This window comes from Mirounga leonina, unplaced genomic scaffold (assembly GCF_011800145.1).
Source record: "Mirounga leonina isolate KUSES-001 unplaced genomic scaffold, KU_Mleo_1.0 Mir_204, whole genome shotgun sequence".
NCBI classification, from domain to species: domain Eukaryota; kingdom Metazoa; phylum Chordata; class Mammalia; order Carnivora; family Phocidae; genus Mirounga; species Mirounga leonina.
This window is the reverse complement of record NW_023270513.1, coordinates 15,756,039-15,828,127: the sequence shown is the minus strand read 5'-3', so window position 1 is coordinate 15,828,127 and position 72,089 is coordinate 15,756,039. Positions and strand designations below refer to the sequence as shown.

Below are 72,089 nucleotides of genomic sequence, written 5' to 3'. Positions count from 1 at the left end.
TTGTGTGTGGTGTAAGGAAATGGTCGAGTTTCATTCTTCTGCATGTGGCTGTCCAATTTTCCCAACACCATTTGTTGAAGAGACTGTCTTTTTTCCATTGGACATTCTTTCTTGCTTTGTCAAAGATTAGTTGATCATAGAGTTGAGGGTCTATTACTGGGCTCTCTATTCTATTCCATTGATCTATGTGTCTGTTTTTGTGCCAGTACCATACTGTCTTGATGATGACAGCTTTGTAATAGAGCTAGAAGTCTGGAATTGTGATGCCACCGGCTTGCATTTCTTTTTCAACATTCTTCCGGTTATTTGGGGTCTTTTCTCATTCCATACAAATTTTAGGATTATTTATTGCATTTCTTTGAAAAAAGTTGATGGTATTTTGTTAGGGATTGCATTAAATGTGTAGATTGCTCTAGGTAGCATAGACATTTTCATAATATTTGTTCTTCCAATCCATGAGCATGGAATGTTTTTCCATTTCTTTGTGTCTTCCTCAATTTCTTTCATGAGTATTCTATAGTTTTCTGAGTACAGATTCTTTGCCTCTTTGGTTAGATTTATTCCTAGGTATCTTATGGTTTTGGGTGCAATTGTAAATGGGATTGACTCCTTAATTTCTCTTTCTTCTGTCTTGTTGTTGATGTATAGAAATGCAACTGATTTCTTTTTAAAAATTTTTTATTGTTATGTTAATCACCATACATTACATCATTAGTTTTTGATGTAGTCTTCCATGATTCATTGTTTGTGCATAACACCCAGTGCTCCATGCATAGAAATGAAACTGATTTCTGTGCATTGATTTTATATCCTGCCACTTGACTGAATTCCTGTATGAGTTCTAGCAGTTTTGGGGTGGAGTCTTTTGGGTTTCCCACATACAGTATCATATCATCTGCAAAGAGTGAGAGTTTGACTTCTTCTTTGCCAATTTGGATACCTTTGATTTCTTTTTTTTGTCTGATTGCTGTGGCTTGGACTTCTAGTACTATGTTGAATAACAGTGGTGATAGTGGACATTCCTGCCATGTTCCTGACCTTAGGGGGAAAGCTCTCAGTTTTTCCCATTGAGAATGATATTTGCTGTGGGTTTTTCATAGTTGGCTTTTATGATATTGAGGTATGTACCCTCTATACCTATAACTGAAGAGTTTTGATCAAGAAAGGATGCTGTACTTTGTCAAAAGCTTTTTCTGCATCTATTGAGAGGATCATATGGTTCTTGTTCTTTCTTTTATTAATGTATTGTGTCACATTGATTTGTGGATGTTGAACCAACCTTGCAGCCCAGGGATAAATCCCACCTGGTCGTGGTGAATAATCCTTTTATGGTGCTTTGGATCCTATTGGCTAATATTTTGGTGAGAATTTTTGCATCCATGTTCATCAAGGATATTGGTCTGTAATTCTCCTTTTTGATGGGGTCTTTGTCTGGTTTGGGGATCAAGGTAATGGTGGCCTCATAAAACGAGTTTGGAAGTTTTCCTTCCATTTCTATTTTTTGGAACAGTTTCAGAAGAATAGGTATTAATTCTTCTTGAAATGTTGGTAGAATTCCCCTGGGAAGCCATCTGGCCCTGGGCTATTGTTTGTTGGGAGATTTTTTCTTTGTTTGTTTTATTTATTTATTCATGAGAGTCAGAGAGAGAGATAGAGAGAGTCAGTGGCAGAGGGAGAAGCAGGCTCCCCGCCTAGCAGGGAGTCTGATGCGGGACTTGATCCCAGGACCTGGGATCGTGACCTGAGCCGAAGGCAGATGCTTAACCATCCGAGCCACCCAGGCATCCCTTGTTGGGAGATTTTTGATTACTGCTTCAATTTCCTTAGTGGTTATAGGCCTGTTCAGGTTTTTTATTTCTTCCTGGTTCAGTTTTGGTAGTTTATACATCTCTAGAAATGCATCCATTTCTTCCAGATTATCTAATTTGTTGGCATATAATTGCTCATAATATGTTCTTATAACTGTTTGTATTTCTTTGATGTTGGTTGTGATCTCTCCTCTTTCATTCATGATTTTATTTATTTGGGTCCTTTCTCTTTTCTTTTTGATAAGTCTGGCCAGGGGTTTATCAATTTTATTAATTCTTTCAAAGAACCAGCTCCTGGTTTCATTGATCTGCTCTATTGTTCTTTTGGTTTCTATTTCACTGATTTCTGCTCTGATCTTTATTATTTCTCTTCTCCTGCTGGATTTAGGCTTTATCTGCTGTTCTTTCTCCAGTTCCTTTAGGTGTAGGGTTAGGTTGTGTATTTGAGACCTTTCTTGTTGGGACAATGGAAGCAAGGGCAAAAATGAACTATTGGGACGTGACGGGCGCCTGGGTGGCTCAGTTGGTTAAGCGACTGCCTTCAGCTCAGGTCATGATCCTGGAGTCCCGGGATCAAGTCCCGCATCGGGCTCCCTGCTCAGCGGGGAGTCTGCTTCTCCCTCTGACCCTCCCCCCTCTCGTGCTCTATCTCATTCTCTCTCTCTCAAATAAATAAATAAAATCTTTAAAAAAAAGAACTATTGGGACTTCATCAAGATAAAAAGCTTTTGCACAACAAAAGAAACAGTCAACAAAACCAAAAAACAACTGACAGAATGAGAGAAGATATTTACAAATGACATATCAGATAAAAGTTTAGTATCCAAAATCTATAAAGAACTTATTAAACTCAATGCCCAAAGAACAAATTATTCAATCAAGAAATGGGTAGAAGACATGAACAGACATTTTTCCAAAGAAGATATCCAAGTGGCCAACAGACACATGAAAAAGTGCTCAACATCACTCGGCATCAGGGAAATTCAAATCAAAACCTCAATGGGATACCATCTCACACCAGTCAGAATGGCTAAAATTAACAAGTCAGGAAATGAAAGATGTTGGTGGGGATGCGGAGAAAGGGGAACCCTCCTACACTGTTGGTGGGAATGCAAGCTGGTGCAGCCACTCTGGAAAATAGTATGGAGGTTCCTCAAAAAGTTGAAAATAGATCTACCATATGACCCAGCAATTGCACTACTGGGTATTTACCCCAAAGATAGAAATGTAGGGATCCGAAGGGGTACGTATGTTTATAGCAGCAATGTCCACAATAGCCAAACTATGGAAAGAGCCAAGATGTCCATCGACAGATGAATGGATAAAGAAGATGTGGTATATATATAGAATGTAATGTTATGCAGCCATCAAAAGGAATGAAATCTTGCCATTTGCGACAATGTGGATGAAACTGGAGGTTATTATGCTGAGCGAAATAAGTCAATCAGGGAAAGACATGTATCATATGACCTCACTGATATGAGGAATTCTTAATCTCAGGAAACAAACTGAGGGTTGCTGGAGTGGTGGGGGATGGGAAGGATGGGGTTGCTGGGTGTTAGGCATTGGGGAGGGTATGTGCTATGGTGAGGGCTGTGAATTGTGTAAGACTGAAGTATCACAGACTTGTACCACTGAAACAAATAATACATTATATGCTAAAAAAAAAAAAAAAAGAAGAAGAAGATAGCAGGAAGGGAAAAATGAAGGGTGGGAATCAGAGGGGGAGATGAACCATGAGAGACTATGGACTCTGAAAAACAAACTGAGGGTTCTAGAGGGGAGGGGGTAGGGGGATGGCTTAGCCTGGTGATGGGTATTAAAGAGGGCATGTACTGCATGGAGCACTGGGTGTTATATGCAAACAATGAATCATGGAACACTACACCAAAAACTAATGATGTAATGTATGGTGATTAACATAACATAAAAAAAAAAGTATTCAGTTACATTTTTAAAAACCTGAAACTGATATAACATTTTATGTCAATGATACTTCAATAAGTAAACAAACAATTTTACTGAGCGCCTAGGAGATGATTTACATACAGAATCTGTTCTTGAGGAGCTTATATATTAGTGAGGAATCAAAAAATGTAAAGTTAAAAAAAAGAATGTCAATGCAGTGGGTTAAATGTTTTGATTAATATAAGCCCACAGCACTAAGGGAGTACAGAGGCACAGCACCTAAACTAGCCTGGGACATAGCATGGGAGATATCTTGATGGATTTGAGAGATCAGAAGTGCACTGGATCTCAAAGGAAGAGTTAGCACTGTCCAGGAATTAAATGGAAAGTGTGATGATAGGAGTAGATGGCAGGTTTCTTGGTAGGTAAAAAAGTTCAGAAATAGTATGGTATAGGCAAAGAAGCTCACTGGGGTCAGTTCCACTGGAGCAAAAAGAGGGATAAGGAGAGATAAGCAGAGGCTAGATCATGAAGACCTTAGAGGCTGGGTTATGAAGCTTGGATCTTATCCTTTGGCAATTTCTTACACTGGGGGTTTTCAAGACAAGTTAACACATGTGCCAAGGCACAGGACAAATATGGTGTGTTTTTATAAGGCATCCATTTTATTTTTGGTATATAATTTAAAACATTATTTCTATATTAAACATATTATCATTTGAAGTTCAAAATTGCCAGTGAACAAGTTAAAGATAAAACACAAGATTTCAGAGGATTTTCAAACTTGTGGTCCTTGTCATTACCCTCCATCCTTACTCTCTTTTAGGGTTTGTGTAAAGGGTTTTCTTTCTTGCATGATATTTCAGAGGAAAAGTTTTGGAACCACAATTCTAAAATATGGGCAGCCATTGAAGGATTTTATGCAAAGGATTGGCAAGTTGAGACCTGTGTTTTAGATTACCATGGCAGTTGTGTGAAGGATAGATTTGGCCACGGATGGGAGAGCAGGGTAAGACAATAGCTTAGAAGGCTATTACAGCAGTGGAGATAAGGGGTTAAACTAGAGTCATGGTGAATGGACCTGACGGTACAGAGACCAGAAAGATTTTATAGGTAAAATTGGCAAAATGTAATGATGAATATTGGAGGTTAAGAAGAGGGAGAATCTAGAAAATACTCCAGTTTCTGCCTTGAATATCTGGGTAGATAGGGTACCCAGGTAGATATGTGGGTGATCTGGTTTTAAGGAAAAGGCAATCACTTTATATTGGATATATTGAGTGTGAGGTGCCTGGAGAGACATCTAGGTTGAAGCTCTGTCTGACCCAAATAAGTTACCAGATATGGAAACATTGATCCTTTCAGCCTTCAGCATGGTTGGGCTTTTTCTAGAGCAGCTAGAGTCCCCAGTGGTCAGGCTGCACACCTCAGGTTGTGCACTACCTCATGCATTAACCCCAATGTGTTGTATAATTATTTCTGTTTTCTATGTGTATCATACCATAAGAAAATTTGGGAAGCACCAGTTTAGGGGATGGTGCCCAGTTGGCTGTTGAATACATAAATATGAAACTCAGAAGAGCTATCAGTGATGGAGATATAGATTTGGTAACATCCACACACCGATGCTATTTAAAACCAGGGAAGTGTTAAGGTAAAGAGATGCACAAGAGTCTACAAATGATCATTCAGAGAGGTCCAATGGAGTGAATTCAAAGTATTTCTGCTTTGTAAATGGTACATTAAATAATAAAAATAACAATAGTTAGCATTTTTGAGCACTTAATATGTGCCAGGCATTGTTCTGAGCACTTTGCATTTATTTAATTCTAACTGTAATCCCACAAGGTAGTAAGCATTATTTGTTATTCCCATTTTACAGAGGAGAGAACTGAAGTACTGAGATGTTAAGTAATTTACCCAAAGTCCCATAGCTAGGAAGTAGAATAGACAGGTATTGATGTCATTAACCAGTCAAATCATGTAGCTCACTGTATTTGTTCTATATCTGTGCTCAATAAATAAGCCTCTTATTATGTTTTGATTTCCTATATAAGCTACTGGGAAAGAATATGCTGATCAGAGGATGAGTAATTTGATCTCTTTGACAAATATAACTATCATTTTAAATGATGAGCCAATGTTTTGGTTTAGATGCCAGTCTTTGGAGAAGTTGGTGAGTTTAAGTCAGCTCTTTGGAGACTAACCACCTTTAGAAATACAAACAGGATGAATCACTAAATTCTACTTCTGAAACCAATCCAGTATATGTTAATTAAACTGAATTTAAATTAAAAATAAATAAATAAAAATAAAAAGTTTTTAAAAAAAGAAATAGACACAATTGAACATTTGGTCTTGAAAGGCAGATTGCCAGACCCTATACTGTGATAACTATCAATACAAAATGCTATCCACTGAGGTTTCTAGGCAGCCAAAAGACTTCTGGTAAGGCCTGACATAATTTTCTTCTGCTGGAAATAGGGAAAAAAGGCAAACTGAATGAAAGAGATACAAGTGATGCTTTCTATGTGTGGAACCAATTGCATGCAGTGATCCTGCTCGCCAGGCTGTACACAAAATGAGGAGAAACCCAGGCTTCACTTCAATAGAGCAAATTGTTTGGCACAGATTAACATTAGAAATACTGCATTTAGAACCATTTATGTGTGTTGGACAAAAAGCAAATCCAGTATATTTATACATGTAGTTTGTGTTTGCTTTTGAACATCTGCTGATGAGGCCCCCAATCAAATTGAAAGGCCAGGAGCCCAGGTCAGAGAAAGGTAAATCACAATTGGATTGAAACTCAGAAAAAAAAGCAGCATTGTTAATTGGTGAGTTGGGTAGCTCAGAATTGTTTTTCCTTTCATCTGAGAACGAAGAGGACATCTTTCTCTTGGCAATTCTGCAAAGCTTTATGCTGTCTCTATTACATTTTCTTAAGTAAGCATACTTTCAAGTAATCAAGAATGAAGGACAAAAGTACCAAGGGAAAAGGTAAAAAAATATTTAAAAAATATTATATGGGATTTTGTGTCTTATGCATAAATATTATCTACTGGGCAAGTTACTTAAACTCTCAAACCCGTTTCCTCATACGTAAAATTTGGATAATTATAGTAACTTCCCAGGATGGAGATTAAATGAAATAATTTGTAATAATAACAAGCACACAGTGCTTGATATATGTCAGACAATCAATAAAAGGTGAATATTACAACTCTGTGCAAGTCTTTTTACACATAATATGATTAGAACCATCCTTTGAAAATGTACATAACCTTCTGCTAACCCCACACAGTGTTGAGGTCTTAGGAGTATTTAGAACAAAGTTTTGGGGATGTATTTATTCCCAGTATTTCCTTTAAAATGCTCTGTGGCCATTGCCTGGTAGATCTCACACTGGTGACCTACATGACCTTGTAACATCAGTGCATTTTCCTTGTACACAGGTTTTATTTGGTGGCATGATCCCATCTTAAAACTATTCTTAGGCAATGAAAACTAACCTTTTTTTTCTTTTATCAATTTTCAATTTCCTTTGAATCCAGACCTGCCTTATACTGCCATCTCCTGGATGTATCTGGTCTTGAACAACTTCTCAATTTATATAATAATATTTTGCTGGCTGGTGGCTTGTTATCAGATATCAGGGTCTACATGTTGGTTTTGATCTCCCCAATGTCTCTCTTTTTTTTTTAAGATTTTATTTATTTATTTGAGACAGAGAGAATGAGAGACAGAGAGCATGAGAGGGAGGAGGGTCAGAGGGAGAAGCAGACTCCCTGCTGAGCAGGGAGCCCGATGCGGGACTCGATCCAGGGACTCCAGGATCATGACCTGAGCCGAAGGCAGTCGCTTAACCAACTGAGCCACCCAGGCGCCCCATGTCTCTTCTTTTAGATTACACTCTGAGCAAACACTGGGCAATAAACATGCAGATTTTCTAGAGTGCCTCATGATTTCATCCTTGGGCAGTGAAATCAACATGGGCATTACAAATGAAAATGGCCAATAAAGATTAAGCTTTTTTTTTTTTCTATAGCAATTTCAGCTGGTTATAAGCCTAGTAAGATAAATGTAATTTTACATATTATCAAACCTGATGCAGCTAAAATCTCTGGTATATAATTTCCTTTGAGGATCATTAGGGGGAAAAAACTCTTATTGAAAACAGGAAACAATATTCATCCTATTGGGACTTGTTTTCAGATGATGATCCTTAGCAGTGTGACAAAGTAGAAGAATGTCAAGACTAGGAGTAAGGAGACTACGATTCTAGGTCTTGTCTTAATAGCTGTATAGTCCTGTACAAGCCAAGTCCTCTTTCTGGGCCACAGTTTCTACAAATTATAAAATAAGAGTGGAACTAGGTGATCTTTAAGTTCATTACAGGATCTCACATTCTGTAATTTTATGAAAGGTCAAGGATGACATTGCGATTAATCATATCCAGTTCATTCCATGTCGATGCAAATGGTGGGTATTCATCCTTTCTGATGGCTGAGTAATATTCCATTGTATATATGAACTACATCTTCCTTAACCATTCATCTGTTGAAGGGCACCTTGGCTCCTTTCACAGTCTGGCTATTGAGTTATGGAAGTAGTGTTGCAGCAGAGTCTTACTGAGGTGGGGGAAGTGACACATGTAGGTTTGTCCATAACTGCTATTGAAAGAAAAGATATTGATAATAATGGCTGTATGTATGAAATTTGACTGTGATTATGTCTTATGTCAAATACAAGTGTTCAGATTCTTTTTAGATGTTACTACCTTTTTTTGTTGCGTTCTAGTATCAGAAACCCCAGTGCTACTACCTAAACACAGATCAGTTTATATGTTAATAGCCAAGTAGGAGGCAAAATATGGGGGTCACAGATCTAAGAAACCTGTGGGTTGAAATACTATTGGATGTTGATAAAACATGCTTGCTAACATGGACATGAAAACTTTATCATTAACCAAAGCCTTAATTTGAGATTATTTATCATTTCCTTAAAAAAGTAGGGTTCTAATGGAATTGGGACATTGGACTGTGAGGTCCGAGAGTCAGCAGGACAAGACTGGTTCAAAGTACACTGACATGGGGTGTTGGAGAGGGAGATGACCATAATGAGCTAGTTGCAGAGGTTAGAGGAGTCAAGGTTGTGAGTACAAACAATTATCATTTAATGAAGCATGGATGTGAAGGGAAAAAGATACCAGAATGCAAGGAATAATGGATAATACCCTGTTTTTTAAAGTCATCATGCCATAAAACCTTTACAACTATCCAACTGTACTATATAACATGGGCAGGAGACCAATAAATCTTTTTTTATTATTATTATGTTCTGTTAGCCAACATATAGTACATCATTAGTTTTTGATGTAGTGTTCAACATTCATTAGTTGCATAAACACCCAGTACTCATCACAACATGCGCCCTCCTTAATACCCATTACCTGGCTACCCCATCTCCCCACCCCCCTACATTCTGTAACCCTCAGTTTGTTTCCCAGAGGCCAGAGTCTCTCATGGTTTGTCTCCCTCTCTGATTTCTTCCCCTTCAGGTTTCCCTCCCTTCCCCTATGGTCCTCCATGCTATGCCTTATGTTCCACATATGAGTAAAACCATATGATAATTGTCTTTCTCTGCTTGACTTATTTCACTTAGCATAAACCCCTCCAGTTCTATCCATGTTGAAGCAAATGGTGGGTATTCATCCTTTCTGATGGTTGAGTAATATTCCATTGCATATATGAACTACATCTTCCTTAACCATTCATCTGTTGAAGGGCACGTTGGCTCCTTTCACAGTTTGGCTTGTGAACATTGCTGCTATGAACATTGGGGTGCACGTGCCCTTCTTTTCACTACATCTGTATCTTTGGGATAAATACCCAAGAGTGAAATTGCTGGGTCATAGGGTACCTCTACCAACAGTGTAAGAGGGTTCTCCTTTCTCCACATCCTCGCCAACATTTGTTGTTTCTTGCTTTGTTAATTTTTACCATTCTAGCTGGTGTAAGGTGGTATCTCATGGTGTATTTGATTTGTATTTCCCTGATGGCTGGTGATGTTGAACATTTTTTCATGTGTCTGTTAGCCATTTGTATGTCTTCTTTGGAGAAGTGTCTATTCATGTCTTCTGCCCACTTTTTGACTGGATTATTTGTTTTTTGGGTGTTGAGTTTGAGAAGTTCTTTATAGATCTTGGATACCAACTCTTTGTCTATAGTGTCATTTGCAAATATCTTCTCCTGTTCTGAGGGTTGCCTCTTAGTTTTGTTGACTGTTTCCTTTGCTGTGGAGAAGCTTTTATCTTAAAAGTGCCAACAGTTCATTTTTGCTTTTGTTTCCCTTGCCTTTGGAGACGTGTCTTGAAAGAAGTTGCTGTGGCCAATGTCGAAGAGGTTACTGCCTATGTTGTCCTCTAGGATTTTGATGGGTTCCTGTCTCACATTGAGGTTTTTCATCCATTTTGAACTTAGCTTTGTGTATGGTGTAAGAGAATGGCCCAGTTTCATTTTTCTGCATTTGGCTGTCCAGTTTTCCCAGTACCATTTACTGAAGAGACTGTCTTTTTTCCATTGGATATTTTTTTTCCTGCTTTGTTGAAGATTAGTTGACCATAGAGTTGAGGGTCCATTTCAGGAGTCTCTATTCTGTTCCAATGGTCTATGTGTCTGTTTTTGTGACAGTATCATTCTGTCTTGATGATCACAGCTTTGTAATATAGCTTGAAGTCAGGCATCATTATGCCCCCAGCTTTAGTTTTCAACATTCCCCTGGTGATTCAGGGTCTTTTCTGGTTCCATACAAAGTTTAGGATTGTTTGTTCCAGCTCTGTGAAAAATGCCAATGGTATTTTGATCGGGATGGTATTGAAAGTGTGGATTGCTCTGGGCAGCATACATATTTTAATAATATTTATTCTTCCAATACATGGGCATGAAATATTTTTCCATCTCTTTGTGTCTCCTCAATTACTCTCATAAGTGTTTTGTAGTTTCTAGAGTATAGATCCTTTACCTCTTTGGCTAGGTTTATTCCTAAGTATCTCACAGTTTTTGGTGCTATTGTAAATGGAATAGATTCCTTAATTTCTCTTTCTTCAGTTACACTGTTACTGTAAATAAATGCAACAGATTTCTGTGCATTGATTTTTTATCCTGCCACATTACTGAATTTCTGTGCAATTTCTAGTAATTTGGGGGTGGAACCTTTTGGGTTTTCCACATAAATTATCATGTAATCTGTGAAGAGTGAGAGTTTGACTTTTTCTTTGCCAATTTGAATAACTTTTATTTCTTTTTGTGTCTGATTACTGAGGCTAGGACTTCTAGTACTATGTTGAACAGCAGTGGTGGTAGTGGACAACCTACCATGTTCATGACCTTAAGGGAAAATCTCCCAGCTTTTCCTCAGCTGTGGGTTCATAGATGGCCTTAATGATATTAAAGTATGTTCCTTCTATCCCTACACTTTTAAGAGTTTTAATCAGCAAAGAATGCTGTATTTTCCTGAGAAACAAACAGGGTTTTAGAGGGGATGGGGGAGAGGGGATTGGTTAGCCCGGTGATGGGTATTAAGGAGGGCACGTACTGCATGGAGCACTGGGTGTTATACGAAAACAATGGATTGTGGATCACTACATCAAAACTAATGATGTATTGTATGGTGACTAACATAACATAATAATATTAAAAAAAAAAGAATGCTGTATTTTGTCAAATGCTTTTTCTGCATCAATTGAGAGGATCATATGGTTCTTGTCTTTTCTTTTATTAATGTGCTCTATCACGTTGATTGATTTGTGAATGTTGAACCACCCTTGCAGCCCAGGAATAAATCACACCTGGTCCTGATGGATAATGCTTTTAATGTACTGTTGGATCCTATTGGCTAGGATCTTGTTGAGAATTTTGGCATCCATATTCATCAGGGATATTGGTCTGTAATTCTCTTTTTTGATGGTCTCCTTGCCTAGTTTTGGGATCAGGGTAATAATGCTCACATCAAAGAACGAGTTTGGAAGTTTTCCTTCTGTTTCTATTTTTTGAAACAGCTTCAGTAGAGTAGGTATGATTTCTTCTTTCAATGTTTGGTAGAATTCCCCTGGGAAGCCATCTGACCCTGGACTCTTGTTTTTTGGGAGGGTTTTGATTACGGCTTAAATTTCGTTACTGGTTATTGGTCTATTCAGATTGTCTATTTCTTCCTGTTTCAGTTTTGGTAGTTTATAAGTTTCCAGGAAGGCATCCATTTCTTCCAGGTTGCTTAATTGGTTGGCATATAGTTGCTGCTAATAATTTCTAATAATTGTTTCTATTTCCTTGGTGTTGGTCGTGATCTCTTCCCTTTCATTCATGATTTTATTGATTTGGGTCCTTTCCCTTTTCTTTTGGATAAATCTGTCCAGAGGTTTGTCAATCTTATTAATTCTTTCAAAGAACCAACTTCTAGTTTTGTTGGTCTGTTCTACTGTTTTTCTGGTTTATATGTCATTGATATCTGCTCAAATCTTTATTATTTCTCTTCTCCTGCTTGGTTTAGGCTTTATTTGCTGTTCTTTCTCCTGGTCCTTTAGATGTAAGGTTAGCTTGTGCATTTGGAATTTTTCTACTTTTTAAAGAGAGGCTTGGATGGCTATGTATTTTACCCTTAGAACCACCTTTGCAGTATCCCATAGGTTTTGGACTGATGTGTTTTCATTTTCATCAGTTTCCATGAATTGTTTAAGTTATTCTTTAATTTCCTGTTTACCCAATCATTCTTTAGCAGGATGCTCTTTAACTTCCAAGTGTTTGAATTCCTTACAATTTTTTTCTTGTGATTGAGTTCCAGTTTCAAAGCATTGTAGTCTGATAATGTGCCAGGGAATAATCTCAGTCTTTTGGTATCAGTTGAGACCTGATTTGTGACCCAGTATGTGGTCTATTCTGGAGAAAGTTCCATGTGCTCTAGAGAAGAATGAGTATTATGTGGTTTTAGGATGGAATGTTCTGTATATATCTATGAAGTCCATCTGGTCCAATGTGTCCCTCAAAGCTCTTGTTTCTTTGTTGATCTTCTTTTTAGATGATCTGTCCATTGCTGTGAGTGGAGTGTTGATGTCTCCTACTATTAGTGTATTATTATCAATATGTTTCTTTATTTTGATTATTAATTGGTTTATATAATTGGCTGCTCCCATGTTCAGGGCATAGATATTTACAATTGTTAGATCTTCTTGTTGGATAGACCCTTTAAGTATAATATAGTGTCCCTTTATGTCTCTTATTATAGTCTTTGGTTTAAAATCTAATTTGTCTGATATGAGGATTGCTACCCCAGCTGTCTTTTGAGGTCCATTAGCATGGTAGATGGTTTCTATCCCTTCATTTTCATACTGGAGGTGTCTTTAAGTTTAAAGTGAGTCTCTTTTAGACAGCATATGGATGGGTCCTGCCTTTTAATCAATCTGAAACCCTGTTTCTTTTGATGGGAGCATTCAGCCCATTTACATTCAGAGTAACTATTGAAAGATATGAGTTTAGTGTCATTGTATTGCCTGTAAAGTCCGTTTCTATAGATTTTGTTTCTTTCTGGTCTATGTGACTCTTGGGGTCTCTCTTCACTTACAGAATCTCCCTTAATATTTCAGGGCTGGCTTTGTGGTTACATATCCTTTCAGTTTTTGCCTGTCTTGAAATCTCTTTATCTCTCCATCCATTCTGAATGACAGCCTTGTTGGATTGAGTATTCTTGGCTGCATGTTCTTTTCATTTGGTACCCTGACTATGTCTTGCCAGCCCTTTCTGGCTTGCCAGGTTTCTGTGGACAGGTCTGATGTTATTCTGATTTTCCTCCCTCCATATATGAAGAACCTCCTCTCCTTGGCTATTCTCAGAATTGTTTCCTTGGCTGTATAATTTATAAGCTTCACTATTATATGTTGGGGTGTTGATCTATTTTTATTGATTTTGGGAGGCGTCCTCTCTGCCTCTTGGGCATGAATGCTTGTTTCCTACCCCAAATTAGGGAAGTTCTCAGCTATGATTTGCTCAAATATACATTCTAGCCCTCTATCTTTCTCCACCCCCTCGGGCATCCCAATAATTCTGACATTGAAACATTTCATGGCATCATTAATCTCTGCAATCCTTTCTTCATGTGCTATTAGCAGCCTATCTCTGTTTTCTTCCACTTCCTTCTTTTCCATCAGCTTGTCTTTCAGATCACTAATTCTCTCTTCTGCCTCATTCACCCTGACTGTTAGAGTATCCAATTTAGACCACATTTCATTCATAGCACTTTTTATTTTGGCCTGATTAGATCTCATTTCTGTTCTTAGAGATTCTCTATTGTCAGTAATGCTTTTTTCAAGCCTAGCTATTGACTTCATGATTGCTATCCTGAATTCTATCTCTGACATTTTGCTTATATCCATATCCATCAGTTCTGTGGCAGATGACATTGTATGTGTTTCTTTTCTTTATTGAGAATTTTTCCTCCTAGTCATTCTGTCGAGGGATGGTTGAGTGAATGAGCAGAGTCCAAAATATCAATGATGACCCAAGCAAGATGCACCCCTGGAGTAAGGGTGTGAAAGTCTTCAAACGCACTTACATCCTCATGCCCATCAGCTCTGCTGCTTTTTACCACTCACTCACTTCTGCATATTGGACCACCACTGACCCATCACCAACTCAGGAGAAGTTGTCTGGCTCCCTCTGACAGCTCTGGAGAGAGCAGGAGACCCAATAAATCTATGTAAGACTAGCTAGCTGAGATCCAGAGCCACCAGGGACCAGCACTGAGAAGATGTGTGCTTCATATTAAGGGGCTTCTGTGTCCAAGCCAGATTTGCAGCTGAGTGCATCCACTAATGCACAGGTCTCTTGTTGGACACTGCACCTCATTCAAAAAATTGAATTCATTTCACAGGGACTTTGATGGAATTTATTAGCTTCCTAGGTCTACCATAACTAAGTACCACAAACTTGATGGCTTAAAGCAACAAAACTTTATTTTCTCATTTCAAGAGGCTAGACGTCTAAAATTAATGTGTCAGCAGAACCATCTTTCCTCTGAGACTCTCGGTAGAATCCATTCTTGCCTCTTCCTAGATTCTGGCAGTGGCATCATCCTTTGTGTTTCTTGGCTTGCAGCTGCATCACTCCAATCTCTTGTCATCACATGATATTCTCCCCATGTCTCTGTCTTTCACTGTGTCTTCTTCTCTTCTTACAAGGATGTCAGTTATATTGGATTAAAGGTAAACCATATTCCAGTATGACCCCATCTTAACTAATTACATCTGCAATAATTTTATTTTCAAATAAGATCATATTCTGAGGTACTAAGGGTTAGGACTTCAACATATCCTTTGGGGGGATGCAAATGAACCTGTAATACCCTACATCAAACAAGTCACTTCCAATAAGAGACCATTTGCAACAGAAGCTTGGTTTCTTCCCGCCCCCCCCCCCCCCAGCTTTCCTGAGGTATAATTGACAATTAGAAATGTATGTATTGGGGTGCCTGGGTGGCTCAGTCATTAAGCATCTGCCTTCTGCTCAGGTCATGATCCCAGGGTCCTGGGATCGAGCCCTGTATGGGGCTCCCTGCTCAGCAGGGAGCCTGCTTCTCCCTCTCCCACTCCCCCGCTTGTGTTCCCTCTCTCGCTGTGTGTCACTCTGTCAAATAAATAAATGAAATCTTTAAAAAAATAAAATGTATTTAAGGTGTACAACTTGATTTTTTAAAAGTTTTTATTGAAATTCCAGCTAGTTAACATATAGTGCAATATTAGTTTCAGATGTACAATATGGTCATTCAACACTTCCATAAAATGCCTAGTGCTCATCACAAGTACACTCCTTAATCCCCATCATAAGGTATACAACTTGATTTGATATACCAGAAGGTTGGCTTCTTCATCACCCAGACTCTCAGTGTTCTTAGGATATATTCTGGGTCTATATTTCATCTCTGACTTTGCTCACTCCCCTCATCATCCATCCCCTTTACACACACACACACATGCATACCTTCCCTAAAACCCTCCTCTAAGGCTCATGGATAAACTTACCCAAATGACAGACTTCATTCCTTACAGTGACTTCTGGTCTACATTAGCCAGCACTATCCTACTGGTTAATACCATTGCCACCTACTTAATATCTGAGCACCATTTCCAATTTGTACTCTACTTCTGCAGGGCACTGCAGTTCAAGTTTCTAAAGTCCAAGTAAACATACTGTCCACTCATTACCAATGGACCTATGCCAAAATACAGTGTAACAAGCTGGTACATTAGAAATATTCCTTACATATCATCTCCTGATGAAAAAAACAGCTAATGTCTCTAATAACAGAAAAAATGCATTGACAAGAATTGTCTGTATATCACTACCTCATCACAAGTACCCTCCTTAATAATTATCATCTATTTAACTCCATCCTCACACCCACCTCCCCTCTGGTAACCATCAGTATATTCTCTATAGTTAAGAGTCTGTTTCTTGGTTTTGTTCTCTTTTTTCCACCCTATGTTTTGTTTTGTTTCTTAAACTCCACATGAGTGAAATCATATGGTATGTGTCTTTCACTGACTTATTTCACTTAGCATAATACACTCTAGCTCCATCCACATCCTTGCAAATGGCAAGAATCATTCCTTTTGATGGCTGAGTAATATTCCATTATATATATTTTCCATATATATATATATTTACATTCATCAGTTGATGGACATTTGGGCTCTTTCCATAATTTGGCTATTATTGATAATGCTGCTAAAAACATCAGGGTGCATGTATCCCTTTGAAGGAGTATTTTTGCATCCTTTGAATAAATACCTAGTAGTATAAATGCTGGATCTTAGGATAAGTCTATTTTTAACTTTTTGAGGAATGTCCATACTATTTTCCACAGTGGCTGCACCACCTTGCATTCCCACCAAAAGTGCAAGAGGGTTCCCCTTTCTCCACATCCTTGACAGCACCAAATGTTTCCTGTGTTGTTAATTTTAGCTATTTTGACAGATGTGAGGTGATATCTCATTGTAGTTTTGATTTGTATTGTCCTGATAATGAGTGATGTTGAGCATCTTTTCATGTGTTGGTTGGCTATTTGTATGCCTTCTTGGAAAAAATGTCTATTCATATTTTCTTCCCATTTTTAAAACTGGGTTATTTGCTTTTTGGGGTGCTGAGTTTTATAAATTCTTTATATATTTTGGATACTAACCCTTTATCAGATATGTCATTTGCAAATATCATCTCTCATTCCATAGGTTGCCTTCTAGTTTTATTGATTGTTTCCTTTGCTGTGCAGAAGTTTTTATTTTCATGAAGTTACAGTAGTTTATTTTTGCTTTTGTTTCTCTTGCCTCAGGAGACACATCTGGTAAGAAGTTGTTATGATGTGTTCTCCTCCAGGATTTTAATAGTTTTCTGTCTCACATTTAGGTCTTTTGGCCATTTTGAATTTATTTTTGTACATGGTGTAAGAAAGTGGTCCAATTTCATTCCTTTGCATGTTTCTGTCCAGTTTTGCCAACACCATTTGTCAAAGAGACTGTCTTTTTTCCATTGGATATTCATTCCTGCTTTGTTGAAGATTAACTGACCATATAGCTGTGGGCTCATTTCTGGGTTTTCTACTCTGTTCCATTGATCTATGTGTCTATTTCTGTGCCAGTACCTTAGTGTCTTCATTAATACAGATTTGTAATATAATTTGAAGCCTGGAATTGTGGTGCCTCCAGCTTTGCTTTGCTTTTTAGAGATTGCTTTGGCTTTTTGGGGTCTTTTGTGGTTCTGTAGAAATTTTAGAATTGTTTGTTCTAGCTCTGTGAAAAATGCTGTTGGTATTTTGATAGGGATTGCATTAAATGAGTGGATTGCTTTGGGTACTATAGATATTTTAACAGGATTTGTTCCTCCAATCCATGAGCATGGAATGTTTTTCCATTTCTTTGTGTCCTTTTCAGTTTCTTTCATTAGTGTTTTATAGTTTTTAGAGTATAGATCTTTTACCACTTTGGTTATGTTTATTCCCAAGTATCTTATGGTTTTTGGTGCAGTTGTAACTGGAATTGATTCATCGATTTCTCTTTCTGCTCCTTCATTATTGGTATATAGAAATGCAGATTTCTGTACATTGATTTCGTATCCTGCAACTTGACTGAATTTGTATATCAGTTCTAGAAATTTTTTGGTGGAGTCTTTTGGGTTTTCTATATAGTGTATCATGTCATCTGCAAATAGTGAAAGTCTGACTTATTCCTTACCAATTTGGATGACTTTTATTTCTTTGTGTTTTCTGATTGCGGTGCCTAGGGCTTCCAGTACTATGTTAAATAACAGTGGTGAGAGTGGACATCCCTGTCTTGTTCCTGACTGTAGAAGAAAAGTTCTCAATTTTTCCTCATTGAGGATATTTGCTGTAGGTTTTTCATATATGAACTTTATTGTGTTTAAGTATGTTCCCTCTAAGCCTACTTTGTTGAGAGTTTTTTTTATCATGAACGAATGTTGTTGTACTTTGTCAAATGCTTTTCTGCATCTATTGAAATAATCATATGGTTCTTATCTTTTATTAATGTGGTGTATCACATCGACTGATTTGCAAATATTGAACCACACTTGCAGCCCAGGAATAAATTCTACTTGATCATAGGGAATGATTCCTTTAATGTACTGTTGGATTCAATTTGCTAGTATGTTGTTGAGAATTTTTGCATACATGTTCATTACGATATTGGCCTGTAGTACTCTTTTAATAGAGTCTTTGTGTGGTTTTGGAATAAGGGTAATTCTGACTTCATAGAATGAAAAGAAGTTTTCTTTCCTTTTTTTTTTTGGAATAGTTTGAGAAGAATAGGTATTAATTCTTCCTTCAATGTTTGGTAGAATTCCCCTAAGAAGCCATCTGGCCCTGGACTTTTGTTTGTTGGGAGATTTTTGATTACTGATTCAGCTTCTTTGCTGTTCTGTGTCTGTTCAAGTTTTTTGTTTCTTCCTGCTTCACTTTTGGTAATTTATATGTTTCTAGGAATTTATCCATTTCTTCCAGATTGTCCAATTTTCGGCATATAGTTTTTTCATAATATTCTCTTATAATTGTTTGTATTTCTGTACTGTTGGCTTTAGTTTCTCCTCTTTCATTCGTGATTTTATTTATTTGGGTCCTTTCTCTTTTCCTTTTGCTAAATCTGGCTGGGGTTTATCAATTTTTTCAAAGAACCAGCTCCTGGTTTCATTGATCTGTTCTACTGTTTCTGTTGTTATTGTTTGTTTGTTTCTCTATCATTTATTTCTGCTCTAATCTTTATTATTTCTTTCCTTCTGGTAGTTTTAGGCTTCATTTGTTGTTATTTTTCTAACTCTTTTCCGTGTAAAGTTATGTTTTTTATTTGATATTTTTCTTGCTTCTTGAGGTAGGCTTGTATTTCTATATACTTCCCTCTCAGGACTGCTTTTGCTGCATCCCAAAGGTTTTGGATCATTGTGTTTACATTTTCATTTGTTTCCATGTATTTTTAAATTTCTTTTTCAATTTTATCATTGGCCCATTCATTGCTTAGTAGCATATTGTTTAACTGCCATGTATTTGTGTACTTTCCAAATTTTTTCTTGTGGTTGAATTCAAGTTTCATAGCATTGTAGTCTGAAAAGATGTATGGTATGATATCAATCCTTTTGTTGAGGCCTGTTTTGTGACCTAGTATGTAACCTATTCTGGAGAATGCCCTATGTACACTTGAAAAGAATGTATGTTTTGCTACTTTAAGATGCAATATTGTGAATATATTTGTTAAGTCCATATGGTCCAGTGTGTTATTCAAAGCCATTGTTTCCTTGTTGACTTTCTGCCTACATGATCTGTCCATTGATGTAAATGGGGTGTTAAAGTCCCCTAGTATTATTGTATTATTATCAATGAGTTCCTTTATATTTGTGATTGTTTTATGTATTTGGAGTTCCCATGTTGGGTGCATAAATATTTACAATTGTTAGATCTTCTTGTTGGATAGTCCCCTTTATTATGATATAGTGCCCTTCCTCATTTCTTGTTACAGTTTTTGGTTTAAAATCCAGTTCATCTGATATAAGTATTGCTTCTTTAGCTTTCTTTTGCTGTCCATTAACGTGATAAATGTTTATCCATCCCTTCACTTTCAGGTAGCAGGTGTCTTTAGGTCTAAAACGAGTCTCTTGTAGGCAGCATACATATGGGTCTTTTTTTTTTTTTTTTTACTTATTCTGTCACCCTATGTCTTTTGATTGGAACATTTAGTCCCATTATATTGAGATTAATTATTGGTAGATATGTACTTATTGCCATTTTATTACTTGTTTTGTTTTGTTTCTGGAGATTTTTTCTGTTCCTTTTTTGTCTTTGTCACTTTTCATCTTTCCTTTCTCTTCAAATAGTCATTGTTGTTTCATTTAGGATGAATTCCTCTGCTTTGGCATTTTGTCTATCTCTGTTTTCTTCTGTATGTTAGAAAAGCCTGTTATGTTCCTGCTCCTGAGAGTAATGGCTTTTTGGAGAAGAGGTCACATATTGCCCAGGGCCTGGCACTTCAGGGAGTATCTCTGGTGTGTGCTGGTTTTCACTCTGCTGCTGTGTTTTGGCTGCTTTATCTCTTAGGTCAGTCATCTGCAGAGGTTCTCATTGCTTGCGGTGGGCAATGTTTGGTCCTTGGCCAAAGTGTGGCAAGTTTTAACTAGGTGTGATGTGATTCTGCTTGTTAAATGAGACCTGATACTACTTCATCTAGAACTGAAGTTTTGGGGGCACCTGGGTGGCTCAGTTGGTTAAGCAACTGCCTTCAGCTCAGGTCAGGATCCTCAAGTCCCGGGATTGAGTCCCACATCAGGGTCCCTGCTCAGCAGGGAGTCTGCTTCTCTCTCTGACCCTCTTCCCTCTCATGCTCTCTATCTCTCATTCTCTCTCTCTCAAATAAATAAATAAAATCTTAAAAAAAAAAAAAGAACTGAAGTTTTGCAGGCTCTCTGGTCAGGTGATGTGATGTGGGCAGTGGTTTCTGCTGGTCTTCTGGGAGGGGGCCTGGCATGCTGGGACTGAGACAAACTTAACCAGGGAGAGCAGAACCAGCAGAGCACAGAGGTGTGGGATCTGATGTAAGTAGGTTAAGCAGTCAGTTTTGGCATTGTTCTGTTTTCTGTAGGTAGGTGGCTCTGTGCTTGTGCTGAGGTGCAGGGGAAAGAAGTGGTGTCAGGCAGCTCCTTTGTCTCCAGAGATCTAACAATTGTAAATATTTATGCACTCAACATGGGAACTCCAAATACATAAAGCAATTAATCACAAATATAAAGGAACTCATTGATAATAATACAATAATACTAAGGGACTTTAACACCCCATTTACATCAATGGACAGATCATCTAGGCAGAAAGTCAACAAGGAAACAATGGCTTTGATTAACTCACTGGGCCATATGGACTTAACAGATATATTCACAATATTGCATCCTAAAGTAGCAAAATATACATTCTTTTCCAGGTGTTCCAGTGTTTTTCAGATCACCATTTCCACACTGTCTGCCTCCAAGTTGCCTGCCCACCTTCACTTCAGGAGCAGCACCATGCCCTCCAGGCTCTATCTCAGCCAAGCCTGCACACTTTTAAAATTCCAGGCTTTAGGTACATGGTGTGGTCAGGGCCTGGGCTGGTCTTCCTGGTGAAGGTTTCACCATGCTGGGACTGAGGGAGGTTTGACCAACGACAGCCACTGCAGAGTGCATGGATATGGGACCTGAAGCAAGTAAGCTAGACAGCCAATGTCAGGTGAATTGCTCTTCCCAGGTGGCTCTGAACTTATGCTGAAGGGCAGGTGAGGGGAATAGCACTCACTAGCCCCTTTGTCCCAAGAGAAGTGGTTCTGTGAACTCCAAGAAGAGTGAACAATCTTCCCACTGTGTGCTCCAGATGTTCTTCAGATCTGCGCCTCCTTGCCATATGCCCCTAGGCTATTTCTCTGCAGGAGTAGGGGTGTGCCCTAGGGCTCTACCTCAGCCAAGCCTGCAGACCTTTAAAACTCCAGTCTTCAAGCCCCACTGGTTGCAAATACTCATGAAAATCAGGCCCTTTTATTTTCCTAGTCAATGGCTTTGGGCACGTGTTCTGCTTGTGATACCCGTGTGCTCCTTTCTCACTCCTTTCTGGGCTCCTTCCCTTAGCTCCCCTTCTCTACCACATTTCATTATCCATTCATCCATTGATAGACATTTAGTTTAATTCCCTCTCTTGGCTTTTGTAAGTATTTTGTGTACATTCCCTGCAATGAACATGGGAGTTCTTGATACTGTCATCCTCAGATTTCTAGGCCAATCCCAACATTCACTGAGGACATCAATTTTCTCTCCATACCTTTTCTTGATGTCATCTAGGGCAAGTCAATACCTATGTAGGATTATTCCCATCAGCTTTTTAGCCTTACTCCTAGTCTTGGTCAATTCAACACCAAAGACTTTCATCACCACTCTTCATTCACTCATTTCCATAACTATAACTTAAATCTTGTAACCTGATATTGCTTCATCTCTGAAAATTTAAACTCTAGTACCTCATATTCTGACCACAATCTTTTATTCTTCCAGTCATCTCATTCTTTTATTAATACCTCATCTAAGCTTCCACTTGACCTTCCTTTCCCAGGACTTGGGCCCCCACTAATGAGCTCACTTCCAGAGATACTTCCATCTCTATCTGGTCTAAATCCCATAATCTGTCATTTATTAATTCATTAAACAAACATTTTAAAGGTGCCTACTGTTTGGTAAGCTCTTTTCTAAGAACTTTGGATATAGCAGTAAAAATGCACAGCCTTGTAAAGCTTGCATCCTAGTGAGAGAAAGGAAACAACAACAACAACAAAAAAACGATAATCTATTAAATCAGGAAATAAGTGCTATGGATAAAATCAAACAGAGATGGTTAATATGGAATGTGGTAAGGTAACATTTGAGGATGAATTAAAGGAAATGAAGGAGTAGTGGTTCGAAATTCCTGACAGATATTAGTCTTTGTAATCCAGGGTCAATAAATTGAAACTCCTGTGAATTTTCAGAAATTTCTGAAATCATAAGATACTGGGGGAGGAGCAAGATGGTGGAGGAGTAGGAGACCTAAATTTCGTCTGGTCCCAGGAATTCAGCCAAATAGGGATCAAACCATTCTGAACACCTACAAACTCAACAGGAGATTGAAGAAAAGAATAGGAGCAACTCTCTGAACAGAAAAGCAACCACTTTCTGGAAGGTAGGACATGCGGAGAAGTGAATCCGAGGTGATATTCGGGAAGACAGATGGCGGGGGAGGGGGCCTCCATCAGCCAGTACTGGCAAGTGATAGAGCAGCAGAGCACAAAATCAGAACTTTTAGAAGTTGGCACTGCTGAGGGACATTGCTCCAGTGGCTAAGCGGGGGATGGAACTGTTGCTGGGACAGTGTGGTCTCAAGACCCTTGTGGTCACAGAAAGACCAGGGGTGCCTGAGTGTGGCAGAGCTCCCAGGTATCGGAGACAGGAAACCAGCTGTAAAGACTGAGCTGAGAAGTGGGATCTCAGCTTGGGGTTGCCATAAACTGTGATCGTCGCACAGTTGGCCTCTGCTCTTTGAGCATGGACCCAACAAGCCGCAGATCCGGGGAGACTCCCTTTCCTCCCCTGGGAGGAGCAGTGTGGGAGTGCACTGTAGGGATCTGCTGGATTTGGAGACTCCAAATAGGGTCATGTGCCAGAGATAGAAATGCTCGGTCACTGGCTGAGTAAGCACGGAGTGTGGCCGGAGACTGGAGATGGGAGTGATTGACTGCTTTTCTCTGCGGGCTCACTGAGGAGTGGGGCCCTGAGTTCTCAGCTCCTCTGGGCAGAGATTGGGAAGCCACCATTTCACTCTCATCCTCCAAAGCTGTACCAAAAGCTTGCAGGGAACAAAAGCTCCCGAGAGCAAACCCAAGCAGATTACTTTGCCCAGACCCAGCAAGGGCAGGGCAATTCCACCTCGAGCAAAAACATATGGGAACCATGGCAACAGGTCCCGCCCCCAGAAGATCAGCAAGAACAGCCAGCCAAGACCAAGTTTACCGATCAATGAGAACAGCAGAACTCCAGTGCTAAGGGAATACTGCACATAGAATTCATGGCTTTTTCACCATGATTCTTTAGTCTTTCAAAGTTAATTTTTTTTTAAATTTCTTTTTCTTTTTTTTTTGAATTTTCCTTTTTCCCATTTTCAACCAACATCTTGTCAATCCCTTTTTTAAAAAATCTTCTTTATTTTTCATTTTTAGAGTCATATTTTATCCCTTCATAGTAGTTTACCTTATTTTTGGTGTATATATATGAGTTGTTCTCTCTTTAAAATTTTGGGATACAGTTTCTTCTAACAGACCAAAATATATCTCTAAATCTCTAGTGTGTGGCTTTCTTCTAGTCTCCTGTCAGGTCACATTCTCTCCCTTTTTTTTTAATCCTCTTCTTTCTTTTTCCAACCAACTTCTTATCAATTTCTTTTATAAAATCTTTTATAATTTTCATCTTTACAGTCATATTCCATCCCTTCATTGTATTACCCTTAGTTTTGTTCATACATAAGTTTTTCTTTCTTTAAACTTTTGGGAGGCACTTTCTTCTAACAGACCAAAATATGCCCCAAATCTAGTGTGTGGCACTGATCTATGCATGAGCCTGATCATATTTGATCATATTCTGCTTTTTTTTTTGTTTGTTTTTATCATTTTCTTTTTTTTCCTTTTTTCTTTTTTCTTTTTCTCCCTTTCTTTTCCCCAAGTTTCAGGTCTCTTCTGATTTGTTTAGTGTATATATTTCTGGGGACGTTGTTACCCTGTTAGCATTTTGTTGTCTCATTCATCTATTCTCCTCTGGACACAATGACAAGACAGAAAAAACCACCTCAAAAAAAAGTCAAGAGGCAGTACCGACTGCCAGGGACCTAATCAATATGGATATTAGTAAGATGTCAGAACTAGAATTCAGAATGATGATTTTTTTTAAAGATTTTATTTATTTATTTGCCAGAGAGAGGCACAGTGAGAGAGGGAACACAAGCAGGGGGAGTGGGAGAGGGAGATGCAGACTCCCCGCAGAGCAGGGAGCCCAATGTGGGGCTCGATCCCAGGACCCTGGGATCATGACCTGAGCCGAAGGCAGATGCATAAGGACTGAGCCACCCAGAAGCCCCTTAGAATGATGATTTTAAAGATACTAGCTGGGTTTGAAAAAAGCATGGAAGTTATTAGAGAAACCCTTTCTGGAGAAATAAAAGAACTAAAACTAACCAAGTCAAAATCAAAAAGGCTATTAATGAGGTACAATCAAAAATGGGGGCGCTAACTGCTAGGATAAATGAGGCAGAAGAGAGAATCAGTGATATAGAAGACCAAATGATGGAAAATAAAGAAGCTGAGAAAAAGAGATAAACAACTACTGGATCACAAGGGCAGAATTCAAGAGATAAGTGATACCATGAGACAAAACAACATTAGGATAATTGGGATCCCAGAAGAAGAAGAAAGAGAGAGGGGGGCAGAAGGCATATTGGAGCAAATTATAGCAGAGAACGTCCCTAATTTGGGGAAGGAAACAGACATCAAAATCCAGGAGGCACAGAGAACCCCCCTCAAAATCAATAAAAATAGGTCAACACCCCAACATCTAATAGTCAAACTTACGAGTGTCAGAGACAAAAGGAAAATCCTGAAAGCAGCTCGTGAGAAGAGATTTGTAACCTAAAATGGTAGAAACATTAGATTGGCAACAGACCTATCCACAGAGACCTGGCAGGCCAAAAAGGACTGGCATGATATCTTCAGAGCACTAAATGAGAAGAATATGCAGCCAAGAATACTATATCCAGCTAGGCTCTCATTGAAAATAGAAGGAGAGATAAAAAGCTTCCAGGACAAACAAAAACTAAAGGAATTTGCAAACACGGAACCAGCCCTACAAGAAATATTGAAAGGGGTTCTCTAAGCAAAGAGAGAGCCTAAAAGTAACATAGACCAGAAAGGAATACAGACAATATACAGTAACAGTCACCTTACAGGCAATACAATGGCACTAAATTCCTATCTTTCCATAGTTACCTTGAATGTAAATGGGCTAAAAGCCCCAATCAAAAGACACAGGCTATCAGATTGGATAAAAAAACAAGACCCATTGATATGCTGTCTGCAAGAGACTCATTTTAGACCCAAAGACACCCCCAGATTGAAAGTGAGGGGGTGGAAAACAATTTACCATGCTAATGGACACCAAAAGAAAGCTGGGGTGGCAATCCTTATATCAGACAAATTAGACTTTAAACCAGACTATAATAGGAAATGAGGAAGGACACTGTACCTACTTAAAGAGTCTATCCAACAAGAAGATCTAACAATTGTAAATATCTATGTCCCTAACATAGGAGCAGCCAGTTATATAAGCCAATTAATAACAAAAGCAAAGAAACACATAGACAACAATATAATAATAGTGGGGGACTTTAACACCCCCCTCACTGAAATGGACAGATCATCTAAGCAAAAGATCAACAAGGAAATAAAGACTTTAAATGACACACTGGACCAAATGGACTTCACAGATCTATTCAGAACATTCCATCCCAAAGCAACAGAATACACATTCTTCTCTAGTGCCCATGGAACATTCTCCAGAATAGATCACATCCTAGGTCACAAATCAGGTCTCAACAGGTACCAAAAGATTGGATCATTCCCTGCATATTTTCAGACCACAGTGCTTTGAAACTAGAACTCAATCACAAGAGGATAGTCGGAAAGAACTCAAATACATGGAGGCTAAAGCACATCCTACTAAAGAATGAATGAATCAAACAGGAAATTAAAGAAGAATTAAAAAAATTCATGGAAACCAAAGAAAATGAAAACACAACTGTTCAAAATCTTTGGGATACAGCAAAGGCAGTCCTAAGAGGAAAGTATATAGCAATACAAGCCTTTCTCAAGGAACAAGGTCTCACATACACAACCTAACCCTACACCTAAAGGAGCTGGAGAAAGAACAGCAAATAAAGCCTAAACCCAGCAGGAGAAGAGAAATAATAGAGATCAGAACAGAAATCAATGAAATAGAAACCAAAAGAACAGTAGAAGAGATCAACAAAACTAGGAGCTGGTTCTTTAAAAGAATTAACAAGATTGATAAACCCCTAACCAGACTTATCAAAAAGAAAAGAGAAAGGACCCAAATAAATAAAATCATGAATGAAAGGGGAGGGATCACAACCAACACCAAAGAAATACAAACACTTATAAAAACATATTATGAGCAACTATATGCCAGCAAATTAGATAATCCTGAAGAAATGGATGCATTTCTAGAGATGTATAAACTACCAAAACAGAACCAGGAAGAAATAGAAAACCTGAACAGACCTGTAACCACTAAGGAAATTGAAGCAGTAATCAAAAATCTCCCAACAAACAATAGCCCAGGGCCAGATGACTTCCCAGGGGAATTTACCAAACATTTAAAGAAGAATTAATACCTATTCTTCTGAAACTGTTCCAAGAAATAGAAATGGAAGGAAAACTTCCAAACTCGTTTTATGAGGCCACCATTACCTTGATCCCCAAACCAGACAAAGACCCCATCCAAAAGGAGAATTACAGACCAATATCCCTGATGAACATGGATGCAAAAATTCTCACCAAAATTCTAGTCAATAAGATCCAACAGTACAAGGATTATTCACCACAGTCAAGTGGGATTTATCCCTGGGCTGTAAGGTTGGTTCAGCATTTGCAAATCAATCAATGTGATACAATACATTAATAAAAGAAAGAACAAGAACCATATGATCCTCTCAATAGATGCAGAAAAAGCATTTGACAAAGTACAGCACCCTTTCTTGATCAAAGCTATTCAGAGGGTACATATCTCAATATCATAAAAGCCATCTATGAAAAACCCACAGTGAATATCATTCTCAATGGGGAAAAACTGAGGGCTTCCTCCTAAGGTCAGGAACACGGCAGGGATGTCACTACCACCACTGCTATTCAACATAGTATTAGAAGTCTTAGTCACAGCAATCAGACAACAAAAAGAAATAAAAGGCATCCGAATAAGAAAAGAAGAAGTCAAACTCACTGTTTGCAGATGATAGGATACTTTATGTGGAAAACACAAAAGGCTCCACCCCCAAACTGCTATAACTCATACAGGAATTCAGTAAAGTGACAGGATATAAAATCAATGCACAGAAATCATTGGCATTCCTATAAACCAACAACAAGACAGGAGAAAGAGAAATTAAGGAGTCAATCCCATTTACAATTGCACCCAAAACCATACCATACCTAGGAATAAATCTAACCAAAGAGGCAAAGAGTCTGTACTCAGAAAACTATAAAATACTCATGAAAGAAATTGAGGAAGACACAAAGAAATGGAAAAACGTTCCATACTCATGGATTGGAAGAAAAAATATTGTGAAGATGTCAATGCTACCTAGAGCACTCTACACATTCAGTGCAATCCCTATCAAAATACCAGCCACTTTTTTCAAAGAAATGGAACAAATAATCCTAAAATTTGTATGGAACCAGAAAAGACCCTGAATAGCCAGAGGAATGTTGAAAAAGAAAAGCAAAGCCGGTGGCATCGCAATTCCAGACTTCTAGCTCTATTACAAAGCTGTCATCATCAAGACAGTATGGTACTGGCACAAAAACAGACATATAGATCAATGGAACAGAAGAGAGAGCCCAGAAACGGACCCTCCACTTTATCGTCAACTAATCTTCGACAAAGCAGGAAAGAATATCCAATGGAAAAACATCATCTCTTCAACAAATGGTGCTGGGAAAATTGGACAGCCACATGCAGAAGAATGAAACTGGACCATTTCCTTATGCCACACACACAAATATAGACTCAAAATGGTTGAAAGACCTAAATGTGAGACAGGAGTCCATCAAAATCCTAAAGGAGAACACAGGCAGCATCCTCTTCGACCTCAGCCACAGAAACTTCTTCTTAGAAGCATCACCAAAGGCAAGGGGAGCAAGGGCAAAAATGTACTATTGGGACCTCATCAAGATAAAAAGCTTTTGCACAGCAAAAGAAACAGTCCACAAAACCAAAAGACAACCAACAGAATGGGAAAAGATATTTGCAAATGACATATTAGATAAAGGGCTAGAATCCCAAATGTATAAAGAACTTATTAAACTCAACATCCAAAGAACATATAATCCAATCAAGAAATGGGCAGAAGACATGAACAGACATTTTTCCAAACAAGACATCCAAATGGCCAACAGATACATGAAAAAGTGCTCAACATCGCTCGGCATCAGGGAAATCCAAATCAAAACCTCAATGAGATATCACCTCACACCAGTCAGAATGGCTAAAATTAACAAGTCAGGAAACGACAGATGTTGGTGGGGATGCAGAGAAAGGGGAACCCTCCTACACTGTTGGTGGGAATGCAAGCTGGTGCAGTCACTCTGGAAAACAGTATGGAGGTTCCTCAAGAAGTTGAAAATAGAGCTACCATATGACCCAGCAATTGCATTAATGGGTATTTACCCCAAAGATAGAAATGTAGGAATCCGAAGGGGTACGTGCACCCCAATGTTTATAGCAGCAATGTCCACATTAGCCAACATATGGAAAGAACCAAGATGTCCATTGACAAATGAATGGATAAAGAAGATGTGATATGTATATATACAATGGAATATTATGCATCCATCAAGAGGAATGAAATCTTGACATTTGCAATGACATGGATGAAAATGGAGGGTATTATGCTGAGCAAAATAAGTCAATCAGAGAAAGACATCTATCATATGACCTCATTGATATGAAGAATTCTTAATCTCAGGAAATAAACTGAGAGTGGCTGGAGTGGTGGGAGGTGGGATGGATGGGGTGGCTGGGTGATGGACATTGGGGAGTGTATGTGCTGGGGTGAGCACTGTGAATTGTGTAAGACTGTTGAATCACAGACCTGTACCTCTGAAACAAATAATACATTATATGTTAAAAAAACAAAAGAAGATGATAGCAGGAAGGGAAGAATGAATGGGGGGAAATCAGAGGGGGAGACAAACCATGAGAGACTATGGACTCTGAGAAACAAACTGTGGGTTCTAGACGGAGGGGGGTGAGGAGGATGCGTTAGCCTGGTGATGGGTATTAAGGAGGGCATGTATTGCATGGAGCACTGGGTGTTATACGCAAACAATGAATCATGGAACACTACACCAAAAACTAATGATGTAATGTATGGTGCTTAACATAACATAATAATAAATAAATAAATAAATAAATAAAGTGAAGCATTTAGCAAAAAAAAAAAGAAATCATAAGATACTAAGTATTTTTCATAACATTTACTTGCATGTTTCTTATTAATTATGTTTTTTCATAATAATAAACATTTATTATATATAAATAAAATATAAATATATATATATAATAAATATATATAAAAATATATATAAATAAAATATAAATATATTTATATATAATAAATAATAAATAATAAATAAAATAATAAACAATAAACATTGTTTATTATCATGATACAGTATATCACAAAAAGATTATGTATTTCAATTATATGTAAAAATTATCTCTACCTGATACACATGATTGATAACAAAATATTAAAAAGAAGTAATATTAACTCAAAAATGCCCAATATAAGTCACTTGAAAACTTGAAAGATAATGTCACAAATATGTACTCTTTCAAAGATAACATTCTTAAAATAAATTTAAATAAATAGCATTTTTCCAACCTTATTGAGGTATGTTTGACAAAGAAAAATTGTATATATTTAAATAGTACAACATGATTTTTTAAGGTGTGTGATATGATGATTTAATATATGTGTACAATGTGAAATGATTACCACAATCAAGTTAATTAACACATTTATCACTTCTCTTGGTTACCTTTTTAGGTGTGTGTGGTAGGAACACTTAATATTTACTCTCTTAGCAAATTTCAAGTTTGTAATACATTATTATTAACTATAGTCAGTATGTTGTACATTGGATTCTCAGAACTTATTCATTTTATAACTAAAAGTTTGTACTCTGAACAACATCTCCCCATCTTTCCAGACCTCCAGCTCCTGGCAACTGTCATTATACTCTCTGATTGTGAGAGGGAGAGGGAGAGAGAGAGACAGAGAAGGAGGATAAATTTGAAATTGGAGAGTGAGAGAAAGTAGTCAAAAATGATACTGAGGTTTTGTTCTGCAATTGGAAGAATAGAATTGCCATTAGCTGAGATGAGAAAGACTGCTTAAAAGCAGCAGGAATTTGAGGGAAGGTAAAAGTAAAGTATTGGGGGAATCTGGGGCTGTTTTAAGACATGTTAAGTTTAAGATGCCTATAATATATCCAAGTGGAAATGTTTAGTAGTAAGCTGGATTTTTAAGTCTGAGTTCAAGTAAGAGGTCTACCCTACAGGTATAAATTTGAGAATCATAAGGATTTAGATGATATGTAAAACCATGCAACTAACTGGATGCACTCTTCAAGGGAATGAAAAGGCATCCAATAACTGGTACTGTGCAATATTTAGAGGCCAGGGTCATAAATAACTGGGTGGAGAAATCAGAGGAAAAGCAGGAGATTGTATAAACCTGGAAGCCAAGTGAAAAAACCATTTCCAGGAGGACGGAGCAGACAAATATATCAAATGCTGCCAATTTTTAGGTAAAATGAAGACTGAAAATTGATTTGGGTTTAACAATATGGTGACTTTGACAAGAGCAGTTTTAATGGGTAAGTATGACAAAGCCTTATTGGAGAGGTTTTAAGAGAGAAATGAAGGAGAGGAAATGAAGATAGTGAGTATAGAAAATTTATTCAAGGATTTTTGTTGTAAAAGGGAGCAGAGAAATGAGATAATTCCTTTCTATTTACAGTCCTTTCCATTGACACCCACCCATAAACTAAAATCTTAGAATAATCAAAACTATTCAAACACTGTTTCTATACCTGAGCTGCTGGACCTGGTAGAAAAAAAACCCACACAGTTATACTGATTGATACCACCAGATATTCATGGTCTTCAACTTTAGCTGGACCCCAAATACATCAAGGCATCTTTTCTACACATCCTAAATGGTTTTTACTCCCATTATAAAAATTTACTTCTTTTCTCAACCTCCCCAATCCATACTCCTCACTTTACTGAGTCTGCACAAGTAATCAGTTACCAAATATTGTTGGTTCTACCAGTACAACCCCACTGTCATCTCTCTTTTTTTTTTTTTAAATTTATTTGAGACAGAGAGAATGAGAGACAGAGAGCATGAGAGGGAGGAGGGTCAGAGGGAGAAGCAGACTCCCTGCCGAGCAGGGAGCCCGATGCGGGACACGATCCCGGGACTCCAGGATCATGACCTGAGCCGAAGGCAGTCACTTAACCAACTGAGCCACCCAGGCGCCCCCCCACTGTCATCTCTTTAATGATTTAGTTCACTCTAATTTATTATCTGTATTATAACACTAGTCCACCTGCCTTTAGACTGTCTCCTCTATAATACATTTATCCAGCTCCTTCCAGAGTGGGCCTTCTAAAACACAAATGTGAGTACATCACTCTATTTAAAATACCTCAGTGCCCCCTCCTAATCATCAATAAGATAAAGTCAAATTCTCAAATTTAACATCTAAGGCCCTTCAAGATATGACTCATGTTGCTCATTCATTTGTTCCTTCAAAAAAAATATTTCCTGGGGGCTTATTTTATTCTGAACTCCGTGTTATTTACCGGTAACACCAAAGTAGTTGCATCCTGATTTCAGTTTCCATGAGCTTACAGTCTATCCAGTTTTATTTCTGTATCACTCTTTAATAACTACCATTACCTATAAGTCATACCTTGCTACTTAGGATTCCTGAAATATGTCTTACTGCTTCAAAGTTCTTTGCTTTTCTCTACCTAAAATATCATCCTTGTTTCTTCAGATCCTGCTTAACTTCTTTAAAATTCAACCCAAACATCACATCCTCAAGAATACTTTTCTTATTTAAATACCTTTTCTGTCTTCCCATGGCACTCTGAGATTACCTCTACCATATTATTTATCATACTGTATTGATAAAATTAATTTATCTGTCTTTCCCAGTGAGACTGTGAATTCCTTGAGGAACTATGTCTTGTTTGTCTTTGTATCCCCACCCACTTACCTTAGTGCCTAATACATAGTAGGTACTCAATAAATATTTGACAACAGGAATGAATTAAGGAAAGCATGCTTTGATTAATCTCATTCAGCTTTTACCCTGTAAAGAGCTTTATGAATCCTAATTCTTTCATACTGCCTTTTAGCTTCCTTCCCAATTTTGTATAACCTCTGACTCTGATCTACATACCTTTTAGTAGTTTGTCATTACAAGAGACCTCGTTCTATGTTTAACATCAATCCATTTATTACCAATCTTTGATTAAACATATCCTAGTTATTAACCTCCTGGACAATGCTATTACCCAGATCAAGTTCTCCCAGGACCTTATCAAATACCTTGCCAAAATCCAGATTAAAAAAAAAAAGCCTATAGCATTCCTATCATCTATTCTGTCAAGTGACCTTATCAAAAAAGGAAATAAGGCTAAACTGACCTCTAAATTGATCACCTTTCCTAGAGCCTCCATTCCCTTCCACACTCCACTTCCAATCCATCCCTCTCTTCTATTTCTAAATACAGGGAAAATTATGTTTTCTCAGCAATGTCTCACATGCATGTCTTTTCTCATACTATTCCCTCTGTCTAAACTATTTCCCTTTCTCCACTTATTAATGTTATTATTCAAGATCCAGTTGAAATTCAACTTCTTCTTAGACTCTAAGAATCCCACCCCTCATTTCACATTTTATGATGAAGTGAAATGGGACTGTCTTTGTTTTTTTCTGTAATCTTGGAGGAAAATGAGGGATTTGAGGAAGGCAATTTGATCCCTCACAGTCAATTACAGAGCAAGGTGTAGGACAAATATCTCTTAGTATAATAAAGTCAGAGTTAACAGTTCACATAAGGTGTGTTTAAAACATTCAAATTTGTCATATAAGCCATATGGGGCTTGGGGGAGATTCATTTTAAGGGGTCAGAAATGATCTACGTTAAATATATTAGGAGAAAACATACTTATAACCCTATGCCTTTCCCTACCACACACACAGAAATATATAAAGACAAATTCTGAGAGATATAAAAGCTATATATCACATGGATTTGAAGATTAGAGTGATATGGCCACAAAACAAAGAATAGCAGCTGCTATCAGAAAATTAAAGGGGACAGGAAATTGATTCTCCTCTAGAGCTTCCTCAGGGAGCAAGGCCCTGCTGGCCCCTTGATTTCAGCCCAGTGATACTAATTTTGGACTATAGATATTCAGAACTGTAAGAGAATAAATGTGTATTGTTTTAAGCCATCAAGTTTGTGATAATTTGTTATAATAGTCACAGGAAGCTAATACAGATGGGAAGAGAATAGAGAAATCTGTCACTTGGATTATAATATTATATCATATATCATATAAGCTGCTTTGCATTACTGTAAAGTTACGTTAATTACACACCCCACCACCCTACAATACACTAGAATATGTGTGGCTTGAGTTCCAAGACTGTGTCATTATCATTGTTGTGGAATTAAATTTTTTCATTTCTGAACATGCTTCCATGAAAGCCTAATTTCTAAGTGATTCTTAAAGCTTACATTAAAAAAAAATACCTGGTGCAAGTTTTCAGTTTGGAAGATTCACTACTATGTCTTCTGTATTAGTAGGAATGTCTTACAATCTTCTCATCATACCACTAAATAAAAGGCCAGTTTTTTTGTAAGCTTTAGGAAAGTTCTTATTTCAGTTTCTACTTCATGATGTTACCTTCATATGTCCTTGCACATTGATTTAATACCTTGAGTTTTATTCCTCTAAATTTATTTATTTAATTTTTTCTTCCTCTAAATTTAAGTCCTGGTTCTACCACCTATTGGTTGTGTGCCTTATGGCAAATTACGTAAGCTATTCAAATCTGTTTGGAATCATAATTCCTACCTCAAATGATTTTTGTAAAAATGAATGAGATAATGTATGTGTATCAGGGTAAAAAAAATATTTAAACCTCACCCTAAATATAGCTTCTTTTGCCTTCAAAGGTGTATGTGGTGGGAGAAGGAATTTGGTGGTGGCATTAATTTCCACCAATAAGAAAATTTGTCTTTATTTTCAATTTCCTGTCCCTTTAATTTTCTGATAGTTGCCGGTATTCTTTGCTTTGTTATTATATCACTCTAGTATTCAAATCTCTCTCTGCTCCATCTTCATATCACTTTTTTCTCTATGTGTATCAACTCTCATTCTGACTCCCTCTTTAAGGATACATGCAATTGCATTTAAGGCCCACCAGGAGAATTTCATCATCTCAAAATCATAAACTGAACCAAGTCTGCAAAGTGCATTTTTCTAAGTAAGGTAACATTTACAAGTTCCAGGGATTAAGACCTGGTACTTTTGGGTGTCTATTATTTGGTCTACTACATCATCTATTTCTGGATTAGAGAGAGAGATTGAGAGGGAGAGAGAGACAAGAGGTTGAAAGCTCAGAACATCTACTGATCTGTAGGTGCTTCGGGATGGTGAGCCCCCAGCATGTGTAGACCTCCCCTTTGCAGATTCTGTTAATGTGTCTTGGGATACAAGATAGTAGGTATTATAAATGTTATAAAATGAATTGTGGTCTACCCAAATTCATATGCTGAAGCTCTAACTCCTAATGTAACTGTATTGGAGCTAGGGTTTTTAATGAAGTAATTAAGGTAAACTAGGTCATAAGGTTGGGCCCATAATACAATAGGACTACTGTCCTTATAAGAGAAGGAAGAGATACCAGGAGCATGTGAACACAGAGAGAAGGCCATGTGAGGACACAAAAAGAAGGTAGCCATCTGCAAGCCAAGGAGAGAGACCAACCCTGCTTATACCTTGATCTTGGACTTCCAGCCTCCAGAACTATGAGAAAATAAGTTTCTGTTGTTTAAGCTATCCAAGCTGTGGTATTTGTTATGGCAGCAAGAGCAGGAGGCATGTCTAAAATTCAGTTCCAAGTTGTTCATTTTGCACCAGTCTGAAATCTCTCTTTTGTTCCAAATTGCTAATAAAGGATTTCTTTGCTATACATTGCTCATATGATAACTTTGGGAGAAAGTCAAAAGAAATAATCAGAGTTCCCTGAGTGGCTGGGTGTCAAACAGAAAAAAAAGAGAAAAACTGTTAGAGAGATTAGTGAAAGCAAGAACTCAGAAACAGTTGTGATTATGAGACCATAATTCCCAGCAGATTCATGGAAATTACAGGAGGAGCATTGGACTTCTTCAAAATGAGTGCTAGAGGACTTGTGCCAAAATTAAGGAAATCTCAAAGCACAGGGTAATATCAGCTGACATCTGGTAGCATATGTAAATTGCCCAGTATAGTGTCTAATGTTTAATAATCATCCAGAAAATGATGGTTTATTTTCCCCTTCCTCTTATCAGTACTAAAAAGGATAGGTGGGTGTGTCTAAGAGTTGAAATAAAACAAAGTTTTCAATAAGTTATGAGTGGATTGTCCGGCGCCTGGATGGGGTTCTGTCTGTGGAGTCGTGAAATCAGTGGCTCGGGAGAATGGTGAATGAATGAGAGAAGATCAGGGAGAGAACCGAGGAGACTTTAGCGCAGTCCCTGCAAGGAAACCATGCCGAAATCCCGGAAGAGGCTCGCCGGGGCTGCTGGGCCTGCTGGGCCGGCTGGGCCAGACAATAAGCCGCCAGCAGGAAAACGTACCAAGACTAAGAACCCAGTAGGGGCATCAGCTACAATGGGTAATTCTAGCCCTGAGAAGACTTCAGCCTCTAAAAACTGTGGGAAGAATCTAAGCAGTTACTGGCTGATGAAGTCCGAGCCAGAAAGCCGACTAGATAAAGGTGTAGATGTGAAGTTCAACATTGAGGATCTTAAAGCACAGCCCAAGCAGACAGCATGCTGGGATGGTGCTCGCAACTACCAGTCCCGGAACTTCCTTCGAGCCATGCAGCTGGAGCAAGAAGAGTTCTTCTACCATAGCAACTGCAAAGAGCCAGGCATTGCAGGACTTGTGAAGATTGTGAAGGAGGCTTAACCAGACAACACAGTTTGAGAAAAACAATCCCCATTATTACCCATCCAGCAAAGAAGACAACCCCAAATGGTCCATGGTGGATGTACAGTTTGTTCGGATGATGAAGCGTTACATTACCCTGGCTGAGCTCAAAACCCATTACCAAACTCACAAAACCACTGGAGGCCCCTTAAAAAATATGGCTCTCTTCACTCGCCAGAGACTCTCAATTCAGCCCCTGACTCCAGAGGAGTTTGATTTTATTTTGAGCCTGGAAGAAAAGGAGCCAAGTTAACTGGGACACTGTTGCTGGAATGGGCAAGCCATTATTCCAAAGAAGTCAAGCTTTTATAAGACAAAAAGTGTGCGGCAGCTTGCGTGTTATGTTCACCTGGGGTTGTGTACATAGGTGGTTTTCATGTACCTTTTCCAATAAAACATTAATATAAAAAATGTTATGAGTGGATTAATATCAAACCTAATCCTTTGTAGAGTCACTAATACTCTAGTGTTCACAAAGCAAAATAAATACTATCTGTAAAAATAGTAAGATACAGAGACCCCAAAAAGGCAGTGTGAACATTTTGTAGATTTTAGGGAAACTAGCAGAAGAAAAATAATAGTCTCTTTTTGTCATGGTAATTAGAAACCCCAAATTTAAAAATCATCCAAAAACCATAAAATTAAGGTCTGCCACTGAAAAATTTTCCAGACTTTTTCTGTTTTCAATAGCACAGCTCCATACCACTTGGAAGAAGTAGGAATGTGCTTTTTCCTAATTTGGCAGAGCATGAAACATGTCCAAAAATAATATGAATTAATCATATGCATTTAGATTCTTTGAAGTTTAGCAACCATGAAAGCACCACAAACTTACAGACTGTGGAAGTCAATAACAGATTCCAGAAGCCTCAGGTCTTCTCCAGAGTTCTTTTGAATGAAAATACATGTGTAGTATTTCATATGAAGAATGACAGGCCAGGATTTGGAAAATGTTTCTCTAGCAAAGCCTCAGCAAATCACAGCCAGTATGCCCAGAACCTCCCAAAAATGTCAGTACAGGTAATTGAGCGCTTCATAAGAGACTAGGTCCTCTTTGGGATGTCACTCAGCACTTCTACCATTTCAAATGTTCTGCCTGTTCCCCATTCCCATCTCCACAGAAGTAGAAATCCTTCCAGCTATTCCTAAGTGAAGTTTTATTACAGAGCAGAAAATTATAATGAGCACCTCCAACATAATTACTGATAAGAGTGAAGTTTCCTAACTAAGTCATTCCCCCTGAAGGGGTGAAGTAAATTCTATTTCTTTATGCTTACTTTTGAAAATTATTTCAGAACTGCTGAGGGCAGCAAAAAGACCACTTGCACTTGGGAAGCTCATATTTCCTCAATACTTAGATTTCTCATTTTGACCAAAATCAGTTCTACGGTGGCCCCCTAGTTTAGTATCATAATTGGTTGATTGCAGATATTGCAGCTGACACAAGAATGAAGTTTCCAGCAGGCATGGTGAAAGGACTCCTCCAAGACTGAAACATTGCATGAAAAAAAATTGCATTGGAAAGCAACTCTATAAAAATAAACTTTAAAGATGCTTAGAACTTTTATCATGGAAAGATATTTAAGATATAAGTGGAAAAAAACCCCCAAAGAACCATGAATAATATAGTCCCATTTTATTCAAAAATATCTATTTATTTGTGCAGCATATACACGCATGCACACACACACACAAAACATCTGGAAGTACATATACCAAATTGCTGATACAGGTAATCTCTTGGTTAAGTAACTATTGGGGATTTCTTTTGCTTATTTGTATTTTCTGTATTTCAATAATGAGCATGGATTATGCATACAATAGAATAGTAATCGTATTTTTAAAGAAAGAAATTCAGCTATTCAAATCCACTTCCCATCTCAGATTCTGGGTTTTGCTACAAAATTTATGAATGTTTTTCTATAAGATTTGCATATCTTTTTCCACAGAGATGCACATTGTCAAGCCCTTGTCTCCTTTCCCCACTTAAAAAAAATAAATTTGGTTGTTTATTTAAAAAATATTCACTGAAGACCTACTTTACCTTCTTAGTCGAAGAAATGGACTACTCTCCCTACCCTCATTGCCTTAAACATGGGATTTTTTTAATGGACTTTTGTTTTACTTAGCAGGATAGGTTGATGCAACAATTACTTTGAGAGCTTTGTCCCAGTCTCTAGAAGAATGGTTTTGTTTCGAGTTTTGAAGTAAAAGAGAGGCATTGATCTCTGGGAAAAGACAGGTCTTTTGAGGTTGGAGTGGTGTCTTTCAATATGATAACTAACATTGATTAAACATGTTCCAGGCACTTTACATGATTTATTTCATATAATTCTCAAAATAATGCTTTTGAGTTAAGTACAATTGTTCCTATTTTCTAGGTTAGAAATTGAGCACTTACTCTATGCTTTTCTTACCATGTTCAGTAAGCACCAGATGGGGACCAAGAAACATTGGACTTAATTTCCAACAACTGTAGGAACAAATGCCTATCTCAGTGTGCTCTGTGAGACAGTCCAATTAAATCATCCCAATTTCCCAGCTGAGGAAACATATAAAGAGAACATTGCTGTACAATTAGAGAAGCAAAGAAAAGAAAATAATTGATTCAAATAAATTTGAAGAATTGTATAACATGGACAAATACCAGTTTGCAAAGTGTAAGTAGGGTCTCTAGACATAGCCAAATATAAATAAGAAAATTTAAAATGCTCTGATATAGTATTAACTTACATGCCTTATCCTCAAAATAATACTTTTGAGGTAAGTACAATTGTTTCCTATTTTCCAGGTTGGGAATTGAGGCTTAGAGAGGTTAAGTGATTTGGTAAATAAAATAAAATGAGAAAGAACAAAATAAGATACATAATAATAATAAAAATCTAACAAAATTTTATTTATTTTTTTAAGATTTTCTTTATTTATTTGACAGACAGCGAGAGAGCACAAGCAAGGGGAGCAGCAGAGGGAGAAGGAGAAGCAGGCTCCCCGCTGAGCAGGGGGCCCAATGCAGGGCTCAATCCCAGGACCCCGGGATCATGACCTGAGCTGAAGGCAGATACTTAATGACTGAGCCACCCAGGTGCCCCACAAAATTTTAAATATAAAAATAGAGAGATGACATCATCAAGATGGAGGGCTAGGAAGTCCCAATGCTTGTCTCTCCCACAAAAACTACAAAAAAATAAACTACAGAATGACAAAAACAATTGTAGGAAGCTCTGGACTACAATGAGGAAGCAGCAGATAGACTGTGGAACTTAAAAACTGAAGATAACAGCATAAAAAAGTATAGGAAACACTTGACTTGTATCATCCCAGCCCCCAGTCCAGAGAAGCTTGGCACCAGGGGGGATCCCCTTGGAAAAATTTCAACCCATTGGGAAAAGGCAAGCAATAGAGCTTCAACAAACCTCATTATCATGGATGTTTGAAGCCTTCGCTACTGAGGACTCTTAATGTCTTCACCAATGCTGAACACAGATGATGGAGTTGACAGGAATCCCTGTTGCTTTATCTTCTCCCTGGGGCTGTAGCTGTAGCTGTGGTGAAGCTTACTTCTGGGAGCCTGAGCTGCTGTTGTGATCAGCTCTCTGGGATAAGGACACTACAGTGCCTTGCCATCTACAGGACCAGAGCTGCCACAGCTCTGCACTCTGTCTCTGGGTTCCAAATTGTAGCTTTGATCCACTGTAACAAGGCTGTACTGCTGCTGCATTGCATCCCGACCCCAGGTATTAAGTCAGGGGTATGACCTGCCATTACTGGAGCCACACAGCTATTGCTTTTCATCCCATCCCCAGTGTGCTGTCAACATGCAACTTTAATGAGTCATCATTGGGCCAAATTGCCATTGTTCTCTGACTGCCCCCTGGGTCCTAAATCATAGCTTTGACCTACCATCACTAGACTGCTCTACTGCAACTCTATGCCCTGTCCCAAGGGTTTTAAGTCCCAGCTTTGACCTATCATCACCAGGGCCAAGCTGCTGCTGTTCTATGGCTGCCCCTTGGGGTCAGAGTCAGACTTTGACCCACCATCCCCAGGGTGTACTTCTATTGCACCCTGAGCCCAAGTCACCCTTCCACCTTGTCATCACATAGTCTTTGTCACTGCTGCATTCTCACCACCCCACCCCCCAGGCTGAGTTACTTTGGTGAGACTCAGAGACCCAGGCACCAGTTCCATGGGAGATCTGTACATGTTTGCACCTCAGACACTGGTACCATTGCTATAGCAAGTAGACAAGTGCTCCAGGACCAAGGGGTTGTGGTAGTTCCATGTGTATCTGATTCCCAGACTGTAAGTCCGTAGTCACTTAGAATGCAAGCACACAAGATCTGGTGCCAAGAGGTATCTCCTCAGCTAGAACTTCCTCCCACAGGCTAAAAAGGAAAACAGGAAGACCCCAGTAGCCTTTGCTTCTGAGGACCCAGTAAGCCTAGCCACCATTGCCACAAGCAGGATCTCTGCAGTCTTCATTGAGTTGACCTCAGCTAATGGAGATTCACAGAGACTACAGCACCATGCCCTCCCAGGAACCAGAGACTGCATTACACAGCCAGTGTCCTGCAGCCATGTTCAAGTGGAGGTCTTTGCCCACCAAAACCAGTTTGAGGGGCTGAAAGAAGTATCTGCTCATTCAAATGTTCAGACATCAATTCAAAGCCATTAGAAACATGAAAAAGCAAGGAAATGTGACCCCACCAAAGGGACACAATAATTTCTCAGTAATTGACCCCAAAGAAATGGAAATCTGAGAGTTACATGAAAAAGAACTTAAAATAATTATTTTAAGGAAGTTCAGTGAGATGCAATAGAACACAGATAGAGGAAAATCCATAGTTTTTCACAATGGCTGCACCAATTTACATTCCTACCAACAGTGCACTAGGGTTCTTTCTTCACATCCTTGCCAACACTTGTTGTTTCTTGTCTTTTAGATTCTAGCCATTCTGACAGGTGTGAGGTGACATCTCATTGTGGTTTTGATTTGCATTTCCCTGATGATTAATCATGTTAAGCATCTTTTCATATGTCTTTGGCCATTTCTATGTCATTTTTGGAAAAATGTCTATTCAGGTCCTCTGCCCATTTTAATTAGGTTATCTGTGTGCTTTTTTTTTGGTGTTAAGATGTATACATTTTTTATATATTTTTGATATTAATTCTTTATCAGATATATCATTTGTAAGTATCTTCTCCCAATTTGTAGGCTGCCTTTTCACTTTGATGATGGTTTCCTTCACTGTGAAAAAACTATATTTTGGTGAACTCCAATAGCTTATTTTTTCTTTTGTTTCCCCTGCCTGAGAAGACATGTTTAGAAAAATGTTAAGGCTGATTTCAAATAGATTACTGCCTATGTTTTCTTCTAGGAGTTTTATGGTTTCAGGTCACACATTTAGGACTTTAATCCATTTTAATTCTTGTGCATTGTATGGTGTATGAAAGTGGCCCAATTTTATTATTTTCCATGTAGCTGTGAAAAAATTAAAGGTAGAAATACCATATGACCCAATAATTTCTTTACTGGACATTTATCCAAAGAAAATGAAAAAACTAATTTGAAAAGATATATACACCTTGATGTTTATTGCAGCATTATTTATAATACCCAAGATATGGGAACACTTGTGTGGCTCTGTTGGTTATGCATCTGACTCTTATTTCAGGTTAGGTCATGGTCTTGGGGTGGTAGGATTGAGCCCTGTGTCCGGTTCTGTGCTCAGTGCTGACTCTGCTTGAGATCCTCTCTCTCTCCCTCTCCTTCTGCTCCTCCCCCCACTCATGTGCACACATACACTCTCTCTCCCTAAATAGATAAATAAATTTTTTTTTTAAAAAAAATAGCCAAGATATGGAAGCAACCCAAGTGTCCATCAATAGATGACTGGATAAAAATAAAATGTGGTATATAAATACAATGGAATATTACTCAACCACAAAAAATAAGAGCTTGCCATTCATGACAACATGGATGGACCTAGAGGGTACTATGCTAAGTGAAATACATCAGACAGAGAAAGATAAATACCATATGATTTCATTTATATGTGGAATCTGAAAAACAAAAACAAACAAACAAAAGACTCTTAATCTCATGGAATAAATTGGTGGCTGCCAGAGGGGAAGTGGTGGGGAAATGGGTGAAATATATAAAGAGCATTAAGAGGCACAAACTTCCAGTTATAAAATAAATTAGTCACAGATAAAAAGTACAACATAAGGAATATAGTCAATAATATTGTAATAACATATGGTGACAGATGGTGACTTCATTTGTCATAGTTAGCATTGAGTAAGGTATAAAATTACTGAATTAATATGTTGTATACCTTAAACTAATATAACATTTTATGTTATATTATCTGGTGTCCAATCTGGTGCCAAGAGGTATCTCCTCAGCTAGAACTTCCTCCCACAGGCTAAAAAGGAAAACAGGAAGACCCCAGTAGCCTTTGCTTCTGAGGACCCAGTAAGCCTAGCCACCATTGCCACAAGCAGGATCTCTGCAGTCTTCATTGAGTTGACCTCAGCTGATGGAGATTCCCACCCCCTGTGTCTGTTCAAGGGTCCTGGAAAGCTATATCCTTTGAAACAGATATTCTTGAGTTGCAGAATACAGTGAACGAAATGAAAAATGAATTAAAGAGCTTCAAAAGCAAGCTTAACCAAGCAGAAAATAGAATCTTGTGTGCTTGAAGACAGATATTATCCAATCAGAAAAGAAGAACAAATAAAAATGAAAAAGCATGAATAAAGCTTACCTGAATTATGGGACATGATAAGTAAAATAACATTAGCATTGGGGTGCCTAGGTGGCTCAGTTGGTTAAGCGACTGCCTTCAGCTCAGGTAATGATCTCAGAGTCCTGGGACTGAGCCCCACATCAGGCTCCCTGCTCAGTGGGGAGTCTGCTTTCTTCTCTCCCTCTTCCCCTCCCCCTGCTCATGCTCTCCCACTCGAATAAATAAATAAAATCTTTAAAAACTAACATTGGTATTATGAGTCTCAGAAGAAGAATGAGAGAAAGGGGCAGAAAACCTATTTAAATAAACTTTCCAAATCTGAGGAAGATATGGACATCCAGGTACAAGAAGCTTAAAGATCCCTAAACAGATTCAACCCAAAGAAATCTTCAACAATATACTTATAATAAATCTCAAAAATGAAAGGCAAAGAGAACATTTTGAAAGCAGTGAGAGAAAAAAGACATTACGTACAAGGGAGTCAAAATAAGGCTATCAGCAAATTTCTCAGCATAAAACTTGCAGGCCAAAAAAGATATATTCAAAGTGACCAAAGGTGGGAGGGCAATGAACCAAGAATAATTTACCCAGCAAAGTTGTCTTTAAGAAGTGAAAGATAGATTAAAAAAAAAAAAACTCCCAATCAAAAACTAAGGGAATTTAGATTTAGCCACTAGACCTGGCTAACAAGAAATGTTAAAGAGATTTTTTCAAGCTGAAAAATATATATACTCATTAGTAACATGGAAATATAAAAGTACAAAATTAACTGATAAAGGTAAGTATATAGTCAAATTAAAAATATTCTAATACTGCAATGTTGGTGTGTAAATCACTTTGAACTCTATCATATAAGTTAAGACAAAAGTATTAAAAATAGGTATAGTTACAATATTTTGTTAATGGTTGTACAATATAAACAGACGTAAACTGTGATATCAACAACATAAAAATGTGGAGAGAGGCAAGTAAAGGTGTATAGTTTTTGTATGCAATTGAAGTTAAATTGTTATCAGCCTGAAAAAGACTTGTAACTGTAAGATATACTATGAAAACCTCACAGTAATCACAAAGGTAAAACATAATAGGTAAGCAAATGATAATGAGAAAAAGATCAAAGCATACCACTGCAAAAATTTTATCAATTTACACAGAAATCCAGCAAGAGTTAAAAAAAAAAAGAACAAAGGAACTACAAAACAATGAAAGAGAAATGAACAAAATGGCAATAATAACTCCTTACCTGTCAATAATTACTCTAAATATAAATGGTTTAAATTCTCCAATTAAGTGACATAGAGTGGTTAACTAAAAAAGCAAGACCCAACTATATGCTGCATAGAAGAGATTTAAATAAGATTTAAAGACACTAATTAACTGAAAGTGAAGGGATGGGAAAAGATATCCCATGAAAATGGAAACTAAAAGAGAGAGCAGAGGCAGCTATACTTATATGATACAAAATGGACTTTACCTCCAAAGTTGGAGCAAGAGACAAAGAGATCATTATATAACAACAAAGGGGTCAATTCATGAAGAGGATATACCAATTGTAAATATATGTGCACCTAATATAAGAACACCTAAATATATTAAATAGATCTGAAGGGAAAAACAGACAGCAATGCAATAGTGGAAGAGAACCTCAACACACCACTTTCAGTAATGGATATATCAACAAGACAGAAAATCAATAAGGAAACATTGGACTTGAACTACATTTTAGGCCAAATGGATCCAACAGATATATATATATATAGAACATTTTACACAACAGCAGCAGAATACCCATTCTTTGCAAGTGCAAATGGAACATTCTTAAAGATAAATCATATTTTGGATCACAAAACAAGTCTTAATGAATTTAAGAAGATTGAAATTATATCCAGTATATTTTCAGCGCACAATGGTATGAAACCATAAATCAATAAATGACAGAAAGCTGGAAAATTCACAGATAGGTAGAATTAACACATTCCTGAATAACCAATGAGACAAAGGGAAAAAATCAAAAGGCAGATCAAAATAATATCTTGAACAAATGAAAATGGAAACAACATACCAAAGCTTATTGGATGCAGTTAAAATAATTTTGAGAGATAACTTTGTAGTGATAAATCCCTACGTTATGAGAAAGGGAAGACTTCAAATAAATAACCTTATCCTCCACCTCAAGAAACTAGAAAAAGAAGAACAAACTAAGCCCAAAGTCAGCAGAAGGAGAAGAATAATAAATACTAGAGAAGAAATAAATGAAACAGACAAGGAAAGACAATATAAAAGATCAATGAGACTAAGAATTGGGTTTTCAAAGGATAAACAAAATTTACTAATCTTTAACAAAAATAATTACAAAAATATTCAAATTAATAAAATTACAAATGAAAGAGAAGACATTTCAACTTACATCACAGTAATACAAAAAATCATAACAGACTATAATGAACAATTATACACCAAAAAATTAGATAAATTAGAAGACATGGAAATATCCTAGAAACACAACTTACCAAGAATGACTCATGAAGTAACAGAAAATCTGAAAAGACTAATAACAAGGAAGGAGAATCAATAACCAAAAATCTCCTTACAGAAGTGCACATGTGATGAGCACCAGGTGTTGTATGGAAGTGTTGAATCACTATATTGTACACATGAAACTAATATTACACTGTATGTTAACTAAAAGGAAATTAAATAAAAGAAAAAATTCTATGTATTAAAAAGTCAATTGAAATATAAATAAAGCAAATATTGGACAATATATTTGATCAGAAGGATCAAATACCAAACATGTCAAGGGACTTGAAACCAGTCTGCTTCATGTTGGATATATAGTTGACCCTTGAACAGACACAGGGGGTGGGACACCAACCCCCATGTAGTCAAAAATCCATTTATAACTTTTGACTCTCCAAAACTTAACTACTAATAGACTACTGTTGACTAGAAGCCTCACAGGTAACATAAACATTTGACTAACACATATTTTTATGTTATATGTATTCTATACTCTATTCTTACAATAAAGTAAGCTAGAGAAAAGAAAATGTTATTAAGAAAGTCATAAGGAGAAGAAAATACATTTATACTACTCTATGTATACTTATTGAAAAAAAATATGCATGTAAGTACACCCACACATTTCAAATATGTGGGTCAAGGGTCAACTATAATTTCAAGGTGTTTTATTTTTACTCACAGTTCTGGTCCCCTTTCTCTTTGCTTCTCAATTTTTGATCTGATTTGAATTGGAATGTTTCATTAAAGTTTAATTAATATCAAAAAAAAAGTCCTTAGAAATAAAAGCCTGAGACCAGATAGATTCACAGGTGGATTCTACTTAGCATATAAAGAATTAAAAACAATACTTCTTAAATTCTTCTAAAATATTGAAGATGAAGGAAAACTTCCAAACTCATTTTATGAGGCCAGCATTACCATGATAATGAAGCCAGAAAAGGACATGAAAAGAAAATTACAGACCAATAACCTTGATGAATACAGATGCAAAAATCCTCAACAAAATCCTAGCAAACTAAATTCAAGAGTACATGAAAAGAATCATATACCATGATCAAATGGGATTTCTCCCTGGGATGCAAGGAAGGTGCATTATGCAAATCAGTAAAAGTGATATGTCTCATATCAATAAATGCAGAAAAAGCATTTGACAAAATACACACACTTTGATGATAAAAATGCTCAAAAAATTAGGTTTAGAAGGAGTTTACCTCAAGATAATGAAAGTGATATATGACAAGGCCACAAGTATAATCATACTCAATAATGAAAATTTAAAAGCTTTTCTTCTAACATCAGGTACAAGACAAGGATGACCACTCTTACCATTCCTATTTATCACAGTAATGCAAGTCTTAACCACAGCAAGTAGGCATGAAAAAGAAATAAAAGGCATTCAGATTGGAAAGTAAGATGAAAAAATTATCTGTTTTCAGATGACATGGCTTTCTGAACAAAAAATCGTAAAGGCTCCACCAAAATAATGGACGAACTCAGCAAAGTTGTTGGATAAAGATTCAACATATAAAAACCAGTGTGTTTACTTACACTAACAAAGGACTATTTGAAATATAATTAAGAAAACAATCTCAAGACTAGGGAGATGGTGGTGGAGTAGGAGGACCTTAGGTTTGCCTCATCCCACAAACACAACTAGTTAACTATCAAATCATCCTAAATACAACAAAAATAGACCTGAAGACTGACAGAACAAACTCCACAACTAAAGGGAGAGAAGAGGCTACTTCAAAGAAGGTATGAAGTGTGAAGATGTAGTTTAGGGGAGACATGGATCAGGGATGCTGTGGAGGGGAGGAAGCCATGGTCATGGAGAAGGACAAGAGAGAGAGGAGCACACAGGGGAATGTACAAGAAGAATGTTTCCCCAAAGCCTTTAGCTTGAAATACAAGAGGGGCTGAGCTTTTGTGATTTCTTGCAACCACTGGGGCTTAAAGCATGGAGTTTTGAAGGTCAGTGGGGCTTGGCAGGCATAGAGCCTGGAAAGTGCTGCACTGCTCCTGAGAGAAGGCAGGTAAAGTCCTGGAGGCAGGAAGCACAGAAACAATGATTTGAAGAAGGCCTGGCTCACAGAGTGGGGAGATTATCCACTCTTCTTGAAGCATGTCCATTAGAGGTATCTTTCATGGAGACACCTCTCCAGGAACAAAGGAGCTAGCTGCACAATTTCCCTTCTACACACCTCAGCATAAACACAGAGGCACTTGTGGGAAACAGCACAGAGCCAACACTGGCTGCATAAGTTCCATACAACAAACCCCACCCTACTGTGCTCCAGTGGAAATGCGCATCTCAGTCAGGCTTGCCTTAGTCCCAACAAAGTGGGCTTCTTCTCCAAAAGACCAGCAGAAACCCCTACCCACACCATGTCTTCTGACCAGAAAGCTTTGCAGAGCCTCAGGTCCAGTGGAGGTGGTGAAAGGTCTCATTTCACAAGCAGACCAGAAGACGCATAGTTAAAACTCACCACTTTCAGGCCAGGGACCAAACACTGCCCACAGCAGGCAAAGAACCTCTGCAGATGACTGGCCTAAAGGATAAAGCACCTAGAACACAATAGCAGAGTGCATGCAGCACATACCAGAGACACAAGCTGAAACTCCAGGCCCTGGGCATTACAGGACCACTTCTTCACAAGGCCATTACTTTTGGAGCAAGAGACAAAACTGGCTTTCCCAACACGTAGTAGAGGGCAGAGACTTAGACAAAATGCCAAAATGGAGGAATTTATCTCAAATGAAAGAACAAGATAAGGCCATAGCCAGATAATTAACTGAAAGAGATATAAGTTACATGCCTGATGGCAAATTTAAAGCAACAATAAGGATACTCACTGAGCTTGAGAAAAATAACAGAAGACATAAATGAGATCCAAATCACAGAGATAAAATGTTAAAAATCAATCAAAGATGATGAGTGTAATAAACGAGCTTGTAAACAAGCTTGATGCAATGAACAGCAGAGGAATGAATTAATGAACTACAAGACAAAGTAATTGAAAGTAATGAAGCTTAACAAAAGAAAGAAAAGAATTATGCAAATCGAGAATACACTTGGGGAACTCAGTGACTCCATCACATGTAGTAACATTCGTATTATATGAGTCCCAGGAGAAGAGAACACAAAAGGGGCAGAAAATTTATTTGACAAAATAATAGCTGAAAATGTCCTTGATCTGGGGAAGGAAACAGACATCAAGATATAGGAGGCACAAAGAACACCCATCAAAATCAACATAACAGGCCAATACCAAGACATATTGTAATTAAATTTGCAAAATATACTGATAAAGAAACAAATCTTAAGGGCATCAAAACAAGACAGTAACTTACCAGACAAAACCCATAAGGCTAGCTGGAGATTTCTCAACAGAAACCTGGGAAGCTAGAAGAAAGTGGCATGATATATTCAAAGTGCTAAATGGGAAAAATCTGTACCCAAGAATATTATATCCAGCAAGGCTATAATTGAGAATAGAAGGAGAAATAGTTTCCCTGACAAACAAAAACTACAGGAATTTGTGACCACTAAACCAGTCCTGCAAGAAATATTAAAAGGGACTCTTTGAGTAGAAAGGATAGAACAAAAGTGACAGTATAAAGATAGCACAGTCAAAAGCAGTAAAAATTAATATTTCTGAAAAAAAAATCAGTCAAGAAACTCACAAAATAAAATGATATAAAATATAACAACATGTACCTAAAACGTGGGAGGACTATAGAATGAAATCAAACATCAACAACAATCAACTTAATGTAGACTGCTATAAGCAGACATTATATATAAAGCTAATGGAAATCATATAGCAAATACCACTAATAAATCTGCAAATAATAAGGAGAAAGAAATCCAAATATATCACTAAAGAAAACCAGCAAAACATGAAACAGAAAGACAAGAAAGGATCAGAGAAAATCTCCAGAAACAACCACAAAACAAGTAATAAAATGGCAATAAATACATATCTATCAACAATTACTTTGAATGTAAATGGAATAAACTATCCAATCAAAACACATAGGCTGTCGGAAATGATTTTAAAAAAAACAACAACACCTATGTATGTGCATTTAAAAATGGGCAGAAAACTTGAACAGACATTTCTCCAAAGAAATGAAGACACACAGATGACTAACAGACACATGAAAATATGTTTATCATCACTTACCATCAGGGAAATGAAAAAGAAAACTACAATGGGATATTACCTCACACCAGTTAGAATAGCTAAAATCAAGAATAGAAGAAAAAGCAGGTGTTGGTGAGGATGTGGAGGAAGGAGAACCCTCTTGCACTGTTGGTGGAATGTGACTTGTTACAGCCACTGTGGAAAACAGTATGGAAGTTCCTCAAAAAGTTAAAAATAGAAGTACCCTAAGATCCATCAATCCTACTATTAGGCATTTACCTAACGAATACAATAATACCAATTCAAAAGGGTACATGCACCTGGATATGTATAGCAGCATTATCTAGAGTAGCCAAATTATGGAAACAACCCAAGGACCATCAACTAATGAATGAAAAAAGAAGATGTGGCATATATATACAATAGAATATTATTCAGATACAAAAAAGAATGAAATCTAGTCATTTGCAAAGGCATAGATGGAGATAGGATTATGCTAAGTGAGGTAAGTCAGTCAGAAAGTGACAAACTTCATATGACTTCACTCATATGTGGAATTTAAGAAACAAAACAAACAAGCAAATGGAAAAGAAAAAGAGAGAGAGAGCAAACCAAGAAACAGACTCTTAACTATAAAGAACAAACTGACGGTTATCAGAAGGGAGTCTGGGGGCAGGGATGGGTTAAATAGATGATAGGGGTTAAGGAGAGCACTTGTAATGAGCACAGGGTGATGTATGGAAGTGTTGAATCATTGTATTGTACACCCAAAACTAATATTACACAATGTGTTAACTAACTGGGATTAAAATAAAAACTTGAGGGGAGGAGTTAAGATGGCAGAGTAGCAGGGGCCCCTATGCTTGCCTCATCCCTCGAACACAGCTAAAGAAATACCAAATCATTCCGTACAGCCAAGAAATTGATCTGAGGACCAAGAGAACAAATTGCATAACTAGAGGGAGAAAAGAGGTCACATTGTGGTAGGTAGGAGGTGTGGCAACATGATTTCTGGGAGAAAGGAATCCTGGGTGCTGTGGAGGGGATGGAGCCCTGATCATGGAGAGAAAGACAGACAGACAGACAGACAGACAGACAGACACACACACACACACACACACACACACACACACGGGGCGGCGGGGGGAAGAGAGAGAGAGAGAGCAGTACACAGGGGATTGTACAAGAAAAACACTTCCCCCAAACCATTGATTGGGAAAATGAGAGGGACTGATTATCATGAGTTTTTACAAGCAACAGAGTTGAAAGACTAAAGTTTTAGAAAGTCTTGCCATGGCCAGTATGGAGCCTGGTAGGCATAGCAGTGCCCCTGTGGAGGAGGGCAGAGGCCCAGGAATGGACAGTGTAGTCTGAAGACTCCATGGGTTGCACTGTGAGAAACAGTTCCCTTCTTGGAGTGCATTTAGGAGAGGCAGAAATGCCTCTCAAGGGACAAAAGGACTAGCAGGCACCATTGCACTGCCCTGCTCATTAGCATAGGGGCAGAAACACTTGCTGGGATAAGCTAACCTTAACACCACCTTTTCCCTGCCCTTTACTATAAACTGAGCGCTTGTGCATTCGTGCAACTGCCCTTCTGGGACAAATTGGGGACCAACCCCAGTGCAGCAAGACCCGACCCCAAAGGAGCAGTGCAGGTCTGCCCCATGTCCCTAAAATTTGGAGGTTTGAAACTCAGCTGGTGTCCCTGAAATAAAACATGGGAGCACTGTGCCACCAGGGGACAGATGGCCCAGACACAGACACTGTGAAAGCAGGGATCTGAGGGATGCCTGGGAAACGTGAAGGGAGATTGCTCTTCTGTGAGGGCTTTTTGGACAGCAGCAGTATAAACTCCCCTTGTCAGGGACAAGAGAGTTGAGTGATGTCTTTTTATCCCCCACCCATCACCATGGAGAGATTTCAGTGAGCAGTGCAGTGTCCACACTGGAGAGGTTTGAGCCCCTTATGACAATCCCCCAGCCCCCCAACCCCCCCTCATGATCTATAGCTGATTTTTTACTAGGGCAAGTGTGCCTGACAGCAAAAGCAGCAGAGGGACCCTATCCCAGAAGACTAGGACAAACCCCCTTGCACATACCATCTACTGACCATGGAGTGTTGCAAAGCTTCTGCTCTAGTGGAAATAGGATATGGCCTCTTTTAACAAGCAGACCAAAGCACACCTAGTTAAAACTTGCCACACACTGGGCAAGGTCCAAACACTCCCATTACAGATAAGGAGAAACTGCAGAGGACACAACTGAGGGAAAGAACAGCCAAAACACAGCAGCAGAGTGCACACAGCATACACCAGAGACACTTCCTGAAGTGCTAGGCCCTAGACAGTATATGACCTCTTCTTAATAAAGCCATTACTCTCAGGAGCAGGAAACATAACAGACTTTCCTAACACAGAGGAGACAGAGACTTAGACAAAATGCCAAGATGGAGGAATTCATCCCAAAAGAAAGAACAAGAAAAGGTAATGGCCAGAGATCTAATAAAAACACATATAAGTAATATGCCTGATCCAGAATTTAAAGCAACAATTATAAGGATACTATCTTGACTTGAGAAAAGCATAGAAGACACCAGGAAGTCCCTTACCACAGAGATAAAAGGCCTAAAAAGTAGGCAGGCCAAAAAAAAAAAAATGCTATAACCAAGATACAAAACTGACTGGTTGTAATGAGCGCAAGTATGGAAGAAGCAGAGGAATGAATAGATGATACAGAAGATAAAATTGTGGAAAATAATAAAGCTGAAAAGAAGAGGAAAAAAATAATGGATCATGAATGTAGACTTAGGGAACTCAGTAACTCCATCAAAAGTAATAACATTCATATCATAGGAGTCCCAGAACAAGAAGAAAGGAAAAAAGGGGCAGAAGGCATATTTGAGGAAATTATAGCCGAAAAATTTCCTAACCTGGGGAAAGAAACAGACACCCAAATCCAATATGCACAGAGAACTCTTATCAATATCATCAAAAGCAGGCGAACACCAAGACATATAGTGGTAAAATTGGGCAAAATACAAAGATAAGAAAAAAATCTTAAAAGCGGTAGGGGAAAGAAATCCCTAACTTATAAGGGAAGACAAATCAGGTTAGCAGCAGATCTCTCCACAGAAACTTGGCAAGCCTAAAGAAAGTGGCATGATATATTCAATGTGCTGAGTGGGAAAAAGTATGCAGCCAAGAATATTTTATCCAGAGAGCCTGTCATTGAGAATAGAAGGAGAGATAAACAGTTGCCCAGACAAACAAAAACTAAAGGAGGTCCTGACCACTAATCAGCCCTTCAGGATATATTAAAAGGGACTCTTTGAATGGGAAAGAAACACCAAAAGCAACAAAGACTAGAAAGGAAAGAGAAAATCTCCAGAAACAACACAGCGAGTAATACAATGACATTAAATTCATATCTATCAATAATCACTCAGAATGTAAATGAACTAAGTGCTCCAATGAAAAGACATAGGGTATCAGAATGGATTAAAAAAACAAGACCCATCTATATAATTCCTACAAGTGACTCATTTTAGAGCTAAAGACAACTGCAGATGGAAGGTGAGGGGATGGAGAACCATTTATCTAATGGACATCAAGAAGGAGCTGGAGTAGCCATACTTTTATTGGATAAACTAAATTTTAAACCAAAGACTGTAACAAGGATGAAGAAGGGAACTATATCATAATAAAAGGGTCTATCCAACAAGAAGATCTAGCAGTTGCAAATATTTATGCTCCCAACCTGGGAGCACCCAAATATATAAATCAATTAGTAACAAACATAAAATAACTTATTGGTACTAATAAAATAATAGTAGGGGACTTTAACACCCCACTTACATCAATGGACAGATCATCTAAGCAGAAAATCAACAAGGAAACAATGGCTTTGAATGACACACTGGCCCAGACAGACTTAACAGATATACTCAGAACATTTCATCCTAAAGCAGCAGAATAAACATTCTGTTTGAGTGTATATGGAACATTCTCCAGCATAGATCACATACTGGGTCACAAAGCAGGCCTTAACAAATAAAAAATTAATAAAATAAAATAAAATAAAAAAGATTGTATATTTTCCAACCACAATGTTATGAAACTTGAAGGCATTCTAAATAGTAGGTACTAATGAAACAGATGAGGTTGGAGTACTCAAAAAGAAGAAAAACAGAAAAAGAGATGAGGTGAAATAAAATTGCATTTATGACTATAGTTTTGCCTGAGGATAGCTCTTGGTGCTAACTAAACTTGTTGATGGATTATTTAAATTAGAATGCTCTAGGCAGTGATTTAATTAAAAAAAAAAAAAACACTAATTTCGTCCTCACAGTGTTTTATCTTGTGTTAGGTCTTTGTCAAAACATTTGAAGCAAAATTTGTTGATTAGAGTTAAAAGCCTTTCTAGTTTATGTGTGTTAGACAGTAATTTAAATAGGAGGGTATTAGTGAAAATACTTTGCTATTGGCAGAGAGGTCACTGTTTGGATTTCAAAATGGTTAGTAGACAATTCTGTACCCAAGCCATATACTACCTTTTCAGAGAATGCTTCAGGCCCAAACCAGGAATCATAGAGTTGGAAATAGCAAATGGCTTTCATAAAGAAATCCAAAATAGCATCTGTCAGATCTGACCACTGCTGCAGAACATTGAATGTCAATTTTCATTCCATTTGAGATAGCTTCTTCACCAACGACTTTTAGAACACCCAGTGGCTCTGACAGAAGGTATTCCTTTGAGTCTTTGGTGGCAAAAGAGGTCTTTCTTTCACATTCCACTACTAACACTCTCACTCCTGCTACTTTTCAGGATCTTCCACTCTGCAGGTAAGTTTCTGAGGAGATGCGGTTTGAGAGGGATAACTTTAGAACAGTGATTCCTAAACACCTGTTTGTTTCAGAATCACCAAGGGAGTTTGTTTACCATTTCTTCACAATTTTAAAGTGTATATTTAAGTAGCATTAAATACATTCACATTGTTCTGCAGCCATCATCACAATCAACCTCCAGAAATTTTTCATCTCTCTATACTGAAATTCTACACCCATTAAACAATAATCCTGGAGGAGGAGCAAGATGGCAGAGGAGTAGGAGACCTAAATTTTGTCTGGTCCCAGGAATTCAGCTAGATAGGTATCAAACCATTCTGAATGCCTACAAACTCAACAGGAGATCGAAGAAAAGAATAGCAGCAACTCTATGAACAGAAAAGTGACCACTTTCTGAAAGGTAGGACATGTGGAGAAATGAATCTGAGGCAATAATACGGGAAGGGAGCCTCCTCAGCCAACTACCGGCAAGTGATAGAGCCGTGGAGCACAAAATCGGAACTTTTAGAAGTCTTCTCCCTGAGGGACATTGCTCCAGTGGCTAAGCGGGCGGTGGAACCCTCGCTGGGACCCTGTGGTCTCAGGACCCTCAGAGTTACAGAAAGACCAGGAGTGCCTGAGTGCAGCAGAGCTCCCAGGTATTGGAGCAGGGAAGCTGGCTGTAAAAACTGAGCCGAGAAGTGGGCTCCCAGCTTGGGGTTGCCATAAACTGTGATCCTCGGCACAGTTGGCCCCTGCTCAACAAGCGGCAGATCTGGGGAGACTCCCCTTCCTCCCCCCAGGAGGAGCGGCACAGGAGCCCACTGCAGGAATCTGCTGGGTTTGGAGACCCGAAATGGGGTCGTGTGCCAGAGATAGAAACACTCGGTCACAGGCGAGGTGAGCACAGAGTGTGGCCAGGGACCTGGGAAACAGGAGTGATTGACTGCTTTTCTCTGCGGGCTCACTGAGGAGTGGGACCCTGAGTTCTCGGCTCCTCTGGAGCAGAGATTGGGAGGCCGCCATTTTCATCTCATCCTCCAAAGCTGTACAGAAAGCTTGCAGGAAACAAAGTTCCAGAGAGCAAACCCAAGCAGATTACCTAGCCTGGCCCCTGACAAGGGCAGTGCAATTCTGCCTCGGGCAAAGACATCTGAGAATCATGGCAACAGGCCCCTCCCCCAGAAGATCAGCAAGAACAGCCAGCCAAGACCAAGTTTACTGATCAATGAGAACAGCAGAACTCCAGCACTAGGGGAATACAGCACATAGAATTCATGGCTTTTTTCCCCAAGATTCTTTAGTCTTTCGAAGTTAATTTTTTAATTTTCTTTATTTTTTTCTTTTTCTATTTTTTGAATTTTTCTTTTTCCCTATTTCAACAAACATCTTATTAATTCTTTTTTAAAATCTTTTTTAATTTTCATTTTTAGAGTCATATCCTATCTCTCCATTGTAGTTAACCATATTTTTTGTATATATATAAGTTTTTCTCTCTTTAAAATTTTGGGATAAAGTTTCTTCTAACAGACCCAAATATATCCTAAATCTCTAGGGTATGGCTTTGTTCTAGTCTCCCCCTGATCACATTCTCCCCCCCCCCTTTTTTTTTGGTGTTTAAAAATTTTTCTTCTTTCTTTTTTCAACCAAATTCTTATCTTATTAATTCCTTTTATAAAATCTTTTATAATTTTCATCTTTACAGTCATATTCCATCCCTTCATCATATTTAACTTTATTTTTGTACATATATAAGTTTTTCTTTCTTTAAAATTTTGGGAGCACTTTCTTCTAACAGACCAAAATATGCCCAAAATCTAGTGTGTGGCTCTGATCTATTCACCAAGCTGATCATATTCTTTTTTTTTTTCTTTCCCTTTCTTTCTACCCAGTTTTGGGTCTCTTCTGATTCGTATATTCTTCTGGGGTTGTTGTTACCCTGTTAGTACTTTATTCTCTCATTCATCTATTCTCCTCTGGACAAAATGACAAGACAGAAAAACTCACCTCAAAAAAAAGAACAAGAGGCAGTACTAACTGCCAGGGACCTGATCAATACAGATATTAGTAAGCCGAGGAGTGGGATCTCAGCTTGGGGTTGCCATAAACCATGATCCACGGCACAGTCGGGCCACTGCTCCTCCAGCAGGGACCCAACAAGCAGCAGATCCGGGGAGACTCCCCTTCCTCCCCTGGGAGGAGTGACACAGGAGCACACCACAGGGATTTGCTGGATTTGGAGACTCCAAACGAGGTCGTGTGCCAGAGATAGAAATACTCGGTCACTGGCCGGGTGACCACAGAGTGCAGCTGGAGACCAGGGAAACGGAAATGATTGACTGCTTTTCTCTGCCGGCCCACTGAAGAGTGGGGCCCCGAGTTCTCGGCTCCTCTGGGGTGGAGACTGGGGGGCTGCCATTTTCACTCTCATCCTCCAAAGCTAAATGAAAAGCTTGCAGGGAACAAAAGCTCCCAAGAGGAAACCCGAGCAGATTACTTTGCCCGGACCCAGCAAGGGCGGGGCAATTCCGCCTCTGGCAAAGACCAGAGGGAACCTGGTCTTTGGGAACCACGGCAACAGGCCTCACCCCCGGAAGATCAGCAAGAACAGCCAGCCAAAACCAAGTTTACTGATCAATGAGAATGGCAGAACTCCAGTGCTAGGGGAACACTGCACATAGAATTTATGGCTTTTTTCCCATGATTCTTTAGTCTTGCAAAGTTAATTTTTTTAACTGTCTTTTTCTTTCTTTTTTTTCTGAATTTTTCTTTTTCCCTTTTTCAACCAACATCTTATCAATCCCTTTTTTAAAAAATCTTTTTTATTTTTCATTTTTAGAGTCATATTTTATCCCTTCATAGTAGTTAAGCTTATTTTTGTTGTATATATATATAAGTTGTTCTTTCTTTAAAATTTTCGGATACAGTTTCTTCTAACAGACCAAAATATACCCTAAATCTCGAGTGTATGGCTTTGTTCTAGTCTCCCCCTGATCACGTTCTCTCCCCTTTTTTTAAACCTCTTCTTTCTTTTTTCAACCAAATTCTTATCTTATTAATTCCTTTTATAAAATCTTTTATAATTTTCATCTTTACAGTCATAGTCCATCCCTTCATCGTATTAACCCTTATTTTTGTACATATATAAGTTTTTCTTTCTTTAAAATTTTGGGAGGCACTTTCTTCTAACAGACCAAAATATGCCCAATATTTAGTGAGTGGCACTGATCTATGCACGAGCCTGATCATATTTGATCATACTCTGGGGGTTTTTTGTCTGTTTTTATCTTTTTCTTTTTCTTTTACTTTTTTTCCCCTTTTTTCTTTCTTTCCCTTTCTTTTTTCCCAGTTTCAGGTCTCTTCTAATTTGTTTAGTGTATATTTTTCTGGGGACGTTTTTACCCTGTTAGCATTTTGTTCTCTCATTCATCTATTCTCCTCTGGACAAAATGAAAAGATGGAAAAAATCACCTCAAAGAAAAGAACAAGAGGCAACTGCCAGGGACCTAATTAATACAGACATTGGTAAGATGTCAGAAATAGAGTTCAGAATGATGATTTTAAAGATACTAGCTGGGCTTGGAAAAAGCATGGAAGATATTAGAGAAACCCTTTCTGGAGAGATAAAAGAACTAAAATCTAACCAAGTCAAAATCAAAAAGGCTATTAATGAGGTGCAATAAAAAATGGAGGCTCTAACAGCTAGGATAAATGAGGCAGAAGAGAGAATTAGTGATAGAGAAGGCCAAATGATGGAAAATAGAGAGGCTGAGAAAAAGAGAGATAACCAACTACTGGATCATAAGGGCAGAATTTGAAAGATAAGGGATACCATAAGATGAAACAATATTAAAATAACTGGGATCCTGGAACAAGAAGAAAGAGAGAGGGGGACAGAAAGTATATTGGAGCAAATTATAGCAGAGAACTTCCCTACTTTGGGGAAGGAAACAGGCATCAAAATCCAGGAGGCACAGAGAATCCCCCTCAAAATCAATAAAAATAGGTCAACACCCCAACATCTAATAGTCAAACTTATGAGTCTCAGAGACAAAGAGAAAATCTTGAGAGCAGCTCAGGAGAAGAGATCTGTAACCTACAATGGTAGAAACATTAGATTGGCAACAGACCTATCCACAGAGACCTGGCAGGCCAAAAAGGACTGGCATGATATCTTCAGAGCACTAAATGAGAAGAATATGCAGCCAAGAATACTATATCCAGCTAGGCTCTCATTGAAAATAGAAGGAGAGATAAAAAGCTTCCAGGACAAACAAAAACTAAAGGAATTTGCAAACACGGAACCAGCCCTACAAGAAATACTGAAAGGGGTTCTCTAAGCAAAGAGAGAGCCTAAAAGTAACATAGACCAGAAAGGAAGACAGACAATATACAGTAACAGTCACCTTACCGGCAATACAATGGCACTAAGTTCATATCTTTCCGTAGTTACCTTGAATATAAATGGGCTAAATGCCCCAATCAAAAGACACGGGCTATCAGATTGGATAAAAAAACAAGACCCATTGATATGCTGTCTGCAAGAGACTCATTTTAGACCCAAAGACACCCCCAGATTGAAAGTGAGGGGGTGGAAAATTATTTACCATGCTAATGGACACCAAAAGAAAGCTGGGGTGGCAATCCTTATATCAGACAAATTAGATTTTAAACCAAAGACTATAATAAGAGATGAGGAAGGAGACTATATCTTACTTAAAGGGTCTATCCAACAAAAATATCTAACAATTGTAAATATCTATGCCCCTAACATGGGAGCATCCAATTATATAAGCCAATTAATAACAAAAGCAAAGAAACACATCGGCAACAATATAATAATAGTGGGGAATTTTAACACCCCCCTCACTGAAATGGACAGATCATCTAAGCAAAAGATCAACAAGGAAATAAAGACTTTAAATGACACACTGGACCAAATGGACTTCACAGATCTATTCAGAACATTCCATCCCAAAGCAACAGAATACACATTCTTCTCTAGTGCACATGGAACATTCTCCAGAATAGATCACATCCTAGGTCACAAATCAGGTCTCAACCAGTACCAAAAAAATGGGATCATTCCCTGCATATTTTCAGACCACAATGCTTTGAAACTAGAACTCAATCACAAGAGGATAGTCGGAAAGAACTCAAATACATGGAGGCTAAAGCGCATCCTACTAAAGAATGAATGGGTCAACCAGGAAATTAAAGAAGAATTTAAAAAATTCATGGAAACCAATGAAAATGAAAACACAACTGTTCAAAATCTTTGGGATACAGCAAAGGCAGTCCTAAGAGGAAAGTATATAGCAATACAAGCCTTTCTCAAGAAACAAGAAAGGTCTCAAATACACAACCTAAGCCTGCACCTAAAGGAGCTGGAGAAAGAACAGCAAATAAAGCCTAAACCCAACAGGAGAAGAGAAATAATAGAGATCAGAGCAGAAATCAATGAAATAGAAACCAAAAGAACAGTAGAACAGATCAACAAAACTAGGAGCTGGTTCTTTGAAAGAATTAACAAGATTGATAAACCCCTGGACAGACTTATCAAAGAGAAAAGAGAAAGGACCCAAATAAATAAAATCATGAATGAAAGAGGAGAGATCACAACCAACACTAAAGAAATACAAACACTTATAAGAACATATGAGAAATTATATGCCAGCAAATTAGATAATCCTGAAGAAATGGATGCATTTCTAAGGATGTATCAACTACCAAAACTGAACCTAGAAGAAACAGAAAACCTGAACAGACCTATAACCAAAGGAAATTGAAGCAGTCATCAAAAATCTCCCAACAAACAAACGTCCAGGGCCAGATCACTTCCTGGGGGAATTCTACCAAACATTTAAAGAAGAATTAATACCTATTCTTCTGAAACTGTTCTAAAAAATAGGAATGGAAAGAAAACTTCCAAACTCATTTTAAGAGGCCACCATTACCTCGATCCCAAAACCAGACAAAGACCCCATTGAAAAGGAGAATTACAGACCAATATCCTTGATAAACATGGATGCAAAAATTCTCACCAAGTACTAGCCAATAGGATCCAACAGTACATTACAAGGATTATTCATCAGGACCAAGTGGGATTTATCCCTGGGCTGTAAGGTTGGTTCAACATCTGCAAATCAATCAATGTGATACAATACATTAATAAAAGAAAGAATGAGAACCATATGAACCTCTCAATAGATGCAGAAAAAGCATTTGACAAAGTACAGCATCCTTTCTAGATTATAACTCTGCAGAGTGTAGGGATAGAGGGTACATACCTCAGTATCATAAAGTCCATCTATGAAAAACCCACAGCAAATATCATTCTCCATGGGGAAAAACTGAGAGCTTTCCTCCTAAGGTCAGGAACACAGCAGGGATGTCCACTATCACCACTGTTATTCAACATAGAAGTCCTAGCCTCAGCAATCAGACAACAAAAAGAAATAAAATGCATTGAATCAGTAAAGAAGTGAAACTCTCACTCTTTGCAGATGATACAATACTTTATGTGGAAAACCCAACGATTCCACCCCAAAACTGCCAAAACTCATACAGGAATTCAGTAAAGTGGCAGGATATAAAGTCAATGCACAGAAATCAGTGGCATGCCTATACACCAACAACAAAACAAGAAAGAGAAATTAAGGAGTCAATCCCACTTACAATTGCACCCAAAACCATAAGATACCTAGGAATAAATCTAACCAAAGAGGCAAAGAATTTGTACTCAGAAAAACTATAGAATACTCATGAAAGAAATTGAGGAGGACACAAAGGAATGGAAAAACGTTCCATGCTCATGGATTGGAAGAAAATATATTGTGAAAATATCTATGCTACCTCGAGTAATCTACACATTTAATGCAATCCCTATCAAAATGCCATCCACTTTTTTCAAAGAAATGGAACAAATAATCCTAAAATTTGTATGGAACCAGAAAAGACCCTGAATAGCCAGAGGAATGTTGAAAAAGAAAAACAAAGCTGGTGGCATCACAATTCCAGACTATTAAAAAATTGTAATCAAGACAGTATGGTACTGGCACAAAAACAGACACATAGATCAATGGAACAGGATAAAGAGCCCAGAAATGGACCCTCAACTCTATGGTCAACGAATCTTCGACAAAGCAGGAAAGAATGTCCAATGGAAAAAGACAGTCCTCTTCAACAAATGGTGTTGGGAAAATTGGACAGCCACATGCAGAAGAATGAAACTGGACCATTTCCTTACACCACACACAAAAGGAGACTCAAAATGGAAGAAAGGCCTAAATGTGAGACAGGAATCCATCAAAATCCTTGAGGAAAACACAGGCAGCAACCTCTTCGACCTCAGCTGCAGCAACTTCTTCCTAGACACATCTCCAAAGGCAATGGAAGCAAGGGCAAAAATGAACTATTGGGACTTCATCAAGATAAAATCTTTTGCAGAGCAAAGGAAACAGTTGACAAAACCAAAAGACAACTGACAGAATTGGAAAAGATATTTGCAAATGACATATCAGATAAAGGGCTAGTATCCAAACTCTATAAAGAACTTATCAAACTCAGCACCCAAAGAACAAATAATCCAATGAAGAAATGGGCAGAGGACATGAACAGACATTTTTCCATAGAAGACATCCAAATGGCCAACAGACACATGAAAAAGTGCTCAACATGGCTCGGCATCATGGAAATCCAAAGCAAACTTCAATGAGATACCACCTCACGCCAGTCAGAATGACTAAAATTAACTGCTCAGGAAACGACAGATGTTGGCAAGGATGTGGAGAAAGGGGAACCCTCCTACACTGTTGGTGGGAATGCAAACTGGTGCAGCTACTCTGGAAAACAATATGGAGGTTCCTCAAAAAGTTAAAAATAAAGCTACCTTATGACCCAGCAATTACACTACTCGGTATTTACCCCTAAAGATACAAATGTAGTGCCCTGAGGGGGAAGTGTACCCTAATATTTATAGCAGCAATGTCCACAATAGCCAAAGTATGGAAAGCGCCAAGATGTCCATCAACAGATGAATGGATAAAGAAGATGTGGTATATATATACAATGGAATATTATGCGGCCATCAAAAAAACCAAAGTCTTGCCATTTGCAATGACGTGGATGGAAGTAGAGGGTATTATGCTAAGTGAAATAAGTCAATCAGAGAAAGACAAATATCATATGATCTCACTGATATGAGGAATTTGAGAAACAAGACAGAGGATCATAGGGGAGGGGAGAGAAAATGAAACAAGATAAAACCAGAGAGGGAGACAAACCATAAGAGACTCAATATCAGGAAACAAACTGAGGGTTGCTGGAGTGGTGGGGGGTGGGAGAGATGGGGGTGCTAGTTGATGGACATTGGGGAGTGTATGTGCTATGTTGAACACTGTGAATTGTGTAAGACTGATGAATCACAGACCTGTACCTCTGAAACAAATAATACATTATATGTTAAAAAAAAAAAAAAGAAGAACATAGGAAGGGAAAAATGAAAGGGGGGGAATCGGAGAGGGAGAACCATGAGAGACTATGGACTCTGAGAAACAACCTGAGGGTTTTAGAGGGGAGGGGAGTGGGGGGATGGGTTAGCCTGGTGATGGGTATTAAGGAGGGCACATATTGCATGGAGCCCTGGGTGTTGTATGCAAACAATGAATCATGGAACACTATATCAAAAACTAATGAGTCAATGTATGGTGACTAACATAACAAAATAAAATAAATTAAATAAAAAATAAAATAAAAATGTGATCATAAAAAAAAAACATTTATTCCATATCCCCTTACCTCTTTTCCCTGGAAACCACCATTTTACTTTCTGTCTCTATGAATTTGACTACTCTAGGTACAGACATGCATTGTTTTATTGTGCTTCACTTTTTTGAACTTTGCAGATATTGCAGTTTTTATAAATTGGAGCTTGTGCAACCTTTTGTTGAGCAAGTCTATCAGCAAAATTTTTCCAACAACATTTGCTCATTTCATGTCTTTGTGTCACATTTTGTTAATTCTCACAATATTTCAAACATTTTCATTATTATTGTATATGTTATGGTGATATGTGATCTGTGATCTTTGCTATTGCTATTTTAATTGTTTTGGGGCTCCATGAACTGCATCCATATAAAACAGCAAACATGATATTGTCTTCTCATGAAAAGATAATCAACATGAATATTCATGAGAAAAATGTAAATAAAAAATACAATGAGTTATCACCTTGCACCTGTTAAAATTGCTAAAATAAAAAAAAATAAGAAATGTTGACAAAAATGTGTAGAAAAAGGAACACTTCTTCACTTACCAGTTACATTAAATCAATGTAAACTGGCATAGTCACTGTGGAAAATAGTAGGAAGTTTCCTCCAAAAATTTAAAATAGAAATACCATAAGATCCAGTGATTCCACTATTGGGTATTTACCCAAAGAAAATGAAAACTCTAATTTTAAAAATATATGGACCTCTGCTTTATTGCAGCATTATTTAGAATAGCCAAGAAATGGAAGCAACCCAAGTGTCCAACAATAGACAAATGGATGAGGAAGAAATGGCATATACATACAATGAAATATTACCCAGCCATAAAAAGGACAGGACAGGATTGTGCCACTTGAGACAACATGAATGGACCTAGAGGGTATTATGGTAAGTGAAATAAGATTGAGAAAAAAAATTCCATATGATTTCACTCATACGGGGAATCTAAAATTCAAAAAATGAACAAACAAACAAAAAAAGCAGAATCAGACCTATAAATAGAACAAACTGGTAGCTTCCAAAGGGGAGGGGAGATGGGGTAAGGGCAAAACAGGTGAAGGGGAATAGGGGGATACAGGCTTCCAGTTATGGAATGAGTAAAGCATGGGAATAAAAGGCACAGAATAGGGAATACAGTAAATGATATTGTAATAGCAATATGGAGACAGATGATAGCTACACTTGTGGTGAACATAGCATAATGTATAAACTTGTTAAATCATTATGTTGTACACCTGAAACTAATGCAACATTGTGTGTCAACTGTAATAAAAAAAAAAAAAAAGGTTGTGTGTGTTCTGACTGCTTTACTCACTGGCCATTCCTTCATCTTTCTCCCTCACCTTAGGCCTCCCTATTTACTAAGATACAACAATATTGAAAATTAAGCCAGTAAATAACCCTACAATGGCCTCTAAGTGTTCAAGTGAAAAGAAGAGTCACATGTCACTCACATTATATTTTTTATGATTTTTTTTTCTCCAAATTCCTGGTTTAATAAGGACTTGTTTATTTTGAGAAAAAAGGGTCCCAAACATCAGGCTGTTCACAAAAATAACCCACAGTATCAACTTTAGAAAACAAATCTTAAGACTATTACACTATTTTTCTAGAGGATGCATTTGACATGCCAACTCTCATTCACAAAAATACATGTTACATTTGTGTTGAACAGCCCCACATAGCACTCTTATGTGGGGTATAACACACATACCTCTAACTCAAAGCTGCTCTCAGGTGCTACTCAACTAATGCGATTGCCTCTGCAGTTAGGGAAGCAACTACTGGAGCTCATGTATGAATGAATGGAAAGAACTGTACTCCCTGCATAACAAGAGATTATTTTGGAGACAGTTGATAAAAACCACACATCCTTTTTATTGTTAAGTCATAAAGAGGTATCAAAATTAAAAGCAAAAATTACAGGGTAAGACTTAACTACTAGGAGCGTCAAAGGAAGTGAAAATGGGACTAGGCGCAGGGCAATATGAATTAATGAACATGGGAAGGACAAGGAAGGGGGAGAACAGTGAGCATGTGCTGAAGATACTAGGGGAGAGGATCTGGTGAAAATTTTGATCTTAGACAAGTGCCTAGGTAAAGAAATAATGGGACAACATTTCTAAACCCCACTATGTGCTTAAGAGTCATCCTCGCCATTGGCGCTGTCTCTGTCATCCTCTCCTTCCTCAGCCTCTTTTTCATCATCCTTGATCAACTCCAGCTGGTCATCCCCCCGATCTTCATTATCATCATCATCCAGTAGGTCCCCCTCCTCAGCAGAGTCATCTGCACCCCCCTCAGACTCCATCTTCACATTAGTCTCATCTTTCTTCAGGGAGCTGCTGCTCTGCTCCTCTTCTGACTTATCATTCTTCATCTCTCCTTGTTTGCTCTGTTCTTTCTCAAATTTTTCCAGGCTTTCCAGTAGAGAATCCACTTTTTGTTTTATCTGGGTCAACTCCTTCTTAATGGTCTGAAGGTCATCGCCTTTTAACTTTCCAGACTTGGAAGAAGATCCTCGCTGTCCACTCTTAGAATTGAAGCCACTTTTGCCCCTTCGTGAGGTGTTTCCTGATACACGCTGGCGTTTTGAAGGAACTACAGCCTGAGCAATAGGAGGAGGAGGAGGAACACGTGCTGGGTAACTATACATCCTGTCATAATAATCTCGTTGAAAGTCATAGTCCAAGTCAAAAGAGGAGCCGTACATCTCCGCTGCAGATAGTTTCACACCTGCTTTTCCTCAGTTCACTTTTGGCTCTGCGGCCAGATTAATATCTAAAACCTGGCCAGCAATCATTCTGCCATCCTCTCCTGCCACAGCAGCCTGGGCATTTCTCTCATTAACATACTGAACGAAGGCAAAGCCCTTATGGACAAAGCAACCAACAATTTTGCCGTATTTTGAGAAGATCGCCTCCACATCAGATTTCTTGACCACAAGAGTATTGAGATTCCCAATGAATACACGGGAGTTCATGGAGCGAGGATCTGTCTTGTTGGTAACATTGCTGGCCATTTTCTTTGATGATAAGGTTCCTCACAAAGCTGAAAAATGTAGCTGAAGATCAAAAAAATCTCACTCAAGCAAAGTTCCACTAACTTATATATTTCAAGTGATTTGTAACCAGGAGGGGGAAGGGAGAAGAGATTTGATTCTGAATCTCCTACTCCTGAGTTCTACGTGGAGAAGCCAACTGCTGCTCGAGGTCGACAACGTGGCCACACCACTCAGTCCTCGTCTCTTCACCTATTTTTTATGATTTTTTATTGTTTTAAAATTTTTAAGGCTTTTGTTTGTTTCAAGAGTTAAATTTAGTGATTCATCATTTACATACAACATCCACTGCTCATAACAAGTGCCCTCCTTAATACCCATCACCCATTGATCCAATCCCTCATACCCCTTCCCCCATCAATTCTCAGTTTGTTTCTTTTTTTTTTAAGATTTTTATTTTTTATTTTATTTTGACAGAGAGAGATCCAGCGAGAGAGGGAGCACAAGCAGGGGGAGTGGGAGAGGGAGAAGCAGACTTCCCGCAGAGCAGGGAGCCCGATGTGGGGCTCAATCCCAGGACCCTGGGACCATGACCCAAGCCGAAGGCAGACGCTTAACGACTGAGCCACCCAGATGCCCCAATCCTCAGTTTGTTTTCTATCATTAAGAGTCTCTTATGGATTGTTTCCCCTCTCTCCTTTTTCCCCTTCCCATATGTTTGTCTGTTTTTTTTCTTCAATTCCACATATGAGTGAGATCATATGGTATTTGTCTTTCTCTGATTGATTTATTTTGTTTAGCATAATACACTGTAGCTCTATCAACATCATTGCAAATGGCAAGATTTCATTCTTTTTGTTGGCCGAATAATATTCCATTGTATATATATATACCACCTGTTCTTTATCTATTCATCAATCAATGGGCATTTGGGCTATCTCCATAGTTTGGCTATTGTTCATAATGTTGCTATAAACATCAGGGTGCATGTACCCCTTTGAATCAGTATTTTTGTATCCTTTAAGTAAAAACCTAGTAGTGCAATTGATGGATTACAGGGTAGTTCTATATTTAACTTTTTGAGGAACCTCCATAGTGTTCTCCAGAGTGGCTGCACCAGTTTGCATCCCTCTCAACAGTGCAAGAGGGGTCCCCTTTCTTTGCTTCCTTGCCAACACCTGTTGTTTCTTGTGTTGTTAATTTTAGCCATTCTGTAGTAACTATTAATCATGGTAAAGACAGAAATAATTAATAGTACCAAACCCAAAACTCAGACTTTAAAAAAATATTTATTTATGTATTTGAGAGAGAGAAAGAGAGAGAGAGCAAGTGGGGGGAGGGGTAAAAGGAGAGAATCTTCAAGCAGACCCCCTACTGAGTGACAAGAACAACACAAACCTCAATCCCGTGACTCATGAGATCATGACCTGAGCTGAAACCAAGAACTGGTTGCTCAAATGACTGAGCCACCCAGGTGCACCAAAACTGTCTACTATGAGAACTTATATTGGTATATTACAAGAATCGGGTTAGTCCATTTGAAAATATCTGTTACAGATCATTTAGGTAATTAGACTTATTGGCAAAGATTTTTATTCTGTGCCTTTTTCATAACCACTTTTCTCTAGAGTAGCTACCTTTCTTCTTTATTCAGTTTATCTTTCTTTTTGGAATATGATCACATTTTTCTAGGACACTAAAAACCACAGATTTAATTTATAACATAGTAGAATCTGATGAAAATATACCTGCAAGGCCAGAAGATTTAGTGAAAATCCACTTAGGTCACACATTGAACCACATAAAAATGGTCATTTCTTTTAACAAAAATTTTAGTTGTGTCAATAAAAAACAAGGAAGCACTTGTTTAGCTCAGAATATTTTTGATCATTGAACATATATTTAACTGCTGTTACATCACTTAATATTTTTCCAATAAATCACTTTATTAATATACTTTCTGTTTTGCAATATTAATATTTCTGATAGCTAATGAGCTCTTGATGCCAGTACTTTTCTTTTTTTATTGTTCTCAGTTGTTGGTTTGTTATTTTTAATGTAACTTTTATGCTTTTATCATGAAAAGATAATGATACAATTGTATACAATTGTATACAATGTATACATTTGCAATGTATACAAATATCAAATTATTATGTTGTACACCTGAAACTGATACAATGTTGTATGTCAATCAGTTTCAGGTGTACAACATAATAATTTGATGTTTGTATACATTGCAAAATGAGGACCACAATAAGTCTAGTTAACATCCATCACCATACAAAGTATATATTTATATATATATATATATATATAAATATTTCTTGTGATGAGAACTTTTAAGATCTATTCTCTTAGCAACTTTCACATATGCAGTAGAGTGTTATTAACTATAGTTGCCATGCTCTTCATTACATCCCCAGAACTTACTTTATTACTGGAAGTTTGTACCTTTTAACTTTCTTCACCCATTTGGCCCATCCCCCACCTCCCACCTCTGGCAATCACTCAACTGTTCTTTGTATCTATGGACTTTTTTTTTAAATTTTTAGATTCTTCATATAAGTAAGATCATATGGTATTGCCTTCCTCTGATTTATTTCATGTAGTGTAATGCTCTCAAGGTCCATCTATGTCGTTGCAAATGGCAAGTTTATTCTTTTTATGGCTGAATAATTTTCCATTGCATATACATGCAACAATTTCTTTATTCATCCATCACAGACACTTATGACCATATCTTGGCTATCATAAACAATGTTGCAATGAACATGAGGGTGTAAATATCTTTTTGAGTTAGTGTCATCATTTTTTTTTTGGTGGTGGGCGGGGGATAAATACCCAGAGGTGGAATTGCTGGATCAGATGGTAGTTCTATTTTTAATTTTTTAAGGAAACTTCATATTGTTTTCTATAGTGGCTTCACCAATTTACCTTCCTACCAACAATGCACTAGGATTCCCTCTTCTCCATTCTTACCAATGCTTGTTATTTTTTGTCTTTTTGGTAATAGCCATTCAAACAGGTGTGAAATGATATCTCATTGTGTTTTTTTTTTAATTTTTTTTTTATTTTTATGTTAATCCCCATACATTACATCATTAGTTTTAGATGAAGTGTTCCATGATTCATTGTTTGTGCATAACACCCAGTGCTCCATGCAGAATGTGCCCTCCTCAATACGCACCACCAGGCTAACCCATCCTCCCACCCCCCTCCCCTCTAGAACCCTGTTAGTTTTTCAGAGTCCATCGTCTCTCATGGTTCGTCTACCCCTCCGATTTCCCCCGCTTCATTCTTCCCCTCCTGCTACCTTCTTCTTCTTTTTTTTTTTCTTAACATATATTGCATTATTTGTTTCAGTCATTGTGGTTTTGATTTGCATTTCCCTGATGATTAGTGATGTTGAGTATCTTCATATACATGTTGGTCACCTGAATGTCTTCTTTGGAAAAGTGTGTATTCAAATCCTCTGCCCATTTTAAAATTATATATATTTTTATATTTTTGCTGTTCAGTTGGATGAGTTTTAAATATATTTTGGATATTAGCCTCATATCAGATATATGATTTGCAAATATTTTCTCATCTTCAATATGTAGAATTTTAATTTTATTGATTGTTTAACATTGATTTTTATTATGTACTTCTAGATCTGTTTGATGCCAAACTTACTAAGTAACAGGGGGAAAATATGAAAGGAAAGGAATTGCTCTTCCCAATCCCAGAGGGTGAAAGTTCTTTTACAATGTCTATAAAATGTCATAGCCTAACTCTCCTCTCTTCTTGCAATTTATTATTTGATATTTGTCTGGGATGCTGTATAATGGTTGTTTCCAAACAAAAGTTTATTATTTGACCAGTGCCAGTCCAACAAAATGAGAAAAATAAGGACGATATATGGAGAATTTCCTAATGCTAACCAGATTACATTTTTAATGGGCTGTTTTTTATTTTAAAATTCTATCACTTCTTATGTGTGTAATATGATAATAATAGTCAATTATAATTATAATGATTTTAATAAGCAAAGTTAAAAGTTGAAAACCTTATATTAGTTAGTATAATTAAGGAAAAAAAAATTTACTGAGCCATGAAATCCCAGAATCTCAAAACCATTCCAGAAAACTACATACACATGGTTTTGGTTAATATGATTTTCTCATTTTCCTTTGGATCCCTGAAAATAATCATTTTAAAAAAAAAGAAAACAATTACATTTTATTAGTGGTTTGTGTGTAATCCCTTATATCCAAATAAATGTTTTCTTGTGTGTGTGTGTGTTTTGATGAATCCAGACTCTAAACCTTATATTCCACTTACCATTTAAATTTTCTATTTTATTTGATTAAATTCCAAATCACTTTCAATTGTTGTAAATTCCAAAATTAGCAATTATAGTGAAACTGTTTTTTTTTTTTTTTTGCATATATTTTTGGAACAATAATTTTAAATATTTAAAAATAGTTCCAAATCCAAACAGTAGATGGTGCTAGTGACTTTCTAAAAAAATTGTTTCACCCTTAAAGTATAAAATGGGGGGAAAATGGATGAGTCATAACTTGAACAAATGTCCAAAGTTTCAGGATTTTGAAGAGTTAAGGTTAAAATACTAAATTAATTAGTTAAAATATCAACATTTATTATTTGGAGTGCAAAAAAAGGTCCATATCAAATTTCTTTTCTCTGATTTTAGTGCCATTTTATACCTGAAAATGCCATGAAAATTTTTGAGATAAAACATGGACCTAAATGTAAACTCCTGACTACTTTAAAAGAGAAAGGAGATCTTAGAGTATTGCCAAAGTAACTCCCAAAAGGGCCCTTTGTGGAATGTTGAAAAGGGTAATACACATGGTAGGAGGAAGATGGCAAAATAGGGAACCCTAGTTTCATCTGGTCCCTGGAATTCAGCTAGATAGCTATCAAATCATTCACCTGTGAACCCAAGCTGACATCTAAGAAAAGAATTGCTCCAATTCTATAAATGGAAAAGCAACCAATTTTGCAAGATAGGAGGTGCAGAGAAGTGAATCTGAGACAATATATCAGAAGATAAACCATGGGGGGAGGGAGCCTTCATAAGCTAGCTACCAGAAAGAGATATAGTAGCAGAGTGGAAAATCAGGACT

General features: G+C 37.8%; 1 protein-coding gene and 1 pseudogene across 1 annotated transcript; one reads left to right on the top strand and one right to left on the bottom strand.

Moving 5' to 3' along the window:
* The first annotated feature begins 36,490 nt into the window (after window positions 1-36,490).
* Window positions 36,491-37,244, top strand: LOC118025971 (annotated as a pseudogene).
* A 28,195-nt stretch (window positions 37,245-65,439) lies between these two features.
* Window positions 65,440-67,173, bottom strand: LOC118026070 (heterogeneous nuclear ribonucleoprotein C-like). Its single transcript, XM_035028820.1, is given in 2 exon segments — window positions 65,440-67,038; window positions 67,085-67,173. A coding segment is annotated over 1 exon segment (882 nt). The 5' UTR covers window positions 66,976-67,038; window positions 67,085-67,173; the 3' UTR covers window positions 65,440-66,093.
* Window positions 67,174-72,089: the final 4,916 nt, after the last annotated feature.